Source organism: Miscanthus floridulus, chromosome 7 (genome assembly GCF_019320115.1).
Source record: "Miscanthus floridulus cultivar M001 chromosome 7, ASM1932011v1, whole genome shotgun sequence".
NCBI classification, from domain to species: Eukaryota; Viridiplantae; Streptophyta; class Magnoliopsida; order Poales; family Poaceae; genus Miscanthus; species Miscanthus floridulus.
This window is the reverse complement of record NC_089586.1, coordinates 118,752,297-118,824,385: the sequence shown is the minus strand read 5'-3', so window position 1 is coordinate 118,824,385 and position 72,089 is coordinate 118,752,297. Positions and strand designations below refer to the sequence as shown.

The window sequence follows — 72,089 nt, the reverse complement described above, 5'->3', positions numbered from 1 at the left end:
AACCTCGGCGCGGCTGGACTGCGCGCCGAGCTACTAGACCCACCCGGAGCGCGGCCCAGGCGGCCCAACAAAGCACGGTGGCCCAGAAGCTCGGCGTTGGGTCACTTAACGCCGAGCCTCCAGACCTCGGCGTGGCCCGACTCAACGCCGAGGTCTGGTCCCTTTAGGCCGAGGCCCCCTTCTTCTTCTTCCCTCCCCTCCTCCATTCCCCCACGGCTCCCAAATTCTGAAGACCGTCGGCTCCCAAATCCCCCACGGCCCCCACGAAACTCTAACCTCCAAAATCGACCCCCGGTGCCCGGATCTTGTCTCCCGAAGCTTCCTCGAGGTAATGGTCCCTCCCATCCTCCATTCTATCCGCGTAGATGTGCTTACATTGTCTCTAATCATGTGGAATCATGGTTGTATTGTGTTTTGGTATATTTGTGTTTGCATTTGCAAAATGTATGGCTTAGGATGATTGAGTGCATTGTTGTTTAACTGTTTTATGTGCTGAACATGTTAGGTTAGTTTGGTTTCTAGTTATTTTGGTTATTAGGGTTATTTGTTTATTGTAGGTGTCATTAGGGTTAGTTATTTGTTGGTCATTAGGGTTACTATGTATTTTATTTATTTGTTGGTCATTACATTTCAATTTGTTATGACCAAGGCGTTTTGCCAAGGTACTCCTCTTTCCCCTCTTTCAATTCATCCATTTAGATTCGTTTGTTTTTGAACTTGGCATTATAGGTTTGGTTCATGTTCATGTCATTCGTGTAATGTATGGTGGTTCAAATGATTGAATGACCCAAATATATGGTTGTTGTTGCTGTTGTTGTTGTATATGTTATGGTTTATAATCATTGAGTTAAATTTTGTGTTTGTTGGGATTCGAATTTGTTTAGGGTTTGTAATGAAAAGCTTATTTGGGAGGTATGGTGATTTAGTGTTAGTACCTTTACATTCGTTGCAAGGTACTTTGGATTGATTTTTTTCTACGTAATGTTAGGATGCCAAGGCGTGGTAAAGCTCATATTCTAAGGTAATCCCAATGTTTATTTATTATCTGTGCAATAAATAGAAAACCCTAGGTTTAGGTTTGGTTCTCCGTTAATATGACTAAATTCTTTCAATTATAGCTATGGTCGGCAGAGGGCAAATCCCTACGACCTAAAGCCTCTCCCTGAAGGTGTTCCTCGACCAATGTGCTTTTGTGGTGATCCTTACAAGGTAGACATCTCTGAAGATGAGGAAACATATAGACAGAGGTACTGGATGTGTCCCAATTATGCATGGGAACCTACAAAGCAACAACGTCGTGCATCGTTTGTGAGGAATTTTTATTGTGTTAATTAATTTTCTTGTGATATTAAGTATTGCTTATTTATTTGTTTTGTAACAATTTGTTTTTCTTGCAGACCGTTCCACCACTGTGTGACTTTGAGCAGTGGATTGACACTGAGATCAAGGAGTCAGACAAGCAGCGTCTAGAAGGCCTGAAGAAGTGGGATGCGGAGGTTAAGGAGAGGTTTGAGCAGAGACGCAGACTGGAGGCTATAGAAAAGGAGCATAAGGAAGAGGAGGAAAGGAGGCGTGTTGCTGCGTACAGGGCGTAGAGGGAGAAGAAGCTTGAGCGTGTGCGCCAAGCGAAGGCAGCGATGGAGGAGAATCCCGATGCCGAGAGGAAAGAAAAGTGGCCTCGTTGCACTCAGTAGGTATTTGGTTCATTCACGAGCGATGTCGTGTAGCCCTGGACTTTTTTTACTATGTTGTAATGCACTCTGCTTTTATTTCAGATGAACTTATTCTCTGGACTTTTTTTATTATGTTGGAATGCACTATGATTTTATTTCAGATGGTCATATGCCCTGTACTTCGTTAACTATCCTAAGACTGTAGTGGTACTGTTTGTATCACTGAAAAGACTACTTGTGTTGTTGCAGTCACTGAAAGGGCTACAAGTACTGTTGCAGTCACTGAAAGGGCTACAAGTCTATTTGAAAACTCACTGAAAAGCCTAGATTCGTTTACTGTTGTATCCATATACGCAATGAATTAATATCAGAGTGATGTACTGCATTTAGATGAAGTGACAAAACACAGGTGTAGCCTTTTCAGATGAAATGACCAGTCATGGTTGTAGGCTTTTCAGATGAAGCATCTAGCCTTTTCAGATTCAATAAATGAGTACGCACACATGTTTTTTGTCAAGTAGCATTCATGGTGAACCTGCCTTCATCTCTATATATAGTGCTCTATGTCTTGCTCCACATCCACACAACTTGTTTTCTGGTTTAGTTTTAGCAAATGTCGAACGGAGGTTCCTCGAGTGGAAAGGGTTTCGACGGAGGGAGAGGAAAGGGGGTGAGCAAGGGACCTCCGATTGTGTGGGAGGGTTCTCTGGGTCCTGATTCTTTTGAAGAACCAATAGAGGAATTTCCTTTAGAGAGGAAGAGTGACTTCACCCGTGAGAGACCTCTTAGATCATACGAGAAGCGCATTGAAGATTGGCCAAAATGCCGCCATGGTTTGGATTGTGTTGTGCAGATATACAACGACTGTGACGGTGGAGGCCGTCGTTTCTTCAGATGCCCATAAGGATTTGTATTGCCTTTGAACTCTCTTCTTTTTTAGATTTGCATTTGGTTTCTAGTAGTACTTATTGGTAGATGGGTTTTCAGGATTCAAGCTGTCCAGATAACTGTGGCTTCACTAGATGGGTCGACCCTCCTCCTATCTATCCCCATCAACAGTACATCACATATCTACAGGGACGCATCTTTGACCTAGAGTATGGCCCTAGAAGTGGTAACAGGGACAAGTCGGACGACGACAACAGCAATGATGCAGAGGAGGCACTATGCAATAATCCGTACTGCGAGTGCCCGTACCATAAGAAGGACGGGCCTCCTTCTCCACCGCCACCGCCACCACCACCGCCTCCGTCAACTGGAGGATACTATGGGGAAGGCGCAACTCAGTTCAATATGTGGGAGCATTATTAGGACCAACCTTTGTTAGTCAATCCGAATGTGGAATACTTGTATGAGTTGTTCTTTTCAATCTCGTAAGGCATGCTAGGTTTAGTTTGCAACATGTCATTGTTAGTTTTCATGTGAGTGTGTACCCTTTGCAATGTCTGTATCACTTGTTTCTTTCAATCCCCTAAGGCATGCTAGGTTTAGTTTGCGACATGCCATTGTTACTTTTGATGTGAGTGTAATCGTTGTGCATTCGCTATTTCATAAATTGCAGTTTACCTACCTCTAAGTTTCATGTACTATGGTTGATTCCCAAACTAAAAAAAAGATTTGAGTCTCTCTAAAAATAGGGGATTGAAATTGAACCAACATTCGGTTTTTCCTACAGGAACAAACATACAAACATAAATATAGCATGTCTACTCTTATTAGTATAACTCGTGTCAGTCGAAGAGGAATCATTGCGAAAGATTTTTCATTTGAATCATGCAAATAGGATCGCAACATATACCAAAGGGTTTAGGTCGGCGTTTGCGTGTTGGGCTGAGGCTCGGCGTTGAGTCGGCCCACGCCGACCCTAGGGTTTGGCTCGGCCGTGAGCGAGGTGGGCTGAGGCTCGGCGTTGAGTCGGCCCACGCCGACCCTAGGGTTTGGCTCGGCCATTTGCGAGGTGGGCTGAGGCTCGGTGTCGAGTCGGCCCACGCCAACCCTAGGGTTTGGCAACGGCCGTGGCCAGGTTTGGGCCAAAGCTCGGCGCTTAGTCGTCCCACGCTGAGGTTAATGGCTCGGCGTCAATTTACCGCACGCCGAGCTTGGGCACCTCGGTGCTTCAATGCAAGGGTTTCCAGTATGTACTAGGGGTCGGCGTCAAATGACTAAACACCGAGCTTGGGCACCTCGGCGCTTCGATGCAAGGGTTTCCAGTATGTACCAGGGGTCGGCGTGAAATGACTAAACGCCGAGCTCCTGGGTTCACCAAAATATATCATCTCTTCTTTGATGCTTCACTATTGCCCACTACTCTAATCAGCCGATGATGACCTTGTGCCAACAACGGACCTGAGCTTGCTAGCTCCCCGACTCTCCTAAGCCGCTTCGTCCCCTTTACATGCTTGCCATGTCACCGTGAATCCAACAGAGGTTGATCGTAACATGGAGGATGGGGATGATGACACCCCTTCTTCCTTGTGAGTTGCGGCGGAGGCCCTCTCTTAATAGCTAGAAACATGAAACATGGCGACGTTCCACACATTCACATAACACATGACCACACCGATATACACATTCATTCAACATCCGTACATACATAAGGTCCAACACATTCAACATCCAACATAGTGCAACACATTCAACATCCAACATAGTCCATACATATGCTTCATCAATCAACAGACATAGTCCAAACATAGTACAAGGTCCAATGCATACATAGTCCATGCACAAAATATAGCATATGAAGTCTTTGGATCTTTTATCGCTCCTTGTACCTTAATGTGGACGGCGAGCGTAACGCTTTCCCCTCCCAAACGGATAGGTACCTGGAGTGTACCTGTCCACTGGTCTGAGCGTCCTCTGTGGACGTCCAGAACCAGAGGGGCCTTGAGTTCCTTGGGGTGCATCTCCAAGCTGGGACATGCCAATCTCATCATACTCATGATCATAGTACTCTCCCTGTCCTTCATCATCTTCATCATCATAATGACCATGTCCTTGACCACCCTCTGCACTAGTTGCTGCACCATGTGAAGAAGAAGTCCTACCACCATGTGCGCCATGTGAAGATGAAGTCCCTCCAACATGTGCAGTAGAAGGTCCAGCACCAAGCTGTTGTGGGACTGCCACATCCGAGGAACATCTACATCCAAGGCGTGCAGCTACCTTTCGGAGGCGATGCATGGCACGCTGCATTTTGAAAGCACTATTAGTAAGTGGGGTTGGTCGCAAAACTATATAAAGATGTAACATCAACTGAATGAGAGGAGACTACCTGAATGTGCTGTCGTAACATGGAGGCCTCATCAGGATCGCCCATAGGAATCATCAATGCCCTTCCTTGCTCGGCCACTGTCCTCATTATCTCCATGCTCTATGCAACAAAAACAAGAATTTAAGTCTCCATCACAGTAAAGACCTCAGAGATGGAAATAGTTGTATCACTTACAGCTCTGGCTAATGCAGGGGCGATCTCAATGTGTCTGCCTTCTCAAGTAGCTTGGTCATATGGGTTGTTGCCCTCAAACTCGCTCGCAATGTCAGCAATGTCTTGCTCCGTCCAAGCGGGCCTCAATTGAAGTCTTGTTCGTTGACCAAACCAAACAAGGTAATCATCGAATGCCTTGTCATGATGGACGGCGTGGATGCCCATGTTGTTCTGCTCCATCAACATCCACTCATCAATGTAGCGCTGGTGCTCCAGCTGCCAGTTGGTGATCTTCTTATTTTTTATCTGTTGAACCTGCAAATTTTACACCAAATCGGCAATATGAAGGCCTACTCAATGATTCATTCATGTGAAACGAACAAAATATTGCATGTTACATACTTGTGGAGCTGCCAACCGGTGGAGAAATCATTGGGCGGAGAAGGCTGCAGCCTACCAAACTGCCATGCTACACGGTGAGGGAGATGGTACTCCACTGCATAGAAACAAATAAGGGGGTCCTCATCGTCCAGACGTCCTCGTCTGCCATGCACAAGGCGCTCAAGTTGAGATCCGTGACTTGCCTTCGCCGATATGGGCGCCATTGAACCTGTACACAACGTCGTCATCAACTAGTCGACGCTCAATTTGTGCACATATCCTCGATTAGGCCAAAAGGGTGGGAAACTTACATGCTGTGGCAAAAGGGTGTCCAGCTCGTTGGTGAAGCTGATGTACGCATGGCGTGACACATGGTATGTTCTGTGGGCTCGCTCATAGAGGTGTGCCATGGTAGGGGCGACAACTGCGTCTCCTTGAAAAAACCAAGGTTGTGGGGGATCAAGCTGATGCGGTCTCCTAACTAGAAGCCTCTCCCACATCCAAATCTGCAAAAAAAGAGTGGAAACATGAATGTTAATCACTTTTGTTAAGAAAAAACATTGAATTGTAGTGGAAACTTGTACAACTTTGCTTTATTACCTGCAACAGTGTGATGCACCCTGACATTGTAGCGTGCGCACCTCTAGGACGGCGGCAAGCCTCGCAAAGCTGACGGTACAGGAAGGCAAGTATAGCCGAGCCCCAACTCCTATTGCCGGCATCCTCCCAGTTCAAAAGGCATGTGATGTACATCCAGGACGCCGTGTCTCCAGTGCCGTTAGGGAAGAGAACCGTACCAAATATGTGGAGGACGTAGGCCCGACAGTAGTATGTCATAGTCTCGGTGTCTACGTTGGGTGGGCACTTCCAAAACTGCTAACGAAGCCACCTCAGGGACACCCCACTACTGCGCCATTTCTTGCCATCCTCAACTGCCACTAGGGGCCATCCCAAGAAGTGCTCAACCCGCTATTGCCATCCTTCGAACTCCGTGTCTCCTGTCACTGGGAATCCTCGGATTTTGACTCCAAGGATCATGGCAACGTCCTCGAGAGTGACCATCATCTCCCCGCATGGTAGGTGAAAGCTATATGTCTCCAGACGCCACCGATCTATCAACGCCGTCAGCGCCGCTGGGTTGAAAGGTGGCGTGCCTCGACGACAAACATGAGCAACGGTAGCAAGGTTCGCCAGCTTTAGGAGGGGCATGTACCTCTCGTCGTAGACCATGGTCGTAGAGGCCTCATGTGTCATTGGCCTCAGCACATTCAAAACCTGCAAAAAAAGACAAGCATGAAAAAGTATTAGTTCATGTCACTTTATAAAGAGCATGGACTATAGAGCAAAACATGAACAATGCAATGTTTCATACGAATTGTTGAATATACCTCTCTGTTCTCGATCCTCCGAGCCCGGTGGTGCTCATCGAACCTTGGATCAAGAAGGGGGAACCGATCCATCCTGCAACATAAGCAATGCCAAAGCATTAGTATAAGTTAAAGCATGTGTATGTGGTACGAAGTAACATAAAAATAAAAAAATAAAAGTAAACCAATGTACTATTACACAAAGCAATTCTAGTAGCTAGCTTGGTGGATACCTGTTGTCTAAGTAGTTCAGGACATTTTCTCTTATTGTGGCCCGGCTTATGGCAACCAGAGCAACGGCTCTTTTGGGTGTCCTCTACAAAATGTCTCCCAACCTTACTCGTGGTTGATCTACCTTTCGTGGCTCGGTCCATGTCCATCCTGAACCACTTCCGCCGCCTAGGTCCTCTACTCTTCCAGAGTAAACCAAGATCAGCCACATACTTGGGGCCATCATAAGTAGGCCATTGACTCTCATCAAGAAATGGCTCGAACTGAGGATTCCAGGTGCTCATTAGGTTCCTCAAAGAGAACTCCACGGCCATACGGGGAGGGACCTCAGCGTCAACACATCTAAGGCGATATGCTGTAATCATGTGGGAGCAAGGCCTATGGTATATGATCGGTTTTCCACACGTACACTTGTTCTCATTGATCACTACTTTATGTTTTCGAGCACCCCGGTCTTCACCACCAATGTTAGTTCCACCACCCTCTAGAATCTCATATCCATGGTTGATCGGATCAAAACATGAACCCTTCTGTCGTTTAGACTTTTTCTTTGAGAAAGCTAGTTCCTGAGATGCTAAAAGTGGCCAAGCTTTGCCTGCTGTCCATAGAGACCTCGCATGCTTCTTCCTCGAAACGAACCAAGAATTCAACTTGTAGAAGGTGAATGAGGCAATAGCAGTCACAGGCAGACCACGACAACCTCTTAGAAGGCTGTTGAACATCTCTGCGATGTTACTAGTCATGAAGCCCCATCTCCAACCACCGGTGTCATATGCAAGTGACCACTTATCCTTCGACGCCATCAACTCGCTCAAGAATTGCCTGCCATCAACATTTGTGGCTAACTCTAGGGCATCTAACTTGTCTTTGAATAATTGAACCTCTTGCTGCCTGCAAACCTCCTCAAATAATTTAAAGTTGTCCTTTGTGTGATCACGCCTTATAAGATTCTGAGCAAGGTGTCTGGTGCACCACCGGTGATGTATTTGGCCGTAACCAGGAATCTCTTGTTCTACGGCATTCAGAATGCCAGCATGCCTATCGGATATCACACAAACATCATGTCCCAGACCAATTACCACTTGTCTTACTAGCCTGAGAAACCAACACCAACTATCTATGTCCTTCTTCCAAACAATCGCAAAGGCCAATGGCACAAGCTGGTCCTCTGCATTTGTCCCAATACAAATAAGCATTATGCCTTCAAATTTCCCTGTAAGAAAGGTCCCGTCAATTGAGACGACGGGCCTGCAATGCTTGAATGCTTCGATGCTCTGCCCGAACGCCCAAAACGCCCTTCCAAATACCTAGCTACCATTCCTTGTTTCACCCTCCTTAGGTAAATACTCGAAGTGCATCCCAGGATTTACAGCCCTCATTGCGTTCAACATTACAGGGAGGCGCTCATAAGCTTCTTCCCAATTTCCAAATATTATTTCCAGTGCACGCTGCTTTGCCCTCCATGCTTTCCCATACTTGACATAGTAATTGTACCATTGGAAGATGATCTCAACCAACGCAGATACCGTAATGGTTGGCATATGCTTCACCACGGGGCATAATTGCCTTGCATTGAACCTAGAATTGAGCTGCAGATGGTTCTCTTCTTCCTCAGCAGTGGCACAAATATGTGGTTGCTTCACTGAGGTAATCTTCCATTTGCCTGCCTTCGTCTTCCTAGCACATACTCTCCAACCACACTGTTGTTCTTCACAAGCAACAGTGTACCTCTTCTCCTTGAATGAATTGATGACCCTAAAAGGTCGGTTGTGTACAATGGAGTACTCTTGCAACCATGATTTCAACTCATCCATGGTAGCAAACAATATGCCCTTCCGTATGATGAGGCAACCGCTAACATCAGGCACAGTTGTATCACTTGGCCCACCATCAGCTACTGCCCTATGACCATGGCTAAGGTCCTCGAAATCACCAACTAGTGGATCTCTCCAAGGCAAGACCCTAGACAATATCTCTATTTTCCTAAAATTCAGACGACCAACAGGGCGATCGTCATCAGAGTCTTCGGCTATCTCCTCTACGAAGGATTCATCATCTCCAGCTATCTCCATGTCAAAACGGTTCGTAGCCCTAGCATCACCAAAGTCTTCTTCACCACTAAGATCATCTTCGTCGCTAAGCTCATCCTCAATAGAAAAGTCTCCGCTAGCGTCGTCTAAACCTTCTTCTGCATCAACAATTACATAATCATCATCCTCTTCATCACTATCATGATTGCCCTCACCATCGGCAACTGGATTCTCTTCCTCATCTCCACCGTAGCCTAGTTGTGTGACAAGTATTTCTTCTTCAGGCAAAGGACCATAACCTATGTGAGCGGGGGAAGATAGCCATGCTTCGAAGTTATCATTTCCTAAGCCGGACTCCTTACTACTAAATCCAAAGATCGCACTTCTGAGACCAATACAACTGCCTTGTAATCATTCCATTCAGTCTCGCTTGTAATTTTGAGCAACCGCTTGATCCGAGGACCCTTCGATGACCCAACATATATGACACCTTCAAACTGAATATGCACGTCTCATTCATTCCAGCCTAACTTAACCTTGACTCGCTCCACTAACTGGGTCAAAGATGGTGTTTCAGAAAAAATCAACAACTCCTCACACATGTTCAGAAATTCCAAACTATCATCTCTTGTCCTAACAATACGGCCTCCATGATGCAACCTCACTAATTTATCCATCTACAGCCATCACACAACAAGTAGTGTCACATATCAATATATCATGCGAGTTTCAATCCAATAAGTAGAAACTAAAATATATCATTTCATCTTTTTTTAACCCCAACAACATAATCATTTCTAGTCATAACAAATTGAAATGTAATGACCAACAAATAAATAAAATACATAGTAGCCCTAATGACCAACAAATAACTAACCCTAATGACACCTACAATAAACAAAGAACCCTAATGACCAAAATAATTAGAAACCAAACTAACCTAACATGTTCATCACATAAAACAGTTAAACAACAATGCACTTAATCATCCTAAGCCATACATTTTGCAAATGCAAACATAAATATACCAAAACACCATACAACCATGATTCCACATGATTAGGGACAATGTAAGCACATCTACGCGGATAGAATGGAGGAGGGGAGGGACTATTACCTCGAGGAAGCTTCGGGAGCTGAGATTGTGGCACCGGGGGTCGATTTTGGAGCCTAGGGTTTGGTGGCGGCGCGGGGGAGAAGAGAAAGAGAGGGAGGCCGGCGGTTTCAGAATGGAGGGAGGAAGAAGAAGGGGCCTCGGCGCGGCCTAAAGGGACCAGACCTCGGCGTTGAGTCGGGCCACGCCGAGGTCTGGAGGCTCGGCGTTAAGGGACCCAACGCCGAGCTTCTGGGCCACCGTGCTTTGTTGGGCCGCCTGGGCCGCGCTCCGGGTGGGTCCAGTAGCTCGGCGTGCAGTCCTGCCGCGCCGAGGTTGGGCACTTGGCGTCGGCGGACACGACGCCGACATCTCGGACCCACGCGCCACCGTGTCGACGACGACCCTGGTCGTCCGTGATGTGGCAATACCTCGGCGTTGAGTGACACGACGCCGAGCCTCATATCTCGGCGTTATGTGCTAAGACGCCTAAAAATGGTCTATTTTCAGAAAATATTTTGGCGTAAGTATTTTTCTAAAAATTATTTTCAAAAAAGACCAAAATACGAAAATTTCACCTGGATCATGCGTGGCTATGCCTATGCGTTCTGATAGTACGGTATCCAGCGACCAGCGATCGCCGGCCGGCCGGCCGCGAACGCGCCATGTCCCGCGCGGGGCCGGGGGCCTGGCCGGCGTTCGGGTCGCCGGGATGCGTGCGGGGAGCTTCACGGACATCGTACTTGCCCGATCAAGTAACCTCCTCTTTCCGATATTTGATTCACTCATGGACCAATCCAAATTCCAATCAGCAGCTTTCGTGGACGTACGCTTCCCAACGGCTCGTGACAATCGGCCTGTTCGCTGGTTGGTTTCTAGGCTGGTTTGGGCTGGCTGGTACTGGTTTATTGTGAGAGAAAAATACTGTTGGCTGGCTGGTTTGGGCTGGCTGAAACCAACAAGCGAACAGGCTGAATACGCGAAGTAGTAGTACGTTCGAATGGTCCCGTTTGACGCAGTTTCAGCAACACCTTGGTGAACTATTCTAAACTGTTTTTTTGTCAGTCTATTTTTTTAAAACAGTTTTACTCATGAAACTCCTTAAATCATGCTCTTACATGGAAATAAGTGGAATGAAGCTGAAAATAGTAGTTTTTCATAGATTCGTCTTAGCTTACTGGCCCATTGTGTACGGATGCCAGATTTGCCCACGCGCGGACTCAGCTGCTGGGCACAGGCGCCATTGCTGTCAAGGTGCTGCCGTGGCCGTCGGGTCTTGTGGTGTCCGGGACGCAGACGTCGGGGCGCGGCCGCCGGGGTTGCGCGGTGTCCGTGGCATGGCTGTTGGGGCGCGCAGGATGCAACGCGGGTGGGTGGGAGACGCGGCCGTGAGAGGCATGGCAGGCTGCTGGGCTTGTGGGCGTGTGCGTCGGGAACAAATACCATGTGAAGAAGATGAGGAAAAATAGAGAAGAAAAGAAAATCTAAGGGTGCTATTATTGTAATTTTTCCCATCATGTGAAGGGGTCACGAAAACAGCTTAGTTGTTTTACCAGTAAAGTTGCTCGATGAGCTAAAAAAAAACAGTTTCACTAGTAAAGCTGAACTCTACCAAACAAAAATATATCTGCAGACAATATAGACATAGTAGTAGCATATACGAAGGCAATACGTACGTGGCTCATATAAAACTCAATCTCTACTTAGGGCCTCTTTGGCACGATTTATGTCGGCTTCGGCTTCATCTATTTTGCGCAAATCGAGGCACTGTAGCGTGAAGCCGTTTTGTAAGCCGGGATTAAAATGAACTAGAAGCCGAAAAAGCCAGTTTTTCTAGCTTCACCGACTTTGGCTTCACCGGTAAAGCCGTTTTGGATGAGCCGTGCCAAAGGGGCTTTAATATTCCAATAATGACAACGCCCGAATATATATGGACCTTCCCACGATCTATCATCTATGCACTATGCATGGTTCACCGTTCACGTGCAAGCTAGTAGAGCGCTGCGCGATATATGGACGCGTAGTACGATGGCTTATGATGCGCTTGAGAAGGCACTGCGCACTGTGGCGGTCCGTGCTACTAGTGTGCTTATTGAAACAGCAACAGCAGCAGTTGCAGATCGTGCCGCGCGAAGGGCCGCGTCCAGGCCAAGGACGGCGGCGGGCGCGGGAACCGCAGCGTCCAGCGAGGCATCCTCTCCATCACTTGTTCAATCTCGGCACTAACGGTCCTGCTCAGATACTCAGATAGTCCACCATCACTTTCGACCGCTGCTACAAGGTCGCCACTCGGATCCACAATTGCTGCATGCACCATTAAACGGATCAAGCATGTGTTGGCACATAACATTGGTCGTACCAACAAAAGCGACGACAGTACAGAAAGGACATGCTCAAAATTAGGGATAAATGGGACCAAAAATAGGAGACAAGCGTTTATAACGATAGAAGAGAGCTGGAATACGCTCTCATGTATAATGGTCAATGGGGTCAAAGCCACACCGCACAGTCACTCTTAACCAAGTATAGGATATTATCAATTTGGATTAACTCATTCAAACCTTGTAATGAATATTTTGATTCCTAAATAATCTCAAGGGAAAAAAATTTAACTAAAAATTTTTAGATTCACTGTCGTGTTAAGTTTTTTTAGAGACGGTCAAACGTAAATTTTACAGAGGTCTAGGCAGCCGCCCTTGTTGGTAGGTCTATGAAAACTAGTATTAGCAGAGGCAGTGGTAGAAGGAAAGCCCGCATATGAAACGATATTTTTAAGAGATCAATGTCTCTTATAATGCCCCCTCTAGAAATAAAAAACAAAAAATTGAACCCCTTCCTACTGCTCTGGCTTGTGATCTTGCCCGGCTAGAGCAACCTTTAGGGGTCATTCACAACTTCCTGAAGAGAGATACAGAGATGTAGTGTCTTAGCAGTTCGGACTAGCACCCAAGGAAACTAAGAATTACCTTAGAGGTATGGGTTGGCACTCAAGAAATATGCATTTCCTTGGAGATTTTCTACAACTTCCAAAGGTAATGATATTATTCTTTGGGGCTCAATTTCGCTCTTAAGAAAAAAATTTGGCCGCCAAGAATATTATATTTTTTTTGGTATTGAGAGTCCGATTTCTAGATAAATTGAATTGCATGGCGTGATCATTAAATAAATCGCTAAGCCATAAATCATCGAAATAACCACATAACAAGTTGAACGTCCAGTTGTAAGGTATGGTATGTTTGCAAGTTATATATATACATTGGAGATGTGGTGATGCTTGATCTATTGGTCCCGTTTATTAGACGACTAGCGTTAGCGTACGGGGGGTTGGCAGCTGCTACTCCATAGGTAATATCCATAGTAGGTCTTGTTTAGATACGCATGTATTCATCTCAATTCACATGCATTGAAATGGATTGAAGTGTAATTAAACTAAATTCTATTCCATTCCACTCCAACACATGTAAATTCCATTCATTCCACCTCAACACATGTGGATTGCAGTGAATACACGTACATCTCAACAAGGCCGTAGTAGATCGATAATCCAGTGAGCCGTGGGAATGACGACGACGACGAGGAATGCACTGCGCGCTCCATTAACACGACCGACGCGCGCGTTTATAGCCTGTTCCGCGAATCTCTGACGGCGCAGCACGTACTATGCATGTGCTCAATTGTTACTACAAGCTGATCGACCATTTGTTAGAGCTCACTAGAGCTGTGGGTATTGAACCGGGCGGTGGTAGTGCGTGTCAGAGCTAGCGATAGCTGCAAGAGAGCGAACACAAACGACATGCGTGCAGTCAGAGCAACGGTAGGCAAATTTACGACAGGTACGAGTGAGGAGTGACTGAGCCGACCGGCATATCCATGCATGCTCACTGCTGCGCTGCGCAGAGGATCGGATACGTATATCATCTTTCATCTCATCTGTATATCTCATCTGCTGGCCCGTGTATCCAAATACTCGATGTGATATTTACTAAACTTTAATACTACTTAGAGCCTATTTAGTTCACTCCTCAAATTTAGTGACTAAATTTTAGTCATTTTTAATCACTAAAATGTCAAACACCCCACTAGAGTTTATGGGTCACTAAAGTTTAGTGACTTTTAGTCACAAAGAGATAGCTAAAAGTAACTAAAGTGTATATGGAATAGCTGCTATAGTGGGTGGAACCAAATAGGGATCACTAAACTTTATAGAGGTCACTAAACTTTAGTGGTTACTCGATGAATGTATCCAGGACAGCAGGGCTAGCTTGATTACTAATTAGGCCTCCCTAAAGCAGACGCGGATTAGCTTTATATACTACGTACTATTTGGGAAAAGGTCAAGGGCGAGAGATCGATGCATGCATGCAGCTGTCGCTGGCAGCAAATAATGCGGAGGACATGAACAACAGCTTAGAGCGCGCTGTGCGCGCGCGGTGCTCCTTTACAGGCGGAAAGAGAGAGGACAGAGGAGAGGACTAGAGGAGGGATCGAGAGCGCAGCAAGCGTGATGGACCGGAGCCGCGTAGGATGAGCAGTGCCGACTGACGATGGCCACCATGTAATGTCCAGCGCGCGTCGCGATCTGAGTATCAGACCACCGTTTTCTGCCCGCCGGCCTACTCCATGCGTGCCTCGGCCGTGCTCGCACTGTGGCAGAGGGCACAATGTGGTGTGTGGGCATGTGCATGCATGCATATGGTGATAACAATAACATGCGGTGAGGTTGTTTGCTTCTGCATGCGTAGTCAGAGTAAATTGCAACGTACTTTCGGCTGGTTTCCATCTGAGTCCTTGAACTAAAAATGCTACCATCCAGGTTCTCCATCTATCTGTCTCGTGCACCAACGATCCAAACATGCCATGCGCGCACCAGGAGCTGACGTGGACATGCCACCGTGGATCTTCCTTGCATGGATCTTCGAACGCACCCACGCATGTGTGCTGGGCACAGGTGCATGCACGTACGTCGGCTTCGGATCTTCACGTGCGCGCTCAGGAGCCACATTGCAGGCTCGGCCTCGGATCTTCACGTACAGCAGCCACGTCCGGCGCCTGATCTGACGTCCGGTCTTCGTGTGTACGTACGCCTCCCTCCGGTCCTCCACGCGCACGTACGGCAGCCACACGCTCTCGATCGCCTTCGTCTTCGCCTTGCATCTCCACGACCGGCGACGGGTACATCTCCAATCGCGGCGTGTTCAAGCACTGGCACGGCTTCGCGTCTTCTCCATCACGAGCTTCTGGTTCGGCGCCGGCGTACGTATCATGGGTACTACGCCGCGCTGCCTAACTTGCAGCGTACGCATATATAGTCCATGTTCTCCGGGATAATACGTATCACGCTTGCACACATAGGCACATAGCCACATAGGCGCGTATTCCGGCCAGCACGAGCTGTATCCCTACACGTAAGGACGCTGGATACGAGGCTGGCCAATGACCATCTAGGGCCATAGTGGCTTGCTTCTTCACCTGCATGTACGTACGTGACAAGCTTATACAGGTGTACGCGTACGTATATACTGCGAATTTTAATCTGACAAAAATTCATCAAACACCGGGTCATGGCGGCCGCGTGCTCGTCGACGAGCTTGGTGGCCTCCCTGAGTTCCCTCTCGGACTCGAGTTGAGCAGGCGCTTGGCCCTCGACAGCAGCGGCGCCACGGCGGTGCCGCGCATGGCGCAGAGCCACGAAGCGGCGGAACACGTCCTGCAGGTCGACGACCGCGCCGGAGTCGGCGGCGGCCGTGAGGACCGGCAGGACGCGGGACTCCACCCCCTGTGCGACGATCCCGAACGCTTAGGACCAGACCGTGACGCTGCCGAGCTCTAGGCCGTCGACGTTGAAGATGCCGCGGCCGAGGAGGCCCCCGAGCAACGCCGCGAAGGCCTTCCGATCCCCTTGGGGAAGTTGTCGTAGTTGGTCCGCAGCATGTACTCGACGTTGGCCGGACTCCCGGAGAAGGTGCGGTCGCTCGAGACGGAGAATAGGGTGCCCGTCGTGCGCGCGGGCGCCGTGATGGCGCTCGTCGAGGTGCTCGCGTCAGCCGCCTCGGCCCCCTCGGACACGGTGGAATGTCCAATCTCGCATATCCACGTCAGCTCCTGGCGCGCTCGTGGCGTGTTTTGGACTATCGGTGCACATAACCGATTGATCGAGGACTTAGATGGTAATATTTTTAGTTCAAGGACCTAGACAGGAATTCACAGATAGTTTAAAGACCTAGGAGTACGGTGTAATTTACTCATATAGTAACATTGCTCAGGGGACATATAGAACTTTAGAAGAGAAGAGAAACTTTAGCAGTTTTTTTTTTAGAGAAAGGGAACACGCACACGCTCCAGCTTCATGCACGCGCTCCAACGTGTGACGAGATGTAACGGTGTAGCCCAATGGGCTCGTAGAAACATGCCTGCGAAAATTGGTTCGTGGGCTGCATTATTCGCCTGGGCTGGGACTGCTAAGGCTCGCGTAGCGTCGCCGTCGCAAAAAAAAATGTAGAACAAAATTCGGAAGCCTCGACTGAAGAATAATATCAGAGCCAGGTTTCAATCCTGGGGCCTGTGGGTTATGGGCCCACCACGCTTCCGCTGCGCCCCTCTGATGGGTGTGTTGGAATCCCTGTTTAACATTCTTTCAAAGAATGACAGAGCAACCACAGTTGTTGACTAGTTTGCATTTTTGGTTCTCGAATTTAACTACCAAATACTCCCTCACACGTTCCAAATTGTAAGTACTTCTGCTTTTCTAGTTAGATCTACATTATATCTAGACACGATAAAATTTATGTATCTAAACAGCCAAAACGACTTACAATTTAGAATGGAGAAAGTATAATCGTGCATTGCACCGGTGTTCAGCACAGATGCTATTGTTTTAAATTTTTGGTTCTTTATTACTTTAACTAGCAAATATACTTATGCGTTGCGATGGGCGTTTGACTTATTTCGTGGTTAAATAGACAACTTGTGACTTGAAGATTTATTTAATCTGCCTTTAACGATCATGTGATGTGTTTCAGTTTGCCTAGGCTTCCATATTGTGCTTGGGTGCGTTCTGCTCTAACTCGTATGAGTACAAAAAGTTTAGACGAGATTTATCAATGATGGTGTCATGCGTTCCAATTCGTTTTAGGACGGACTGTGCACCATGTCTAAGCACTTAACTCATATGGATGTGTAAGAGAGTGTTAAACTATGGAAACACACTTCGTATTTTTATTTGTTTTGGAATCGGACTCAGCACTGTGCTTCAACATGCTTCTATAACTTGTGAAGAACGAAGAAATCTTTCGCGCTTTAAACCGATATATGCATAGATCAACATGATGCCATGCGATCATATATACTTTTGTTATCTTTTTTTTAAGTGGTCAATCTTTTAGGTTTAACTAAACTTGCAGAAAATATTAGCAACATTTGTATCTCTAAATAGATTTATTATGAAAATATATTCAACGATGATACTAATTGTATATCATAAATATTAATATTTTATATATATATTTATCAAAATTGAATACATTTGATTTATCGATAAATGAGAATGACAGTGAAAAAGGGGCGGAGGGGTAATAAGTCAATAATAAAGGCTCTCCTAGTTAAACGTCTAACTTTGAGGGATTAGTTAAGGTGGCCCAGGCATATTTTGCTTACCAAACGTCACGATGATATAATTTTTGTTCCGTGGGTCAATGGGTCAGTGGGTACGGTGCAACTATACCATAACCTCTGCCACGTATTATTTATGTTGATAATAAGTGATTAGTTAATACCAAATCCAAATTAGAATACCATCTTTTCCCAGACAGGGTCAGCTCATTTCAGGGTATGTAGGAAAGAACAACTAGAAAGGATAAGAGAGAATCATAAAGAAAACCTATGAGAAAAATAACGATTTTCTATGTTGCTTTTGCTAATAAGAAGAATCTTTTTGCAAGTTACAGTTACGTTTCCGGTATTCGGAGGAAAGTGTCGTGGCATACCTAGAACTCCACCAGTACATCACGCCATGATTTTTCATATACTCTTATATATTTTCTAAAAGACCGTTTTGTGTCTTGTTATTCGTCTTTGTACTACCTTTTATTTTTTCTCAAGATATATATGATGTGAGGTACTCTTCTGAGCGACATTATAAAAAAGAGAGGTTTGTTACGGTGCTTAGAAGGAACCACCGGTTCCTCCCGTCAAAATTATTTACCATATGTGTTAATTAAGAAAATTAATTAATTATAATTAAGGATAGTTTAGTACTTTTCCTACAGTACATAATCTCTAACTCCCTAGCGGTGGCTCCGGGGTCTCTGGGACCACGCGGACACGGCGGCACCGCCGTCATGCTCATAGGCAACAAGACCGACCTGGCGCCGCGCCACCTCCGCACCGTGCCGCGTGGGGATGCCGCCGCGCTCGCGGAGCAGGAGGGCCTCTCGTTCTTCGAGACCTCCGCGCCGTCAGCAGGAAGGCGCTGGCCGCGGCCGCGGTGGATGAGGACGCGCCGACGGCGGGCGCCGTTGGGGAGGGGCAGACGACGCCGAGCTCCGGCGGCCTCACGATGCTGAGCTCCGACACGAGGAGACGCTGAGCTCCGACACGAGGAGGCTGAGGGCCACGCGCACGTCCATCCGAGCCACCATGGCTGCCTTCTCTCTCTCATCTCAAAGCCTAGGTAGCAGCGACTAGAAGTAGCTAGCCAGAAGCCCAGAACACCTCGTCCATGGCGATGGCCTCTGCGGCTTCCTCCTGCACGGACGGCACATGGTGGGTGTACGCGCTCCCGGCGCTGCTCGGCGGACACCCTGTGCGCCCACCTGGCCCTCCTGGCCGGCCTGCTCTTCCTGGTCATCGTCTCGGCGGCTCTGCTGGAGTGGGCCGTGTCACCGGGCGGGCCGGCGGCGTGGGCCGCTCTGCCTCGCGCGTAGGCTGCCGGCGAGCGCAGCCACTCTACCTCGCGCGTAGGTCTTTTTTCCGATTCAGAGAAGTAACTCCCGCTAAAATACTGTTATACCCTCCAAAATTAATTAGAAACCAGTTTTAGTTCTGGCCCATAAGAGCATCTCCAAGAGTTTCCTAAACTTTCCACCTAAAAACACTATGTTTTTCAACTCCTAAAAAGATATTAAGAGAAAAAAAAGAAGCTCATCTCCAATAGTACCCAATATTCCACTCCTAAAAAAAATTAAAATTTGGTCCACTTAAGTTTTTTCTTTTTCGGCAATTTTTTCCGTGCGAGAGTCTTCGAGGCCGCCGCCGCTCCTCCTTCATGCTCTAGCGCCGTGCAGTTCCAACCGGCCGTGGCCACCACCTCCCAGCCACAGACTGGCGGCACCTCCCAGCAGGCCGACCATACCTCCCGACCTTGAGCCACAGGCCGCCGGCCACCAGTCAGGGAACTAGCCATCAGCGGAGCAGCAGTATTTGCCGGCCAGTAGCAGTTCAGTACCATCAGCAACCATCGGCAGAGGACAGTACCATGAAGCGGCCATCAGCAGAGCTGATGCAGGCAAGCAGTAGCACAGTACCATGCAGCAGGCAAGTAGTCCAATGCAAAAAAAAAAAAAGTTGCTGGCTGCCGGCCACCAAGACAAGCTAGCAGCAGAGGAAGATGGCACGTAGATGGTGTAGTTCTTCATCCGCTGGAAGATGGCGCGGCTCGTCAGCACGGCGCTGATGATGACGCTCAGGCCGGGCTCCGTGAGCACGATGTCCGACGCGCCCCGCGCCGCGTCCGTCTCGCGTCCGCCACCCCGATCCCGATGCCCGCCTTCTTCAGCGCGGGCGCCCGCAGATGTGCTTCCGTTCCTGCAGCCACCGAACGATCTCATACTTGTGCTCCGGGAACATGCCCGCGAACCCGTCCGCCTTCTCGATCAGCTCGTCCACGGCGGCGGCAGCGTGGATAAGACCAACGAACGGCAAAATACCAGAACGACGCAGTTGATCGATGGAGTTTTTACCTCTTCCTTGGTCGGCGGCGGCGAAGATCCTCTGCCCTCGATGAAGAACATGTTAGTTGATCTCCACCAATAGGCCCAACGGCCTATTGGGCCCTATCTCTGCTCCCTGATCGGGGGAGCCCAACCCTAACTCGGTTGGAGGGCCCCTGTCGCACGGCACACATAAAAGGAATGTGGGGTTGAGGGCTCGGACTACGAGGTTGACCGGAGCCGCCACACCCACCGAAAGAGAAACCCTAATCCGATCCTAAAGCGTGCTGCCAGCGACGGGATGGCCCACCGACTCCGCCGTCTCCCCTGCAGGTCACCGCCGGCGCTACTGGACTTCTCGCCGGCGCTGGACGTCTTCTACACCGCGGCACCGGCTACGGTGTATCTACCAAAAGGGCGAGGAGCCTACCCTGATGCTACGGGTTACACAGAGGTACGAATCTACGTTTTAACAATAGCATCAGAGCCAGGTTACTAAGTGTGTAACCCTAACCCTAATTGGGTAAAAGTAAAAGAAAGAGAGACCGGCTCATGGTGTACCGGTTATCACCGCCACCGCGCGTGGGGGAAAGGAGCCGCACCGTTCGACGGCGCACGGCAAAAGTAAAGGACCGAACAGATCAAGTTCGGATCTAAGGAATGAAGAAGGATGGGTTCAGTTTTGGCCGAACTCTAAGACCTAACCCTAGAAAGAATCCCATCACTAATCGGTTCAATCCGAGAAGAAAGAAAAGGAACCCTAACCCTAGATCCATACGGATCAGAGAAGAAATAGGGCCCTAGGCTCACAGAGCCGAAACCCTAACCCTAGAACGGGGATAATCTGTTCGGGTAAACAAGGGAAAAAGAAAAGAAATAAAAGAGAACAGAACCTAACCCTAGATCCATTCGGATGTCAAAGAAAAGAAAGGAAAAACAGAAAAGAAAGGGGAAAAGAACAGGGTCGGCATACGAACCCTAAACCTAACCCTAGACGGATCCTCATCCCTAACCGGTTGAATCCGAGAAGAAACAAAAGAAATCAAAGAAAAGAAGAGAAAGGAATCAAAGAAACCCTAACCCTAACCCCATTCCCCACATCAGTTCGGATGAGAGAAGAATCAAATCGAAAAGAAATTGGGGAATAAGAAAGGGAAGGGAGAAGAAACCCACCCGAACCGGCCCTTGGCCGGCGCGGGAGAAGAAAGGCCGAACCGGGGCTGCGGCTCGCCGGGCTCGGCAAACGGGGGCACCGCGGCCAGGCCACTCGACGGCGGCGTGCTCACCCGTCGGGGAGCACGCGCGCCGGCGAGGGGGCCGGCGACGGCGCCGTGGCTCGCTGCTCACTCCCGCTCGATGTCCTCTCGGTGGCTGCGGCTGCGCTGAGGAAGAGAGAAGAGAGAGCGGCGAGCGAAGAGAGAGAAGGGCAAGGGGCGAATGAAGCTAGGGTTTTTCCCGGGCGCGCGGCGTCGGGGTTTTTTAACTGCGCGAAATCGACGCGCAGCCGTCGATCCCCATCGGACGGCTCAGATCGAGCGGGCTGGCTTTCAGCCCAGGCGGCAGCGCGCGCCAGGCCGAATTCCCGGCCCAGGCCCAGGTTGCGGCCTGGGCGTGGGGGAGAGCGTGGGAAGCGCCCACGCGGGCGTGGGCCGTGGGCCGCCTTGCCATTTTGGGTCGACACAGGAAAAGCAAGGGCCCAGTTTCGGTTTTTTCTTTTTCCTGGAAAATTGAAAATACAAATTGGCTCAAAAGAAAAATAGAAAAAGGTATTTTACCTGTGGGTAAAATTCAAGAAATTGAGCATATGTTTTCCGCTGCGAAAGAAAAGTTCATCCTCCAGTGATTTTGAACCGACATGATATTTAACTGGAGAAAAGAAAAGATTTTCCAGAAAATGTTTATTCCCTGGAAATTGATTAATGGATTAAAGAAAATAGAAAAAGAAATTTTCCCTGTGGGTAAAATTAAAGGAAAAGAGAGTTTTCCCACAGCTAAAGAAAAGTATATTCTCCAGTTATATTGAACCAACATGCTATTTACTTGGAGAAAAAGAAAAGGTTTTCCGCTGCTAAAGAAACTGTTGATTCTCCAGTTATTTTGAACCAATGTGGTATTTAATTGGAGAAAAAGAGTTTTGATATAATTACGATGTTGTTATTTTCTGACCAACGTTGTTAATAACAGTATCGTAATGATAATGATTTATGCATTAATTCTGCTTCTGCCCAACGGTGATGTAGAATTAGTGTATAAGAAAAGTTGATAATTTTAATGATTTATGCATTGATTCTACTTCTGCCCAACGATGATGTAGAATTAATGTGTAAGAACAATTGTGAAAGTTAATGATTTATGCATTAATTCTATTTTTGCCCAACGGTGATGTAGAATTAATATATAAGAATAGTTGTATGTTTTGATTTTGACCAACGTTGGAATCAAGGCATGCAAATGGTGTTATTTCTATGTTAAGAAAAGTTTTAACCTATTTTTTCATCTTGTTTGAGGTGGACTGGGTAGTCACCTCACCGTGTTCCACTGGGTTTGTGGCACCGGTGAGGGAGACAAAAGTGAATGATGCCATTTGGGCAACTAAAGAGAGGGATTTTGAACCCCAAAAGATATCCTATGACTCCTTGCGCATAGGAAATGAATCACTACCAACAAGAAAAAGTTTGGCTGTGATAAAGAACATGATTGAACCTGCAATTGTAGGCTAAATCCCAGAGTGTGACACGGTCACTGAGTACCTCGATAGAATAAAGAGTCAGTTCACTGGCTCTTCAAAGACATATGCTACTCAGCTGAAGTGGTGGCATAAGAGAGCTCACGATGCGTTGTCGAAATTATGGCACTATCGTTCAGGCCATATTTCGAGGGGGAGAATAGAAAGACAAGTTAAGAATGATGTTCTTCCTCCATTAGAGCTCTCAGATTAAGAACAATGCAGAGAATGCATAAAAGAAAAGTATGTAAAGAAAGATGCTAAATGAAGCGTAGGAATTTTATAGATTATTCACACAGACATCTGTGGTCAGTTTCCTGTAAAGAGTGTGGATAGTTATGATCCATTCACAGATGATTACTCCCATCATGACTATATTTATCCAATCAAAGAAAGAAAAGATGTATTGGATAAATTTAAGATATTAAATATTAAAGACAGTCAGGTCTGACCGTGGAGGAGTACTACGGTCAGCATACCCTAAAAGAATGGCATAGTAGCCCAGTATTCTACACCGGGCGAACCTCAGCAGAATAGAGTAGCTAAAAGAATCAATCGTACCTTGATGGATATGGTGGGCAGTATGATAAGTTACTCCACCTTACAATTGAGCCTGTGAATGGAGGCGTTGAAAACGGCCATTCATATTCTCAATAAAGTACCAGAAAAGTCGGTGCCCAAAACGCCGTATGAGTTGTGGACAGAAAATGTACCCTCACTAAACCACTTGCGTGTGTGTGGGGGAGCCCTGCTGAGGCTAAAGTATTTAACCCAAACATTGGGAAGTTATATCCTAAAACAGTAAGTTGTCATTTATTTGGCTACACAGAAAAGTCATAAGGTTTTCGTTTCTACTGTCCAGAGAGATATACAAAGTTTGTGGAAACGAGACATGCTGTCTTCCTAGAGGACGAATTGATGAAGGGGAGCATGGTAGCTCGAGAAATTGACCTTGAAGTGAAGCGGGTGTAAGCGCCCACTCCAATGATTCATGAGCCAATTTTCTCACTACCTGTTGTAGCTGCACCGACAGTGCTAGATACTATGGTGCCAGCACCTGTTGTTATTTCACCTGTAGCAACAATGAATGAAAATGAGGAACCTGTTCTTCAGGATTCTATAGAACCTATTGCCACACATGAGGGGGAGCAACAACAGCCTCAAACAGAAGATGTGCCAAAAGTGGAGGCCCCTAGAAGGTCTCAAAGAGTTAGAAAATCAGCTATTTCTGCTGATTATGAAGTGTATAACACTAAGTAATTTCAAATGGAGGATGATCCCACCTCATTTGAAGAAGTCATGAGAAGTGATCATTCATCAAAGTGGCTTGAGGCCATAGAAGATGAAATGAAATCGATGAATGTCAATAAAGTTTGGGTTTTGGAAATAATTCCTAAAGGAGTCAAAACAGTAGGCTATAAATGGGTCTACAGAACAAAACTTGGCTCTCAAAGGAATATAGAGAAATATAAAGCGCGACTTATGGCAAAAGGCTATATGCAAAGAGAAGGGATTGATTACAATGAGACTTTTTTTCCAGTCTCATGTAAAGTTTTCTTCAGAATCATAATGGCATTAGTGGTACATTACGATTGAAAATTACATCAGATGGATGTAAAGACGACATTTCTCAACGGAGACTTGGAGGAAAATGTTTACATGGCATAACCGAAAGGTTTTGTCATGGAAGGAAAAGAACGAATGGGATGCCGCCTAAAGAAATCCATTTATAGATTAAAACAAGCTTCAAGACAGTAGTACTTGAAGTTTGATCAGACAATAAAGAATTTTGGGTTTTAAAAGAGAATGTAGAGGACAATTGTGTCTATGCAAAGTTTAAGAATGGGAAGTTTATCTTCCTTGTCCTGTATGTAGATGATATCTTACTTGCTAGTAGTGATGTCAGTCTACTACTAGAGACAAAGAAATTTAATATAAAAGATCTTGGCGAAGCCTCGTTCGTTCTAGGGATCGAGATTCACCAAGATAAAAGAAAAGGGTATAAGGACTGTCACAAAAGGCATACATGGAAAAGATCTTAAAGAAATTCAGTATGCACAAATGTAGTTCCTCACCTGCTCCTATAGTCAAGGGCGACAGATATGGGGATTTTCAATGCCCCAGGAACCAATATGAGCTCAATCGACAAAGTGAAAGTGGTTCCATATGCTTCAGCTGTCGGAAGCTTGCAACATGCTCAAGTATGTACGCGCCCTGACTTTGCATTTGTTACCGGGTTTTACTTGGCAGATTCCAGAAGAATTCTGGAATGGAACACTAAAATTGATAAAGAAAGTCTTGCGTTTTTTGCAAGGAACGAAAGGCCTCATGATGACATTTAGAAGATCTGATTCACTCCACATGGTGGGATATTCAGATTCTGATTATGCGAGAGTGAATGCATATCCAGACGTGGATTTTCTATCATCTCGCAAAGGAGAGCTATTTCATGGAAAAGCTCAAAACAAACTGTCACTACATCGTCCACAATGTATGACGGTTTGTAGCGTGCTATGAGGCAACGGGCAGGTGAACTAACTAACGAAGTTCATACCCGGTTTGAAGGTGGTTGACGACATCTATAGACCATTAAAGTAATACTGCGATTATAATCTGGCAGTACAGGATGCTCACAACATAAGTCAAGTGGTGCTGCCAAACACATTGACATAGAGTATTATGTTGTGAAAGATTAAGTCCGGGATCAAGTCATAAGTCTTGAGCATATAAGAACAGAAAGGATGCTCGCGGATCCGCTTACAAAAGGCTTACCACCCAACATGTTCAGAGGACATGGTGTTCAGAGAACATGTAGCTAGCTTGGGTTTAAGGGAAAGCCTAAAATATTCCTGGACAAAAGAAGGCCCAAAGATAAGTATCTATTTCAGAACAGAGTAGTGAGTTGTAGCTGTTAAGTCTATCGGCAATGGACCGTGACGATGAGACATGCTCTATGAGCTAATCTGTAATGGAATGAACAAAAGCAAATGATATGAAAGTGAAAGATGGAATGAAATCAAGGGGGAGAATGTTAGTTGATCTCCACCAATAGGCCCAACGGCCTATTGGGCCCTATCTCTGCTCCCTGATCGGGGGAGCCCAACCCTAACTCGGTTGGAGGGCCCCTGTCGCACGGCACACATAAAAGGAATGTGGGGTTGAGGGCTCGGACTACGAGGTTGACCGGAGCCGCCACACCCACCGAAAGAGAAACCCTAATCCGATCCTAAAGCGTGCTGCCAGCGACGGGATGGCCCACCGACTCCGCTGTCTCCCCTGCAGGTCACCGCCGGCGCTACTGGACTTCTCGCCGGCGCTGGACGTCTTCTACACCGCGGCACCGGCTGCGGTGTATCTACCAAAAGGGCGAGGAGCCTACCCTGATGCTACGGGTTACACAGAGGTACGAATCTACGTTTTAACAGAACAATGGCACGACGACAGAATCGCGGCAAAGGAAGGGCGCGGGAAGGAAGAAAACGTCGCGACCTTTGCGCCACGGAGGATACGCGTGAGTCCGCCGTGCGTAAAGTTACGTGGACGAGGGGTTTTTTTCCCAACTCCTAAAATATTAGGAGATTGTATTAGGAGTTGTTGGAGGGAGCTTTTTTCACATCTTTCTAAAAACCAAGGATTAGGGAGAGGTTTAGGAACTCTTGGAGATGCTCTAAGTTAAGGTCCTTCCATCTAGTTTCTCATATCTTTAAACCATCAGATCTAAATAAACGGAGGGCTCTCATTATTTCCGAGCACAGTAAAATTTCACTAAAAAAAGTTATCTCATAACCAATCCATAAATAGTTTGAGTACGCATAAAAAATTACGCACCATATAAGATTACACCACTAGTTTTTGGAAAATGGCTCTCTCAGTGATGACAAGAAAATCGTCTAAAAAAAACGATGACAAGAAAATCATTCGGAACACTATCAACTATCTTATTGCTCAATAAGATACAGCAGCAACCGTAGAAGCACTGCTCCGAGCCTCTGATGGGCAGTCGAACGGCTATCCGCATGGTCTGCGGTGTGAGGTGCAGACGTGCAGTAGAACACAATCGACGGCTTGCGATCTATTGGGGACGCAAATGGACATCTTGCGGTCTTGGCAGGCTGGCCCGTGAAGTAATTGCGGCTAATCTGCTTGAGTGATGAAGGCAATTTTCTAGCGTGGGCCAAACGGGTTGCGGTAATTAACCTGACAAGGTGGGAAGGCGGACATGCGTCATCTCGGTTCATCATCATCGAGAAAGAAAAAAAAAAGTGAGAAACGGATAATAAGCCCTCGTTTAGTTTCCACCCAAAACTTTATACTATGTCGCATCGAATGTTAGACACATGTATGGAATATTAAATATAGACTAAAAATTAATTAATTACACATATTACGACTAATTCGTGAGATGAATCTTTTAAGCCTAATTAGTCAATGATTTGACAACAAGTGCTACCGTACACGTGTGCTAATTACAGATTAATTAGGTATAATAAATTCGTCTCGTAGTTTACTGACGGATTCTGTAATTTATTTTTTTATTAGTATCTAAATATCCATACGATACTCCACGTAACACCCGATATGACACGTAAAATTTTACATGAACTAGCCCTTATTTAGTTCACAAAAAGTTTTCTCAAAAAGTGCTATAGTACCCATCACATCGAATCTTGTGATACGTACATGGAGCATTAAATATAGAAGAAAAAAAACTAATTGCACAATTTGATTGAAAATTATGAGACGAACATTTTAAGCCTAATTAGTCCATAATTAAATACTAATTGACAAATAAAAACGAAAGTACTACCAAATTTTCTAACTTTTCACCGACTAAACACGGGCTAAATAAGACCCGAAGAGGGGAAAAGAAGAGAGAGAAAGGAGGAGCCATCTGGTTTCCCCATCGGTTTTCTTCCCCGCCGCCGCTCTCCCTGTGTCCAGTGTCCGCCCCGCTTCCGCCCGCGTCCACCCACCCGCCCTCCCTGCCCCCGAACCCTACCTCTGGCGGCGATGAGCGGCGGCGGTCCGCCGAGGAAGCGCAACTTCAAGATCGAGGCGTTCAAGAACCGTGTGGAGCTCGACCCCAAGTACGCGGAGCGGACATGGAAGGTCCTCGAGCACGCCATCCACGAGATCTACAACCACAACGCCAGTGGCCTCTCCTTCGAGGAGCTTTACAGGTTGGTCCACACCCCCACAACCCACCCCGCGCAACTCACCTTACCTGGCCATCGCTGCCTTTCGGGCCATCCGCTGACGGCCATTCGAAGAATTATTATGTGTTTCTGGAGTAGCGACTTGTGCAAATTCGGGCAAAATTGTGCCTGTTCGGGATGATTATTAGCGGAACGCCAGTTCCTGTGGATCCTTCCTGCCCCTCTATACAGATTTTGATAGCTAATAACCGTGATTATTCGAGACTGAGTTGTATGTAGGAACTGATGTTGCATTGCACTTCATGTGACTATGTGAGCAGTAGATTTGTGTTTGATTTACGTATTATAGTCTCTCCAAATCTGTGCCTGTTGAACCTTTTTTTTTCTTTTGCAGAAAATTAGCTAGCAAATTTACTAGCACCAATTACTGTACAAAAATATCTGGTGTGGCACGTAGATGTAGGTGCACTACACCAAGATATAGTGTGGCCTAGCGTGATTGTAACTCTCTCTCTCTCTGCAGGAGTGCCTACAACATGGTGCTTCACAAGTATGGTGAGAAGCTGTATGATGGCCTTCAGAACACGATGACATGGCGCTTGAAGGAAATATCAAAATCAATAGAGGCTGCACATGGTGGTTTATTTTTGGAGGAGCTGAATGCAAAGTGGATGGATCACAACAAGGCGCTACAGATGATACGAGATATTCTTATGTACATGGACAGGACATATGTCCCTACATCTCATAGGACACCTGTTCATGAGCTTGGTCTGAATTTGTGGAGGGATCACATAATTCGCTCCCCCATGATCCATAGTCGGCTGGTTAACACCCTTTTGGATCTTATAAAAGGGGAAAGAATGGGTGAAGTGATTAACAGAGGCCTGATGAGGAGCATAACAAAGATGCTGATGGATCTGGGTCCTGCTGTGTATCAAGACGATTTTGAGAAACTATTTCTGGATGTTTCAGCCAGCTTCTACAGTGTGGAGTCTCAAGAGTTCATTGAGTGCTGTGACTGTGGGAACTACCTTAAGAAGGCCGAGAGGCGTCTAAATGAGGAAATGGAGCGTGTCTCACACTATTTGGATGCTGGCAGTGAGGCAAAGATAACTAGTGTAGTGGAGAAAGAGATGATTGCCAATCACATGCACAGATTGGTTCACATGGAAAATTCAGGGCTTGTTAACATGCTAGTAGATGACAGGTATGAAGATTTGGGTCGGATGTATTCCTTGTTCCGAAGGGTTCCTGATGGGTTATCAACGATTAGAGATGTCATGACTTCTTACCTGAGGGAAACAGGGAAGCAGTTAGTGACGGATCCAGAAAGTTTGAAAGATCCAGTCGAATTTGTCCAACGCTTGTTAAATGAGAAGGACAAGCATGATAAGATCATCAGTGTTGCTTTTGGCAATGACAAAACCTTCCAGAATGCTCTGAATTCGTCTTTTGAGTATTTCATCAACTTAAACAACCGATCACCTGAATTCATATCATTATATGTTGATGACAAACTCCGCAAAAGACTTAAAGGGGCCACAGAAGAAGATGTGGAGGTTATAATGGACAAAGTCATGATGCTGTTCCGATACCTCCAGGAGAAGGATGTGTTTGAAAAGTACTATAAGCAGCATTTGGCGAAAAGGCTCCTGTCTGGCAAAACTGTTTCTGATGATGCTGAGAGAAGTATGATAGTTAAACTCAAGACAGAATGTGGATACCAGTTCACTTCGAAGCTAGAGGGCATGTTCACTGATATGAAAACCTCCCAGGACACCATGCAAGACTTCTATGCCAAGAAGTCTGAGGAACTCGGTGATGGCCCTACGCTTGATGTCCACATTTTGACAACTGGTTCTTGGCCTACGCAGCCCAGTCCTCCTTGCAACCTTCCAACTGAAATACTTACAGTATGTGAGAAGTTCCGGGCATATTATCTTGGGACTCACAATGGCCGGAGATTGACATGGCAAACAAACATGGGTACAGCTGACATAAAAGCCACATTTGGAAAAGGCCAGAAGCATGAACTGAATGTATCCACTTATCAGATGTGTGTTCTCATGCTGTTTAACAATGCCGATGGATTGACCTACAAAGACATTGAACGGGATACTGAGATACCTGCCTCAGACCTAAAGAGATGTCTGCAGTCCCTTGCTTGTGTCAAGGGGAAGAATGTTCTCCGCAAGGAGCCCATGAGCAAGGACATATCGGAGGATGATACATTCTACTTTAATGATAAGTTCACAAGCAAGCTTGTTAAAGTGAAGATTGGGACAGTGGTAGCGCAAAAGGAATCTGAACCAGAGAAACAGGAGACTCGCCAACGGGTTGAGGAGGACAGGAAACCTCAGATCGAGGCAGCCATTGTCAGGATCATGAAATCACGGAGGGTGTTGGATCATAACAGCATTGTAGCTGAGGTTACCAAGCAATTACAAGCACGTTTCTTGCCAAACCCTGTTGTCATAAAGAAGCGCATCGAATCTCTAATTGAGCGTGAATTCTTGGAAAGAGACAAAGTAGATAGAAAATTATATCGTTATCTTGCATAGAAACTTGTCATGTGATAATTCATGAACAGTTGGCATCCTTCTGCTCTTGTAAAACAGTTTTCTTTATGCTCAACTTCTGTTTTATCAGTTGCATTGGCTGCTGGGTTCATAGATGTCCAAACATTGGTTATTGGTTGATGGTGAATTGAAGTGGGGATTGTATTGAATTTTACTGCTCCAACACTTTCTCCTTTCGTTTGATGGTGCTATGACAGGTCTGTAAGAACTAAGAAGCCGTATTTATCTGTTTCCTGTGCAGCATTCATACTTCGATAGTTTCTGTTTCCTTTGGATCCGTTTCACCTTTCCACTTCTCCTAGTGCCATGTATGCTTCTATGACTTTCACTTCAGGATTCGGTCGCAAATTCTGACTTTTTTTAGGGGCTTAGCTTTTATTATGCATCTAAATATCATACATAGTTTCTACTATGTTATGCATCTAGATATCATACATAGTTTTTACTATGTATCTAGAAAAGTCAGAACAATTTATAATTTAGAATGGAATATACCAGGATGTCCTTCGTTTATGTGGCTACCTACATCCAGATGTCCTCTTAGTTTTATGTGACAAAGTTGGCCATAAATACAATACCAACTTGTTAACAAGATTTGAAATGTTGCTTGAAGTACATCCAATGAATGAGTTTACAGAGAGTGTTCATCAGAGTCCACACTGGCCATGAGATTGTGTAATGTCAACGAGGAAACACGCATCATTTCAAAAATTCAGAGATACAACAATAATGCACAATATATGAATAAAAGAAGCAAAGGTTACTCTCCGGATATGTACCTACAAAGCCAGAAAATGGTACACGTTCGATGAACTTAAAAAGGTACTCCCTCTATTTCAAATTAAGATGTTTTGACTTTTCTGGCTATGTATTTAGATATACACTATGTTTAGATATATATAGTAGAAATAATATATTTAGAAAAAAAACCAAAACATCTTATAATTTGGAATAGAGTGAGTATCATCATTCTAACACTTCGATTTGTTCAATGAACATTTTTACAATACAAAGCTGAAATCAAAATGAATTTTCTAACGAAGTGAGACCACTGGCGTTGCTACATGTCTACTGCCAACGGCTGTGCAAACGTTACTTCGTTTCTCTTCTCTACAAACAAGCATGTTAGGCACATTGACGCTGTTCTGGTCCTCTGTAAACAAAAGAAGACGATATCACTTTGGCTGACTGTCCTGCACGATTGGATGCAGCAAGGAGAAGATCAACTTGTACCCTGAATGCAAGAGCTGGATGAATGGTATGCACAATAAATTGAAGTCACATTGCTGTTGATTCCTCAAATGGCAGTCTCAACCTTGTATGAATGACGAATCGTGTCCAAACGAAGATTAGCTGGTGGTGGATCTGTAGTCTCGTTAGTTCGGTGATGGAACAGTTTAGCTATCGCTCTTCTTTCGCAGTCCTGTTTCGACAACAAATCGACATCCATAGTATTAGATAGTCTATGCAAACCCGTTAATAAATGCGATGGTGATTACTTTGTTCTGCAGAATTGCCTTTTTGGGACCCTAAGCAGTAAACTATAATTCTCTACTAATATATGGTCCTAGCAATTCAATATGCAATAGCATGGATTGTTGCACCCAGTTATTGCCTACAGAGAAGGAATTCAGGAAAATAAACAGGGCTTTGCCAGTAACTCTTACATACACACTAGACCCCTAATTTGATTGTGCTGGGTAGCCACATGGTGTCATATAGTTTAAGTACATAGTTTAAGTACATAGGGCCGAATGTCCTCAACTATTTTTTAGACTTATTGACTCGGTCTCTGTACATGCTGAAATGCATTGATTGTTGCTATTACCTTAAACATATTTAGGTGAAAAGGTTTCCCTGGATTCGTTCTCCTGAGCTTCAAATAAGTGTATGTAAAACTCAATTGATCACGTGAGGTAAAACGGTTTACTTCGTTAAACCAAAGGCATGAAAACAAGTTAGACATTGGTGTATGGGCATGCACAATGAATGATCCTTCAGGTACATCTGCAAAAGTTCATGTACAGGGTCAACTCTTGGGCCAATCAAGAAATATATACTTCTAAGTCATTAACTAAACAATATGATAGGATACATACAGCTTGGAAGAACAGGCAGTTGGCCAGAGTTATTAAACTTGACAAGACCATCAGACTGGTAAAAGTGAAATTGCTCATCAATAGCAGTATGATTGTACTTGTTCAACCGCTTGTTTTGGAGTATTTCCTCCCATACACAAGAGCGATCATAGTGCATTGAGATGGCATATTCTCCTTTCTTTCTCCATAAGAAATACTCAATGATAATCATTGGATCAGCATGGAGGCGCAGTTTGCTATCCAACCATATAGAATACCTAGAAAGAAAAATACCTTCAGTTAACCCAGGTGAGAAAATACTAGCTCATTTCACAAGAGAAAATTTCTTTAGCCAGAAAACAATGCCATTTTGTGATAGAGCACTCCTTTTTAGGCTCTTGATGCCTATATGAATAATAACCTTAAACTTATAAAGATTATGTTTGTAGATTTTGAAAAATACTTCCGTAATACTACAATTTTACAAGGCTTTTTAACTTTTATTTGATCAAGAGTTTATAACTATATTACTATAGAAATTAATGTTCAATGTTGCATTTTGAACAATATGTCCAGACAACGCGCTTTTGTGATCGCAGTGTCCGGGGCATACGCATTATTAATAACAAAATAGGAAAAAGAAAATTCGCTGCAACATAAAGCAAAGTAAGAAGCCCTAGTTACAATGAGAGCTGGTGGGATGACAAGCACTAACCAGTTAGTAGGCAGTACTTGTAGGATTTTTTGGATTTAACAGAATTTATTGTTAGAGCAAAGACATTGCTGGTAATAAAAAAATTCACTGCGCAATTAAGTACGATACGCATACTTCCTTGAAGACTTACATGGCAGATGGGAAGAGTCGATGAGCTAGAAATTTTGGCACATTCCCAGCTCTTCGCATATCTTCGTATGGTAAGTTCTTAACTATGACACTTCTCCATAAGCCTATGAATCCATTTCCATCAGGCATGTGTCCTTCAGAGGAAAGGGCTGCCAGTGTTAGCTCATCCATGAACATGACGAAGCACACATTCTTCTTAGCGTAAGAGCCAATCTAACGTAGACAAGGCCCGATCTTCCGATAGGTACGATAGCGTCGATTGGTAGAGACTCGACGTTCACGATCTAGGCTTCGAACCAAGACTGAGTCGGACCCTCGCAACCGTTACACCGCTGCTCCGTTAGTTATCAACCACGCGAACGCGATTAACCTCGCCAAGAAGGCTTTTCTGCAAGCGAATCGAGAACACAAGCAAAAACGGGATGAACGCAATCTGAAATTACAAATAAATATGAGGCTTATGATAGCGAGGAGTTCAGATCTTTATTCGAAAGTACTAATCGCCACAGGCGAACAAGATCAAGAACCGGGACCCTGGTTCACAGCAAGCGGCCTTAGCCGCACAGTTACAGCAAAACGACGTCTGTTTTACGAGGAAATAAAAAATTAAACAAAACCCAAACCCTAAGGAGAGCGACGGCTGCTAATTATAGAGCCCCGAACGTCACCCCCCTGGACGCGCCCCCTAATGGGCTCTAAAACGATACACGGCCCAACGGACCAAAAGATGGCGTCGTAGCACCCTACAGATTCTGGACGCTGACTTGTTTCGACGATTCCCGTTGATTACGAAGGGCTTTTGACGTGAGACCACTTGCATTGGCTTCCTTATCTAATTAGCTTTCCATCTATATGTGGATCGTCGAAAACAGAGCCTGGACACGCCCGTATATCCAGTTTTATGACAAACTGGTCCTGGAACCATAGATGGGCTCGAACTTGATTTGGGCGGCCTCCACCTTGGTGACTCCAACCAGATGAGCTTCGGGCCTCCTTCTCAGTTAGAACACCCTCGCTGATCTCCTCGTCCTCTATCTCCAAGCATGGTTGTATGCATGGAACTCATCCTTATCACAATCTGTGAGAGTTTATGGCACATCGTACAATTACTATAGAACTTATAAAAAACAAGAAATATTCATGAAATAAAAGATTGATAAGGATTGAAGGCCAATGAATAATTTACCATCATGACAGAACATGAAATCAACTAGAAGAATAAACCTTATACTTAAGCCATTTTGCTACTCGAAAACAAGCTATTAGCTATAGCACACGGACGATCAAGCTCATCCATACAGAAGAGATTAGAAAATCACCATGCTTTTAGTTGGTCTCCTCAAGTAATCAGAGCTTCGAAAAATACATGATGATACAGTAACATGGCAGGTAGCCATATACCTTCTATCATTTTCATCCAAATCAAATCCGGTACTAGGGTAATCATCTGGTCCAACAAAACCGCAGTGGAGGGTTTGGTCTTTAGCATGGTATGTCTCTTCTCTATCCCCAAGACTCTGGTGTCCACCAAACACTGGTTCGAAGAAGCCATTACCAAGCAATACTTTTTCCTTCAATATATAGCTCAAAGAGAACTGTGTAAAATTCCCGTAGTGAGCAGGCTCCACAAGATTATCAACTGATGGCAAAAACTGAATATCGCATGGTGCATCTGCAATGTTGTATTTGGTAAGTAAACAGAAACCTCTGTAACATATTTTTTTTAGCATATATAAGGTAGGGTCCTATCGGATTTTTTTATATTAACTTGTAATAAACAATACTGTTTGTGTGCAATGATTCATGTAGCATATATAAGGTAGGGCCTAATCAGATTGTTTGATACTAACTTGTAATAAAATACACTTGTTATTCTCTCCAAAAATAAAGGCATGGCAAGGATTGTTTCTAAGCAGAAAAGAGGGGGGATATCAGCTAGAAGATTATATCAAACTTAAAGACCCCCCCTTTTGTTCTAATGCATGTAGGGTAAAAAAATATAATAAAAGTTATTTGTTGCATTTGACTAAAAAAGGCCCATCTTTGAGAAGTGCACCCTTTACAGAGTATAAAGAGAAGATCTCTTACAGCGCTTGTGTGGTTTCTTTCGACTTTTGGGGGGTTCCAACTCAACTTTAGTCCTGGCAGAAGACGTAAATCTGATGACTTTAACACAAACAACTGAATTTATACGTATGTATTTGAACTCACATAGAGATATTTGTAACATCAGGGCTGTATCCCTGACCATTCCACTTCAAAAGGTTCTCCCTATTAGATAGGCCATGATGCATTGCTGCAAAGCATAACATCAAATTTCAGAGAGTATTTTTTTTTCTGCGGATAGAGAGTATTTTCTTTGGAGTCATCCAGAGAAAATATGAGAACATAATCAATAAAGTAAATAAATCTTTTAACTCGTGGCAAGAGGAAGTGATTCAATTTCCTGTGACCAAACACCTCTGGAACACACATATTTTTCTAACTAACCAATTGGGGACAAGGAACCCACCTGAACGTAAATTCCATTTCATTTGAAACCAAAACAGAACCTCTAACACACATTTTAGGCCCTACTCACTTCTGGTGACAATGCTGATGCTTGTATCTCTAACAATTGGAACTGTAGAATTTACGTAATAGGAAATAATCACCAGAACACATCTGAAGATTTGTGCACCCTGAAGAAATTTTACGCGACGATAGAAAATGGTAGTTTGCGGCGGACACCGGCCCACTGCCCGCGCCGCCGCGCGCACATACAGAAAACAGATTGTGGTCGTATGCCTTTGTCAGTTGCAACTAAATTGCAGCTCCAAAGCAGAATCATAGTTCTGGATGGAAAAAGTACCTGGTCATTTGAACGCTTACCGTGGATTGGGAGGTTGGCATGGGAGGAAAAGGAGAGGTAGGCGAGGGAGAGGACGGCGAGGGAGAGGACAAGGAGGAGGATTAGGCGGCAGCGGCGCCGTAGCCTCCGGGAATGGCGGCGGGACCCGGCCGCGGCCGGGGCGGTTATCGGTAGGCGGAGCTCCGGCATGCCCCGCGCAGCACGCGCGCTCCGGCGAGGCGTAGAGGTGGGATGAGCAGCGAGAGAAAGCGGGCGAATATTTGCCCCTTGTGTTTTGCCCTTATTTCGTCGAGAGAATTCCTTTTAAGCCATTATAAAAGTTCTTAATTTCCTGAAAGCCACCTGAAAAATTACAATGTTACGCGAGCCATTGCTCCAATTTTTTTCACTCTTACGTGCCACTAACGTTAACTTCTTGGAAGACGGCAGCTAACAGGATCTTGAAATGTGCATTTTACCCCTCTTACAGGTGGACCCCGCACGTCAGCCTTCTTCTTCACCACACACTACTACCTCTTCTTCACCACAGAGCAGGGGCGCCTGGGGAGCGGCCGGCCAAGGTGCACCGGTGGGTGGCCACAGACTCGCCGGAGGAGGACCGGCCAGGGCGCACCGATGGCCATCCCGTGCTCCTCCAACACCTGCACGGCGTCCCTGTTGGCCTCCCCTTCTCGCTCGCGGCTGCGGCTGCGGCTCGGCTCGACTGGCCACGACGAGCATGCCATCAAGGCGCTTACGGCCTAGGTGGGTTCTCGCCATCTTGGGTCAGTATTTTGGCCTTAGGGAGTGGAGTTCTGGTCTGAATTTAGCATATTTCCCTCCTTCAATGTAACCTGTTGATGAACTTGCTTGGAATCCAGCACACACTTGTCAGGATTCAGGCTCTTGGGATTTGTCAATTTGTGCAAATTTCTATGGGACTTAGAAGCTTTTGAGCATTTCCTGCCTCATTTGGAGCCTGTAGAATCAGATCAGACGAGATTCAGAAGTACAAACTGACGAGACATTTTCTGGGTTTAGATCAAGGATATGGTGCTCAAGGCGTCGGGCGCATACCGGCACTGCACTCCCATCCCGTGCGGCCGTGCTCCTCGCACACCTACACGGCGTCCCTGTAAGGATGGCAACGGATCGGGTTTGGTGCGGGTATCCGCGGGTTTCGGGTTCTGCGGGTTCGGGTTTGGGGATGGTTTTTCACCCACGGTTTTCGGGTTCGGGGCCCCGAAACCAATCGGGTTCGGTTTCGGGTTTGGTTTTCCACCCGTGGATATCCAATGGATATCCGAAATAAATCATTTGGAATTAAAACTCATGTTTTATAATATACTAATAATAATTTGTTTACTTAGATTATTAAATTTATTTAAAGTTGACTCATGAAAATATTTATTATTTGTTGCCTCTTGTTTATACATGTGAATATGTATATATATATATATCCGCGGGTTTCGGGTATCCATTCGGGTTTCGGGTATCCGTTCGGGTTTCGGGTATCCGTGGGTTTGGTTTTGGTGATGGATTTCCACCCGAATCGGTTTTCGGGGCGGATTCGGGTTTCGATTTCGGGTTTCGGTTTTGGGTGCACGGAGACTCCACCCGATTCGAACCCGACCCGTTGCCATCCTTACGTCCCTGCCCTTCTCGCTCGCTGACTACGGCTCGGCTCGACTGGGCACGACGAGCGCTGCGGCTCGGCCGGTGCGGTGTCGCGTGACTACGCGCGTCTCATGCGTCCACGACCTACGCACCGGTGGGTGGCCGCGGACTCGCCGGTTGGTGGCCACGGACATGCTAGAGGCAGCCCGAGGCGGGCCAGCCGCGGGCGCCGGCGGCTGGCTGAGCGCATCGGCGGACGTGGGCTACGGCAGTGGCGCAGCGGGACGCAGTGGCCGGTGAGGGCGGGCTGCGCAGCACCGGGCGGCCACGACGCACCTATAGCTGAGCCCCGCCCGTGCCTACGGCTGAGGTAGGGCGCAGCGGCCTGGCAGGGGCTGCGCCTGGGGAGCAGCTGCCGGCAGAGCGGGACCAATGGCTAGGGGAGCGGGCGGAGGAGGGAGGGCTGGAGCTCGCTCAAGGCTGCTGAGGCAGGCAGGCAGGCAGGCGGGCAAGCGGCACCGGCGAGGTGTGAGGCGCATGCCTCGGAGAGAGTGGGGGAGTCCGGAAGATGAAGAAGGCTGATGTGTAGGGCCCACGTGTAAGAGGGGCAAAACGGACATTATAAGCTTCTGTTAGCTGCCATTGGCCCAAAAGGTAACGGTAGTGGCCTGTAAAGGTCCAAAAATTTGGAGCAGTGTCTCACGCGACATCGTAACTTTTACAGTGGCTCGTAGGGAATTGAGAGCTTTTATAATAGCTCATAGGGAATTCTCTCTTCCTATTTCGTCGGTGTGTGAAATGACAAATTTCTTAATCACCTTGCTATATAAAATCTCGTATAATGCCGTTTTACGTGTGTATATTTGTGTATTTGCCTTGAATTGATTTTAGAATGTACTCCCCGTCTCTAAAATAATATACACAGTAGCCGATTGTTTTATTAAATCATCTTCAATAAATTTTAATTAATTTCACTAAAATTTTAAGGTGTAAATGCAAGATATCTAATCGTAGAATCCAACTTATTACATGAGGCCACATGTATATATAGCAACACTATGGTATAACCGTCTAAAATAACTCACTTTCAAAGGTGCTTATCTTTCATTAGACACTAAACACCCTAAGAGTGAGCTAATTTAAACAGTTCTATCGAGCACACTCCATAGAAGAACCCAAAAATCAATATTTTTCAACAGGATCATAAATGGAAGAATAAATCTTACAACCTTTTTGCTATTTCTTACATCATTTTTCATGCAACATCAGAGTATAGTATTTATTGTTTATAACAACAGAATATAACTATGTAATCAGAGTTACAGATGAAGCAGGATTAATTTAAGGACATGGTAGAGCATTAACATAGTGGACATTATATATAAGAGATGCTAATAGATTTTGTATCTTTTCTTATAAAAAACTTTAATATGGGTTATAAATAAAACTACGGTCGTAGCGTGAAAAGAATCCTCTCTGAGCTCATCAGGAGGTTTTCACACACAAGAGTCAGCTCTAAGCATCCTCCGATCACCTGCAACATGAGAATAAAACACTGAGTACTCGAATGTACTCAGCAAGACTTACCCGACAGGAGAAAAATAAAAGACTCAAATGATATGCAAGACCTATTTGGCTCGTGGGCTGTTGCATCTACGGAAAGTATTACTAAACGCGCGTTCTTATATTTAATTTTATTAGCAGTCATTATTAGTTCATTAACTAACCATTCTATGTAAGCACCAAGGCTACTTTCAAGCAGGTAGTAAGCAATCAGAACTATTTTATCATCTTTCATATTTTAGTTCTTACTACGGTGCTAAACCATAGCCAAGTCGTACTATATCACACGGCGATTCGTGAACCGATGTATCCCAGCTGGGTACCCCAAAACACACGTCCCGCTTGTACCCTAGGCACAAATAAGACCAACCCAGCACTCTCCTATCAAGGGGTCCAGGTCCCCATCCAAACTTGGACTCCAAGCCTCCACTCCTAAGTCTCAGACTTAGTGTGGTGCTTAGACCTCCACCATCCCCGCCTCCAATGAGCCGATCTGGAAAGAGCCAGAACCCACGACAAGAGAGCAACGAGCCTTCCCGCTCCCATAAGTAAGTATGTGCTCAGGATAATAAGTCTATGACCTGACTACCATCCACAGCAATGGACGGTCCTCAATCGACATAGGCGAAACAAGTACAATCCGAGCCTCGCTCGAATGCCTAACCAAGTTCAGATCTAAAGTACCATTCCGTCTGGTCTCCAATTATCATTCATATATATGCCATGTGACAGTAACAATAATATCTTTTCTATCTCTCGTGAGTGATAGGTAATTACTTGACTTCTACCGGATCCTATAGCATACAATCTAAATGATCCTAACATACTAGTATGACTCATAGGATAATGATATATATATGTAAGTGGTTTTCATTCAACTCCTTAAAACTTAATGCACAAACATAAGATAAAGTGTAGAATAATAGGGTTATGTATGAGGGCTTGCCTGGGTAAGATATAACCAAAGTTAACGTTCCATCATGATGACATGATCATCAAGGCACCATCTTCTCTGCTACTTTGGTCGACTCCATGATCCATCGTTGTCCCAATTATGATATTCGTGGATGCAACGCAGAGACATAAATAATCAACGGTGATCGCAACTCTTAAAATACGATTACGCCTCTTAAGCTAACGAGCTAGCTCTGATGACTAACGTACTAGACCATGTATCTAAGTTGTCGAACTAGGCGCTAATTCCCCACAATGTTTTAGTTATAAAATCCCTAGGTGTTTCTTTCTTTCCTTTTATTTCCTATATATATAACCTAGGGCTCATTAGTTACCTCAGCAAACTAATTATTCTAAAGCTACAAAAATTACAGATGTCACATAATAATACTATAGAGCTACTGTAAAATTTTCAAAGCTAACACTACCATCATTCTATCACAAAAATTCCCACATATTTGCATCTTAAGCATCTTAGTTTAATTTAAGAACTCCAGCAAATATTATAGAACTTTGTGGATAAGATATACTGGCAGATGGAGCATGATTTTACGAACCCAACAAGATTAGTTTCACAATTTTTGGTCCACTACACAAATTTATATTGAATTTACAATTTTCCTTAGAAATTTAAATTAGAAAATATTTTAGAATTCGAAATGGGCCGGCGGCAACCACTTTTGCTCAGCACTCCAATGCGGCCTGCGCGGAGCGGCCACGGGCACAGCAGGCCAGCCAAGCAAGTGGCCCGTGGTGGGGAGCCCACGCGTGTGCCCATGCTTTTGTAGAAAAGTCCCCATACTACACAGTTATTTCCTGGCACATTTGCTCACTATTGCACAAGAGGCGCATTTTTCATCCAGCACCCCCAACAAACCCATCCTCACACGGAGCTGGTCCCCGAGACACCCGTTGCTCACCGGCGCCGCTCCGGGCGATGCCACGTGGCCACGCCGGCCACCTAGGGACCGACTCGGTGCAATAAGCGGGCCGATGAGGAACTACGAGCCAACGCGCAATGATGAGGAGCGAAATGGAGCTCAACGGTACACCACCAAATGCTATCCGCGATGGTGGGTGGAATTGCGCGACTACGTTGCTGTTCCGACAATCTAGAGCTCGAACAAGGCGGTCGAGATGGCGGGGAGGCATCAGGAGCTCACCACGGTTCGTGCTATGGTCATGGTTGAGTCGGAGGTAGTTCAAACCGAGCTAGCCACATGCGCTCGACGGGCACGGCAGTGGTCCGATGCGGACAAGGTGACGTCAGCACGTCGACGACGCACGCCCTGGCCAAACAGAAATGAGCACCGGATAGATGAAGTTAACACGAGCTTAGAAACACCCTCAATTTGATTTTTTTCCCACAGAGTGGGACTTACCCCAAACCTATTGCTGCGGCGGCGCCTATGGCATGCGGCGACCAAATTGCCAAATTAGTCGCCTACGAGGTGTACCTGTGCCCTGATACGAGTTGGCCCGCAAGCGGCCGCTATCAATTAGCTGCTGGAGCGCTGATCTAGGGTGGCGTGCAATAGACTATGAGCAAGGTGAAAATGGCGTAGATCTACTGATCAAGGCAGGCAGCGACGGCTATGCTTGACTCGGCCAAACTCGGCTGAGGCCATGATAATTATGCGAGGACAAGGTCATGACGCAGCTTGGAGGGAGTGGTCATGAGCTACCGGGATGGGATGGCTCATCCGGGCAGACAATGTATGCGGCAGCAAAACAGAGTCAAGCGCAAGCTGTCGCACAGAGTCAAGGCATGACCCGATGCGAGAGGAGCGACGACATCTCAACAAGGATAGGCACGCAATGAGGTAGGGAAGACCGCTAGCAACTCGAGAGTAGCTAGATTGGAAGGCGAGAAGAGCGCCACATTGATCCGACGGCGGTCGCCAAGGCACTAGCCTGACCCTACACGTGGCATAGCGACACGGTGTGGCCAAGACAACACGAGGGCGTAGGAATGCGAGGGGCGCGCCGCGACATTAGCTGACACGTGGCAACGACACACGCACAAGCTCGAGGAGAAACCACGGTTGGCAACAGCCAAGCCCGGCGCCCACAACGCGTGTGCACACGGTGACGGCGAGCCCAGACAAGAAAGTGACAAGAGTGACGTGCACAAGTTTTAAAGCGAACGAAAAATTGTGCCTAACCAGACCTGAGACCGACTACCTATCCCAACTCGCAACTAGGACTATCAGCTAGCTAGTGAAGTAATCCCTACGCCCCAAGAGAGACTAGAGATGAAGATACAAGCCCGCCAACATGAGCTCGTCGTCCGATCACGGGTTCACGAACAGAACATCCATGATGTAGTTCACAACATGTTCTGACGAGTTTTGGGTAATTTTTGTGAGAACAATGTTCTACCCACATCACAACTACTCATACTACGTTGATGTACTTGCCGTGGTGCAATCGATCATGCCAAAACATAGATGAAAGCATCTAGGCCTCTAGTTGGGTTTCGGTGATTAATGATAATATTAGATTACTGTGACTAACCTATGTTTTGCAGATGCAATTAAGTTAGGTCATGGTAATGACAATTAATTGGGCAATCATGATGTTCATGCCCCTATGATGGAAATCATTTTGGTTTTCAAAGAATGGACTAGTTCTAAGTGTCGTTTGGTGTTGAAGAGACACTTAGAGTAGTTTAGGACTTTGTTTTTCCTTTGGCCGTACTATTAAGGGGGTATGGATGGGTAGCTTGACCTAGGTGAGTCTAATGGGTTAGGTGTGGTGCACACTTGTTAAATCTAGCACTAGTTGGCTCCTAAAAAGCTCTTAGATCAATTGGAGTAAACTTCATTCACATATGATTGCGAGCTAGAAGTGAATGGAGGGTCAAATGTTGACCGGACGCTGGTTCCGATGTGACCGGACGCTGGCGCAGAGTCTGGTCAATTCATTTGATCAAGGTGAAGTTATCCGAATGCGACCGGATGTTGAGTGAAATGTGATCGAACGCTGGGTGACAGAGTCTGGTCAACTATAGTAAGGTTCAAGAGAGGGAGAATCCTGATCAGACGTGTTCGGTCAGTGCTGACTGGATGCTGGTTAGGTTCCGGCTACTGACCAGACACTGAGCAGCAAAGTGACCAGACGCTAGGTTCTAGAGTCCGATCAACATCAGTAAGGTTCTAGAGGGTAGTTTTTGTGACCGGACGCGTCCAGTCAGTGCTGACTGAATGCTGGTCAGTGTCTGGTCACAACTTAACTGCTCGGTGGTGGGGAGAACTTATCGGAGCATCCGGTCACCCCATAGTGGCACATAACGGTTTGTTTTGAATGAGGGGTTATAAATACTTCCTCTATTCACTCAAGGGATTACTTTTGCTCATTCCAATAGCTGAGAAACACCCTTGAGAGTGCTAAGAAGAGTAAGGTTTTAGTGAGGTGATTGAGATTTGAGAATCCAAGAGAGAGACCTCATTAGTGAAAGCAAGAGTAGCAAAGTGTGCATCCATCCTTCTCATTAGGCTTGTCGTGGTCAAGTGAGAGTTCATGCTTGTTACTCTTGGTGATCACCATCACCTAGATGGCTTGGTGGTGATTGAGAGCTTGGTGATCATCCAGCGAAGCTTGAGGATGACCCAACTCAAGTTGTGAGCGGTTGTGGGTGATTCACCGTGATGGAGTGTCGAAGAATCAACCTATAGAGAGCACTTGATCTTTGTGTGGATCAAGGGGTAGCTACACCCTTGCACGGGTGCTCCAACGAGGACTAGTGGGGAGTGGCGACTCTCTGATACCTCAGCAAAACATCACCACGTTCCTTCTTCTCTCTTTACTTTAAGCATTTACTTTGACCAATTCAATTCTTGTCTTTGCATTCATAGAATTGCTATGCTAGAGTAGGACTGGAATATATGTTGCTAAACTTTTGTGCAGTAGAACAATAGAAACACCTTCTAGGCACAATGGGTGAAGTGGGCTAACCGTAGGGTTTAATTATTGCAAAGAATTTTAGAATTAGCCCAATTCACCCTCCCTCTTGGGCATCTTGATCCTTTCAATTGGTATCAGAACCTTATGCTCACGTATTTAGGCTTCACCACCTAGAGAAAGATGTCCCACGGGGATAGACCTCCTCCTATCTTTGAGGGGAATGATTTTCTTTATTGAAAAATCAGCATGGAGGCGTATTTAGAAGCTCTAGATGTTGGAATACTTAGAGCCACCTCACAAGGATTCCCAAAACCTTAGGATCCCATGCAATGAAGTGAACTATAAGAAATGGAATGCAAAGGCTCAAAACACCATCTTTAGAGACCTTTGCAAAGATGTGTTTAACCAGGTGAGGAACCATAAGGACACCCGTGCACTATGGTCGGACATTTGTGCGCTCCATGAGGGAACTAAGAGCGAGCATGAGGAACGTTATCATCTCATTATGAAAAAGCTTAATTCTTTTGAGTTGCTTCCTAAAGAGAGTGCTAATGAAATGTACTCACGCTTGAATGTTCTTGTAGAGGAAGTCAATGGGCTTGGACTTACTCAAATGCAACTATCCGATGTTGTGAGAAAAATTTTGATTATCCTCTCCATTGACAAATATAGGCATATTGTGACCATGCTTGATCAAGGTGATCTTTCCACCGTTACACCAACTCAAATCTTAGGACCGTCATCACTAGCCATAATATGCTAAAAGAAGAATATACAACTCTCAAGATCAATCATGATAATCTTGTTATCGCTCAAGAATTTTTATCCAATGAGCCACATGATGCTACTAACGATGTTGTTAAGATTGATATAGCTATATCATGTGATGATTTAATTGTTGAGAGCATTGAGCAAGGATCTAGTGGCAAAGGCAAGCAAGTGGTTGAAACCGACAACTATGATGAGTATGTCAAGCTCAAGCATGATAATGAAAAGCTTAAGAAAGATCTTGAAGAGCTTAAAACCACCAACACCATAGTGCTAGAAACTCTTGATCATGATGGTGATTTGATTCTTGAGAATGAGAAGCTCAATGAAGAGAACAAGAAACTCAAGGAAGAGAAAAATAATGATGCACTCAAGGAAGAGAACAAGAAGCTCAAGTTGGAGAAAGAGCATCTCAAGATTGGATTGAGCAAGTTTACAAGAGGCAAGCATCTTCAAAGTGAGCTACTAATGAATACCGTTATGAAGATGGATAGAAGTGGCATTGGGTATTTGGCAAACCACGAGAAGAAGGCTCTAGCTCAACAACAACAACACAAGCCAAAGCTAAAGCCAAAGAGGTGTTTTGAGTGTGGACAAGAAGGCCACTTTGTCCATGAGTGTCAAACTCCACCACCACAACCCTTGCCCAAGCATGCTAGACCCTTTGCTTTCAATGCTCATTACATGCTTAGAAAGGACTCTAGTGGAAAGATGAAAGTTATGTTCTTAGGACCTCCCAACAAGAATAGGCCTAATAAAATTTGGGTAGCAAAGTCACTTGTTGAGAAAGTCAAGGGCCCTCAACAAATTTGGGTTTCTAAAGCTTGATCTCTTGTGTGTAGGTGAACTACAAGACCGATGTAAGTCATTGGGTAATTGATAGTGTTTGCACACAACATATGATCAGTGATCCTCGTATGTTCACCTCACTAGATGAAGAAGTAGATGGACAAGAAATAATCACATTTGGAGATAATTCAAAGGGCAAAGTTAAAGGATTGGGCAAAGTGACAATATCAAATGATCATTCAATCTCAAATGTGCTTTATGTTGCTTCATTGAGTTTCAACTTGCTATCCGTTGGATAATTATGTGATCTTGGCTTTCAATGCCTATTTACCGAGAAGAAAGTGATTGTATCCAAGAAAGATGATGATCAAGTCATATTCAATGGGTTTAGATACAACAATCTATATTTAGTGGACTTCACCTCTGAAGATGCTAATTTGAAGACATGTCTATTCACCAAAACAACACTTGGGTGGCTATGGTATAGAAGACTTGCTCATATTGGGATGAGCTCACTTAAGAAGTTAATGAAGAATGATTTGGTGGGAGGGTTGAAGGATGTGAAGTTTAAGAAGGACAAGCTTTGTAGTGCATGTCAAGCCGACAAACAAGTTGCAAACACTCATCCTACAAAAGCTTTTATGTCAACAACAAAAGTGCTAGAGCTTCTTCACATGGATTTATTTGGACCAACAACATACAAGAGTTTAGGAGAAAATCTTTATTGTCTTGTGATTGTTGATGACTACTCTAGATACACATGGGTATTCTTCCTTCATGACAAATCTAAAGTTGTATTATGCTTCAAGAAGTTTGCCAAGAGAGCACAAAATGAGTTTGAAGTGAAGCTCAAGAAGATTAGAAGCGAGAAAGAATTTGACAATACAAACATTGAAGTCTATTGTGATGAAGTTGGGATCAAGCATGAGGTCTCCGCAATATATACTCCTCAACAAAATGGTGTAGTTGAGAGAAAGAACCGGACATTAATCACACTAGCAAGAAAAATGCTTGATGAGTACAACACACCCGAAGCTCTATGGGCGAAAGCTATCAACATCGCATGCTATGCATCCAACCACATATTCTTTCAAAAGTTTCTTGGTAGGACACTTTATGAGTTGCTCAATAGGAAGAAGCCGGACGTCTCTTTCTTTAGGGTGTTTGGTTGCAAATGCTACATCTATAAGAAGCGGCAACACCTAGGGAAGTTTCAAAGATATTGTGATATTAGTTTTCTTGTTGGTTACTCATCAAAGTCCAAAGCATATAGAGTATTTAATCATGCCACCGGCTTGGTTGAAAAAACATATGATGTGGAATTTGATGAATCTAACAGCTCCTAAGGAGCACATGAGAATCTTGATGATGTAGGTGATGAACCATTGAGGGAGGCCATGAAGAATATTCTGGTTGGAGACATCAAGCCTAATGATGATGAAGATGATTTACAAGTGATCAATCCACCTTCTTCATCAAATGTGCCACAAGATGGTGATAAAGATGGAAGAGTAGAAAATGAAGATACTCATGCCTCCCATGAGCAAATGGTGACACAAGCACAAGATGTTGATGCTCCACAACCTCCCCCTCAAGTGGTTGATAGAAGAAACTCACCTCTACAATAAGCTCATCCACAAGATCTCATCATAGGGAGTCCATCAAATGGTGTATTGACTCGATCTCAAAAACTTGCTTCATTTATTAAATATCACTCTTTTGTCTCTTGTTTTGAGCCTACCAAAGTAGAAGAAGCTCTTTAAGATCTAGATTGGATAAATATCATGCATGAAGAGTTGAACAACTTCACCCACAATGAAGTTTGGACTCTTGAAGAGCGACCACAGGGTGCAAGAGTCATTGGAACAAAGTGGGTGTTCTACAACAAGCAAGATGATCAGGGCGTTGTTGTGAAGAACAAGGCAAGACTAGTTGCAAAGGGGTTCTCTCAAGTTGAAGGGTTGGATTTTGGAGAGACCTTTGCACCAGTTGCAAGACTAGAAGCCATTCATATCCTCCTTGCATATGCATCATGTCATAAAATGAAACTATATCAAATGGATGTGAAAAGTACTTTTCTAAATGGCTTTATTAATGAACTAGTCTTTGTTGATCAACCTCCCAGGTTTGAAGACCCTAGATATCCTAATCATGTTTATAGGTTGTCCAAGGCGCTATATGGGCTTAAGCAAGCCCCAAGAGCTTGGTATGAGCGTCTTCGGAATTTCCTCATTGAGAAGGGCTTCACCATTGGGAAGGTCGACACCACACTATTCACCAAGAAGCTTGATGGACATATCTTCATTTGTCAAGTATATGTTGATGATATCATGTTTGGATCTTCAAATGAAGATTCTTGCAAAGAGTTTTGGTGAATTGATGTCGAAGGAGTTCGAGATGTTAATGATTGGAGAGCTTACATTCTTTCTTAGTTTTTTCAAGTCAAGCAAATGAGAGAAGGGATTTTCATCTCTCAAGAGAAATATACTAATGATCTTCTCAAGAGATTCAAAATGGATGAATGTAAGCCAATCAAGATACCAATGCCAACTAATGGATATCTCGACCTAGATGAGGGAGGTAACACGATTGATCAAACTATCTACCACTCTATGGTTGGTAGCTTATTATATTTAACCACATCTAGGCTCAACATCATGTTTAGTGTGTGTATGTGTGCTAGATTTCAAGCTAATCCTAAGGAAGCTCACTTAATTGCCGTTAAAAGAATTCTTAGGTATCTTAAGCACACACCAAGCATTGGCCTTTGGTATCCCAAAGGAGCTATATTTAAATTAGTTGGCTATTTCGATTCGGATTATGCCAGTTGCAAAGTTGATAGAAAAAGCACATCCAGAGAGTGCCATTTGCTTGGTAGATCACTTATGTCTTGGTCCTCCAAGACGCAAAATAGTGTGGCTTTGTCCACCGCCGAAGCGGAATACATTGTTGCGGGTGCTTGTTATGCATAAATACTTTATATGAAGCAAACTTTGCTACACTATGGTGTAGTTCTAGAAAAGGTACCACTTTTGTGTGACAATGAGAATGCGGTAAAACTTGCTAATAATCTGGTTCAACACTCTCGCACCAAGCACATAGATATTCACCATCACTTTCTTAGAGATCATGTTGCTAAGAATGATATTTCATTAGAAGGTGTAAGGACCGAGGATTAATTGGCGGATATCTTCACTAAACCGCTAGATGAAGCAACTTTTTGTCGGTTGAGGAATGAGCTCAATGTGCTTGATTTTAGAAACTTCACTAGAAAATGAGCTTGTGTTGTCCCTTGCATTGCATTGTAACATACAACATGTTTAACTTTATGGTAATGCACTTAGAGCTTGTCTAACATGGTTAAGATAACCGCCGAAAAGCGTGTGAAGAAGCTTAACCTTGGATCAAACTTGACAAACAACTAGAATTACTTTCAAGTATTGCATTGCATATGCATGAATGTTGTTTTGCCATTTCTCTTCAATCACCCTTTTATTGCCTATTTTCTTAAAACGAATTATAGCCTATGGCAAAATATTTTGAAAATTTTGAGGGTTTGAGAGAGGTCACTCACATAAGTCCTAATTGGTGTTTATTTGGGTCTTATTGAAGTTGGGACTTGATTGAGAACATGCAGCACGAAGGAACTTTGAAGATTTGCTAAAAAAGAGTGACTAGACACTGGACCGGACTCTACTTCCCTACGTCCGGTCAGTTCATAGGAGGTGAACCATTGCTGCGAAGGAGTGACCGGACGCTAGAACAATGTTCTCCTTGCGTCTGGTCAGAAGGTGATCCTACGTCTAGTCAAGCGAAGAAGACAAAGACAGGATTGTTCGGACTCTGGCTGGGTCCGGTTAGTGCTAATCGGACGTGTTCGGTCATGACTCTAGGGGATTTGGACCTCTCTAGAGTCGACCAGACTCTAGGTGGCAGCGTTCGGTCGTTGCCACCGGAGCATCCGGTCAATAGTAGTCATGCGTGATTCCAACTCTTATCTCATTTCCTTTTCTAATCCATCGGGGGCCACCATAAAATCAGACCACACCGTGACCTAATCCCCATCCTCCAAGCTAGCAGCGCTGACATCGCCTGCTCCTGCACCCACGTGCCGCCGCATTGCGCCTCCCCGCCTATGCCACCGCACATCTTGAGCTTCGCTGCTGTCCCGCGTCACTCAAGAGCCACGCAGTAGAGCTTCGTCGTGCCCGCACAATGCCCGCGCCACTCCTAAGCGCCACCATGCCCGTGCTTTTCTCCATGCCACCGCAGCAGCACCGCCCGTGCCCTAGTGCCTCTACCACCGTGCCACATTGCTCCACATCATGCCCTAATCCACTACCCCAACATCTTCTTGGCTGTCGCAGCACATCGCCAAAACCCTAACCGTTGCTGATCTGGTGGTTCCTCGATTCATTCCTCTTCTCGTCGATTCGCCGGTTTGTTAGGTAGCAAGCCCTCGTTTCCAATTTTGTATCTATTGCTTGCTTCTTAGGGTTTCGTATCTCTAGATGTATATTGAAATTATTCATATATCCAATCTATTCTAACGTGTAGCGAGTCGGTGTTTCTAAGGTCACTTTGGCTGTTGTCAGTCAACTTGGGGCCAAGCTCACGAGTACGGATCGAGACCAAGCCTCGGAAGTGTCAGTGATAGTTATTTCTTGTCTGAGGTAGCAGATCATTCCAGATGGCATGTGTTAAGAACACCAAAGGTGGTCCAGGTGATGAGGATCTGAGGCCTCTGCCTCACTTGCCTACTGATGTGAAAGGCAAGGCAACGAAGAAGATCACAATGAAGAAGCGGAAGTATGCAGATGCTGATACGCAAGAGCAGCCGTAGTTGCAGCCGCCGCCGAGCGTGTAGAGAGAGGAGGTGGTAGGAGTGGAGTCTAGTTTGTAGCTTAGCTTTCACTAGCACAGAGGGCAACTATAGAGCAGGTTGAGCGTCGTCATGGTAGTCTAGCTAGGACTGTCATGCTTGAGGGACGCTGTGTTACTTTGGAGGAGACTCGGCCTCAGGGAGAGCCACAATAGTAGATAGAGCAGGCTTAGGAGCGAGAGCAGGTAGAGGAGATAGAGCAGGTGCCATAGCTTCACCGCTCTAGTCGTACTTGTACCCAGGTGACACTGAGGGTAGAGACACAATAGAGGGGTTCTCGTCCGCCTCCTAGACCACAGGGTCTGCCTCCAGTGACTCATCTGGATTTGAGGGCCGCCATAACCAAGCAGGTGCAATAGCTCAGATTTGTGCAATTTGAGGAGTGGTTCCCGCCTAGGAGGGATGAGCGTGCTTCTGAGGGGTTCTATACACCACTGTAGGAAGATTTTTATAATGCATATCTTAACAGTGGGGTTGCATTCAGGTCTTAGAGGGTTTGTTCTATTGAGGCCATAGTAGGAGCAGCTAGAGAGCAGATTCGTCCTCACCTTTCTTACTTGCCAGGGCTGACAGATCTACTTGGATGGATAGGCAGATATGTTCCATCTTTGGTCCGAGAGTTCTATGCTACACTTTGGATTGACCCAGCTCATAGGTTCATTCACTTTGCATTCAGAGGCTGAGACTATAGGCTGATGAGCTTTAGGGTCAGAGAGATACTCAGGCTACAGGATTCACCCATCCGCATTCACAAGGTTTGCTATGGACACACAGAGCCTCCTAGGCGCCCTCACGGTGGTCTTGTGCCTCCCACAAATATGGTCCGCCATTGCTTCACAGAGCCTTTTGGCGAGGGGTCGAGCAGGACACCTAGGGATCTTACTCCTATAGCCGGACTACTAGATGCTATCATGAGGAGGACCCTACTACCGAGGATGGGATATCACGAGAGATTGACTCGCATTTAGTTATGGCTGCTAAATGCCCTGATGTAGCATATAGTCTTTGATGTTTGGGATGTCATACTTTCTAAGATGGAGGATACCCTTGCTGAGGGATTTAGAGGACACAAACAGCTGCCTTATGCACATTGGATTACTTTTCTAATTCATAGGGCAGTTATAGTGAGGCCTCTAGAGATGTTGGCAGAGTATTCTAGTGCTACTACCGAGTTCCCTGCATATAACTTGACCCAGATGCTCCATCATAGCAGGCTGAGTGCACCTAGCAGGATGAGACTATTAGGAGCATTGTAGCTACAAAGGAGAAGCAGCTTGATGCTCAGTAGGAGGGTATGGTAGAGAGCGACCCCAGTGATAGCTCAGATGATGACTACCAGGATATCCCTCAGATGCCTCTACGATGACATGACCATGGGGTCGGTAGCTCTAGTTTAGCTCCACCTGCACCAAAGACAGACCCCACTCTACTTTCTATCCTTGAGCGGATGACGTAGGATCAGGCTTGCCAGGCTCAGGAGACCACTACTACATTTGCATAGTTTTAGGCCAGATAGGATGAGTTCCAATGATAGCAGCAGGCTATCCAGCAGTAGTAGCAGGCCATGCAGTAGCAGCAGTTACTTGGATTTATGTAGCATGTAGTTACTGCTATTGGGGCTCCACCACCACAGCCTTCACCCCAGATCGGCCAGCCTACCACCATTTCTATGACTCTAGCTTTATAGCCTAGTGGGCTTCAGAGTCAGGGACAGCCAGTGGCATAGTTTCCTTCACCTATAGAGAAGGTGTCCCAGTGGTTTGCCTCATCAGTGATAGCCCCGCAGTTCACACCTCTTCAGACGGGCTTCACACCGGCTCAGACTTCCTCACTGCTTGTGCCAGATACCTCAGTCTCTAGGAGCCTTGGTGTGACATTTAGTGAGTTGATAGGGCAACCTACTCCGCCATATATATATGTCCCTAGTCCTTCCACAGTTCCTCCTATTACTGGGACTATAGAGATGCTCCCTTCTTCAATTGCATCATCAGAGCCGCCTACTACAGTCATACCTATAGAGTCACAGGCCGCACCAATCCCTGATCTGACCTGACCACTTCAGCATCGCTTCCAGCCATAGAGGGTCAGACTGCTCAGAGCTTAGGATTAGATGATGTTGCTACCTAGTTCTAGATCACTCATCGCACCTCAGCGCTCGACTTGTCCGCTGTAGCCCCACCGATCGACCCTTAGGTTTTGGTGTTTGATGCTAAAGGAGGAGAGGGATCGAGTATGATAGACTTAGGGGGAGCAATACATTTAGGGGGAGCTAATCTACATTTAGCTTTCTATGTGTGATACATTTTTATGCATTCATGTTTACTATTTTGCATTGAACTACATAAGTGTGATTGTAATCGTGATATTAATGTGATATGTGTGCTCTCTACTTTGAATTATTTATATGTCATGTCACTCGGTTATGCTCATTTGCTTTGCTTCCGTGCTTTACTCCGATGCAAATGAGCTTTATTACTTGTACTCATGCTTATTTCATATCTATTGAGTACATCATGTTGGCTTGGGTCATATAAGCTTGCCTAACTCTTTTGTTCTTATTGTCAAAAGCTTATATGAACCAAGCATGTTGAAAACCTCATCTCTTTTACATACTTGAGGTTGTATTGTCATCAATCACCAAAAAGGGGGAGATTGAAAGCATCTAGGCCTCTAGTTGAGTTTCGGTGATTAATGACAATATGAGATTACTGTGACTAATGTGTGTTTTGCAGATGCAATTAAGTTAGGTCATGGTAATGACAATTGATTGAGCAATCATGGTGGTCATGCCCCTACGATGGAAATCATTTCGGTTTTCAAAGGATGGACGATAAGGAGGATGGACTAGTTTTAAGTATTGTTTGGTGTTGAAGAGACACTTAGAGTAGTTTAGGACTTTGTTTTTCCTTTGACCATACTATTAAGGGGGGTATGGATGGGTAGCTTGACCAAGGTGAGTCTAGTGGGTTAGGTATGGTGCACACTTGTTAAATCTAGCACTAGGTAGCTCCTAAAAAGCCCTTAGATCAATTGGAGCTAACTTCATTCACATATGATTGCGAGTTGGAAGTGAATGGAGGGTCAAATGTTGATTAGACGCTGGTTCTGGTGTGACTGGATGCTGGCGCAGAGTCTAGTCAGTTCATTTGATCAAGGTGAAGTCATCTAGATACGACCCGACACTAAGTGAAATGTGACCAGACGCTGGGTGCTAGAGTCCGGTCAACTCTAGTAAGGTTTCAGAGAGGGAGAATCCTAATCGGACGCGTTCGGTTAGTGCTGACTGGACGCTGGTTAGGTTCTGGCTATTGACCGAACACCGAGCAGCAAAGTGACCAGACGCTGGGTTTCAGAGTCTGGTCAACATCAATAAGGTTCCAGAGGGTAGTTTTGTGATCGGACATGTTAGATCAGTGCTGACCAGACGCTGGTCAGTGTTCGGTCACAACTTAACTTCTCGATGGCGGGGAGAACTGACCGGAGCGTCCATTCACCTTGATCGGAGCATCCGGTCAACCGTAGTGGCACATAACAGTTCGTTTTGAATGAGGGGTATAAATACTTCCTCTATTCACTCAAGGGTCACTTTGCTCATTCCAACAGCTGAGAAACACCCTTGAGAGTGCCAAGAAGAGCAAGGTCCTAGTGAGGTAATTGAGATTTGATAATCAAGAGAGAGACCTCATTAGTGAAAGCAAGAGTAGCAAAGTGTGCATCCACCCTTCTCATAAGCTTGTCATGGTCAAGTGAGAGTTCATGCTTGTTACTCTTGGTGATTCGCCATCACCTAGATGGCTTGGTTGTGATTGGGAGCTTGGTGATCATCCGGCGAAGCTTGTGGGTGACCCAAATCAAGTTGTGAGCGGTTGTGGGTGATTCACCGCAACGGAGTGTCAAAGAATCAACCCATAGAGAGCACTTGATCCTTGCGTGGATCAAAGGGGAGCTAGACCCTTGCGCGGGTGCTCCAATGGGGACTAGTGGGGAGTGGCGACTCTCCGATACCTCGGCAAAACATCGTCGTGTTCCTCCCTTCTCTCTTTACTTTGAGTATTTACTTTGAGGCAATTTAATTCTTGTCTTTACATTCATAGAATTGCCATGCTAGAGTAGGATTGGAACATAGGTTGCTAAACTTTTGTGTGGTAGAATAGTAGAAACACTTTCCAGGCACAAGGGGTGAAGTGGGCTAACCGTAGAGTTTAATTATTGCAAAGAATTTTAGAATTAGCCCAATTCACCCCCCCTCTTGGGCATCTTGATCCTTTCAATAGACATACTGTTTACTCCATTTTTGTTGGGATTTAACCACCAAAAATGACACTGCCTATCATTTCCCACTTAGAAAAATTAAGGGTTTAGTTTGATCTACAACTTTTAACACTTTTGCCATAATTTCCAAAAGGTCTAAGCCTTGTTAATTTTGGTCTACTAACATACCATGACCTAGTCCATACTTCATACTAACTTGTAGGAACAAAATATTAAAGCAATATTTAAGTATGTTCCACTATATAATTTACCAAAGATAGCACTTTAAACTTAAATCGTTTGTTTGCCGACTTAACCGTGAAGAGTGGATTTAATTTCAATTTGTTTTCTGAGCTTCCCAAAAGTACTAGTTGATATTATTATTCTCCAAGATTTAAAATTGCATGCCGAGCTATGTAACTTGTCCTCAAATCTTTATTTCCACACTATACTCCAGTTATAATTGGTCGTTGTTCATAGAAATTGTTTTCATGCCAACAATTAACACAACTCATTCTATTCTTTTTGTTAGGAGTTTTCATCACCACCTCTTTACGCTAAGTAAATGAACTCACTATATTATTAGATCTATCTCTCAAGCCATAATCTCAGTGCTTAGCGAGCTCATAACACCAGAGGTGTTACAACCAACCCCACTTAAAAAGAATCTCATCCTAAGATTCGAAGTAAGAACCAAAAAGGAGACAACGTGATTACACTTCTTAGATCTGAGATTACATGAAAGATTATACGACTTCGAATACTAAGCCACATGGGGATTTAGGGATACATGGTTAAGAGCAACCTAGTATAACCAAGGCTTAATCTAGAAGTTGGGATAAATAAGGGCAATGGAGAAACAACAAGAAAATGATTATACAAAACATGGCATATGTCCAATAGATCCAGAAATAGGAGACTAAGAACTCAAACATCATGAATCCTATGACCAACTATCCAAAGGTGGACTTGAACTTCTTCAACAAAAACTAGATCCTTTCTTCTTCTCAGATTACGCAATCATCTCTGACTGGCAAACCTAGTTCCATGAACGATGACTGGATCTCATAGCTCTGCTTCGAATTTGAGGGGATGGGGATGAAGAAGAAGAGCAAGGACTAAGGGCATCTTATAGTGGTGAATGGAGGTGGGGCACAATGCACTGGAAGTGGAGGCGGTGTGGAAGGGAAACACCAACGGTCACGAGGTGGGAAGAGCGTCAACCATGGTGCGCTCCCTACGTGAGCTTGAGTGGAGGGAGGAAAAAAGGAGAGGAAAGGGGTTTGCTCGATGAGGGAGGCATATGGGTGTCCGTGTCCCCAAAAGACAAAACATGAGGGGGTTCGGTATGGGAATGAGGGCGAGGATCAAGAGCCAACCAAATGCTAGGAAAAAGGAGAAGCGCATAGTGCACGAATACGGTGGATGCAGCATAATGTCATGGTTACGCGAGAACAGGGTACGAGTGGACCCTGATACTAATGGCATCCATAGGGCATATGGCAATAGTGACCGGCATGCATAACATGGTTGAGCTAGACACAAGGCTTGGGACATGACGTCCACTTAGGCTTTTCCTACCACTCCCACTACCCGAGGGCTAACTTTTCATTGTTGTTCTTTTCTTTTCCTTCCTTGTTCACAATATGTGCCAACCTTTTGTACGAACTGAGATCATGACATACATGCTTCCTCCAAAACCACATTCTCTTGTACTTTGGGAGAACACTATTTCATCAACCAGTTGTGGATTTCCCATTCGAACAGTCGAATATTTCTAAGAAGAATATTTTGTATCAAAAGCGGTATGGTGGTATAACTTGGTAAAGGTGCTTGGTAAACAACCTTGATACCAGCACGTGCCGAGCAGTGTTACCATGTGGCAGCTGTTCCACAGGGGCCCTTGATTTTGTCATGGCATCATAAGCTATTAACCAGACAACTATTACCAACTTACACGCAATGAAGGTGGTGGGGTCATAGACCATAGAATCAGAGAAGTATTGCAAGGGAAGATTCAAAGAACAAGGGTTCCTTTCACAATAAGGGACAAGGAATTCAAATCCCAGAATGGATTTGATTTAAAGAGATTCAAGGGCTCTGCTGGAACATCCACAATTAGTTGATACAGTGTCCAACGTTACCCAATCATGGCTGGTTTGCTGGCATCTGAGTAGCAACTTCTCTTGTAACCAACTTAACATTGTCCTTGAAAACCCTAAGCATGTTGAACGAGACCTAAGGATAGATGGACGCAATAAACACAACGAAATAAAGAAAATGCACATTCCAAATGTCCTTATACTGGTACAACATACAGGCACTCACTCTCCCACTTGGCACATCTTCATTCCCGAGCTCGGTGGATTCTTCTATTGCCCTGGCTATGGGTCTACCTCCTCTCTTGGCAGTGGCTGAGTGAGGGGAAGCAATGGCTCTACTTCTCACACTTTCGAGGGTGGGGGTGCTGGTGGTACTGCAACACCAGTTCTCCTTCTTTCCGATGATTGGATAGGGATTCCCACCAAGATCAAGGGATCTTGCCTTTCAGCAGACAGCGTCCTATGCTTGGCCTTAGTGACAAGGTAGGCCTCTCCCAACTGATGGGCATATCGATCTTTAGCTCCTTTAGGGCTTCCAACATGGCGATCTCTAGACTCTATGCGGCTGCCACACTAGCATGCGCTTCGGCAAGCTGCACCTGGAGCATCCTAGAGAAGATCTCGGCTTCCTCGGCTCACCGGAGGCACTTCCTCAGCTCTGAGGCTAGTCAGTCACACTGCTCATCTAGAGCAAGTAGGTATGTGGTCAAGTGGACCAAGATTAGACTGTCTTCTTGCGCATCCCACCCTTGCAAAGCCTCCATACGAGCCCTCCATACCCGTCGATTCTTTTCCAAAGGTGGAAAGAACCTCATGGGGGGTACGAGCAATGGGCTCTTCATAGATCTACCAAAGGTACCGTAAGGCTTTGTGGGCCACAACTTAGTAGGTGTCAATGAAGCAAAACTCGGTTGCGGTCACATTCCAGGCTTCAGTGATATCGAGGAACTCCTCACTCTTCCCAATATAGACGGTAACTTCACACCGCTTAGTGCCAAGTTTCTCGTACTCACGGCCCTCATACTCAGGATGATCCTTGACCCCGAGTTTTTGTAGGGTGGCATATAGGATTTTGGGGAAAACCCTCAGTGTTCAGGCAGTAACTACTAACCTAGACTCCTGCCATACCTAGTGGGTGGTTGCAAGGAAGGATTGAGTGAAAAGCTTGCTCAAAAGAAAGGGCTAGGTGAGCTGGAGTGCACCGAGTAGTGGTACCAATGGCTAGGCCAGGCCTTGTTTATAATGGTAGAGCAGTCAGTGGTCCTTATGCAGTCCTCCTTGGTTCCTGCATGGGGCCACTACAAATGAGTCGACCAAATTTTTCATGTGCTCGAGGCGAGCGATGTCTGAGGCCATTAATGACTAATACAGCTGTAGGGCAAGGGTCCGACAAGAGCGTAAAAAAGAGTACAGGGAGACATGGGTCACGATAGGCGTGAACCATAGGCGAATGCGGAGCATGAAGCCATAGTGCAATGATAACTCTGAAACAAGGATGGGTCAGTCGTGCACAATACGACATGCGTGACATCTACGAAGGGTGCATCTACCAGCAATACGGTCACGACGACTAAGGCATTACTAGCATGACTGACTTAAAGATCATATACTATGTGAGAGTCAGTCCACCGGAAAGAACCTAGTTAAACCTATTCTAGATGTTCAACCATAGCAATAGGGATACTTATATACTTCGTAGTTAAACGCCCTAACTTTTTGCAAAAATAGGTTATCAATTTTTTAATTTAGAAAAGGGTTTCAAAGCTTTATTTCTACATTTATTCTCTGATACCACCTATGGCAGAACCGCCTAAAATAACTGACTTCCGAAGGTGCTTGTCTTCCATTAGACATTGAACACCCCAAGAGTGAGCTAATTTAAACAGTTCTGTCGAGCACACCCCATGGGAGAACCCAAAAATCCACATTTTCAACAGGATCATAAATGGGAGAATAAAGCTTACAATATTTTAGCCATTTCTTACATCACTTTCCATGCAACATCAAAGTATAATATTTATTGTTTATAACAACAGAATATAACCATGTTATTAGAGTTACAAAGGAAGTAGGATTAATTTAAGGACATGGTAGAGCATTAACATAGTGGACATTATATATAAGAGATGCTAACAGATTTTTCATCTTTTCTTATAAAAACCTTTAGTAAGGGTTACAAATAAACACTACAGTCATAGCGTGAAAGGAATCCTCTCTGAGCCCACCAGGAGGTTTCCACACACAAGAGTCAGCTCTAAGCATCCTCTGATCACCTACAACAGGGGAATAAAACCCTGAGTACTCGAATGTACTCAGCAAGACTTACCCGATAGGAGGAAAATAAAATACTCCAAGTGTCGGTGTTTCGAGTTACCACCGATGAGTAAATTTGTATTATTGCACGTCTAGCTCGGATGGTGTGCTTAGAGGACACAAGGTTTATACTGGTTTGGGCAGAAAGTCCCTACATCTAGTTCATCGCTGCTACTCGTGTTACTAGCACTAAAAGTTTATAGTAGGGGTTACAAACGGGTGAGAGAGGGAAAGAATCCCAAGTCTCTGGTGAAAGGAGTGAGTGGGTGCTGAGAGCTTAATCGTTGCTCAGCTATGCATTCGTGTCGTGCTCTTATGTGGATCTGTATTGAATCTTGCTGGGTCGATCAGTTCAGGATCCCTTTCATGGGGCGCCCTACTTTCCCTTTTATAGGCCAAGGGAAAGTGCGGGTTATAGCAGAGGAAAAGGAGAAGAACGAGAGAGAGGAAGGCCTCTAGGATCACCGGGTCCTTCTCCTTCATGTGGGTCTCGCCGACCCTATAGATGTTAATAGGGATAGCTCCACATCGTGCTCTTGTCCGTCACTAGCGCCATGCGTAGGCATCATCCACTGGTCATGGCACTCCACTCCATCCTGGCGAACATCATGGTGAACTGATGTGCCTGTCAGTGTTCATACGAGGGTTAGGCAGAATAGCACCGGTACGCCCGACGCTGTTCTTAATGTGAATCCTCAGGTATGGCCTATCATGGTCACGGGTTACATTAGGGTGTGTCGATCTCTTCCCTAGTGTTAGAGTTTTGACCCAGGCCCATACACTTGGATCTAGAGTGGTTGGCGATGGTATGGGTCCTCATCGGGCAAGATAGAGCCCACACCCAAGGGGTCTGGTGAGGCAGAGCCCGTGGTCTTGGGGTCGAGCGAGGCAGAGCACAAACCCAAGGGTTGAGCGAGGCAGAGCCTACCCCCGGAGGTTGGGCGAGGCAGAGATCATGGCCTCAGGGTTGGGCAAGGTGGAGCCTACCCCCGGAGGTCAGGCAAGGCGAAGATCGCTGCCTCGGGGTTAGGCTAGGTGGAGCCCGCCCTAGAGGTCGGGCGAGGCAGAGATCGTGGCCTCGAGGTTGGGCGAGGCGGAGCCCACCCTCAGAGGTCAGATGAGGTAGAGCCCACGCACCTAGGGGTCAGGCGGAGCTGTAGGCGCGCTCTTGACTGCTCGGTTGAATCAATGTTGATGACCATTAGCTCCTCCTCTTAGGGTACCCTAGTATTGGTCCCCGACACCAAGGATATGCAACTTATTTGGCTTGTGGGTTGTTGCATCTGCGGAAAGCATTACTAAATGTGCATCCTTATATTTAATTTTATTAGCAGTCATCTTTAGTTCATTAACTAACCATTCTATGTAAGCACCTATGCTACTTTCAAGCGGGTGGTAAGCAATCAGAACCATTTTACCATAGCCAAGTCGTACCGTATCACACGCCAATTCATGAACCAATGTATCCCAGCTGGGTACCCCAAAACACACGCCCTGCTTGTACCCTAGGCACAAGCAAGACCAACCCACCACTCTCCTATCAAGGGGTCCTAGTCCCCATCCAAACTTGGACTCCAAGCCCCCACTCCTGAGTCCCAGACTTAGTGTGGTGCTTAGACCTCCACCATTCCCTCCTCTAATGAGCTGGTCTGGAAAGAGCCAGAACCCACGACAAGAGAGCAACAAGCCTTCCCGCTCCCATAAGCAAGTATGTGCTTAGGATAATAAGTATGTGACCTAACTACCATCCACAGCAACAGACGATCCTCAATCAACACAGGCGGAACAAGTGTAATCCGAGCCTCGCTCGAATGCCTAACCAAGTCCAGATCCAAAGTACCATTCTGCCTGGTCTCCAATTATCATTCATATATATGCCATGTGATAGTAACAATAATATCTTTTCTATCTCTCGCGAGTGACAAGTAATCACTTGACTTCTATCGGATCCTATAGCATAGCAATCTAAATGATCCTGACATACTAGTATGACTCATAGGATAAGGATATATATATGCAAGTGGTTTTCATTCAACTCCTTAAAACTTAATGCACAAGCATAAGATAAAGTGTAGAATAGTAGGGTTATGCACCGGGGCTTGCCTAGGTGAAAGGTCCTAATGGCTAGAGGGGGTCAATAGCCTATTAAAAATTTCTACAACAACACCGGTTAGACAATTATGAGGCAAAGCGAGTGTTACGCTAGCCTACTAAAAATGCAAGCCACCTACCACAATTCTAGTTTATGTGGTTTCTATCCACACAATAACTATGTCACTACACTAAGTTAGTGTGCTCTCAAAGGCTAACTAAAGTGCCACACTAACCAAAATAACAAGCTCTCACAACTAGCTACACTAAAGAGCTTGACAACTAGTTTGCGGTAATGTAGAGAGTCAGCAAAATGGTTATACCGCTATGTCAAGGAATAAGCCAATCAATCACAAGAATGAATACCAATCACCTCGGAATCAAATGATGACACAATGATTTTTTACCGAGGTTCACTTGCTTGTCGGCAAGCTAGTCCTTATTGTGGCGATTCACTCACTTGGAGGTTCACATGCTAATTGGCATCACACGCCAAACCCTTAATAGGGTGCCGCACAACCAACACAAGATGAGGATCACACAAGCCATGAGCAATTTACTAGAGTACCTTTTGGCTCTCCGCCAGGGAAAGGTCAAGAACCCCTCACAATCACCATGATCGGAGCCGGAGACAACCACCACCCTCTGCTTGACAATCCTTGCTGCTCCAAGCCATCTAGGTGGTGGCAACCACCAAGAGTAACAAGCGAATCCCGCAGCAAAACATGAACAACAAGTGCCTCTAGATGCAATCACTCAAGCAATGCACTTGGATTCTCTCCCAATCTCACAAAGATGATGAATCAATAATGGAGATGAGTGGGAGGGCGTTGGCTAAGCTCACAAGGTTGTTATGTCAATGCAAATGGCCAAGAGAGTGAGCTTGAGCCGGCCATGGGGCTTAAATAGAAGCCTCCACGAAATAGAGCCGTTGTACCCCTTCACTGGGCACAACATGGGGTGACCGGATGCTCTGGTCAGATCGATCGGACGCTAGACCTCAGTGTCCGATCGTGCGATGCACGCCACATGTCCCCTCTCTTCAAATACTAAGCGCTCGATCCCAACGGTCAAGTGATGACCGGACGCGCTGCTGTGAAGTGACCGGACGCTGGACCTCAGTGTTCGGTCATTTCCAGTAAGCATCTAGAAACGAGAAATCACGACCGGACGTGTCCGGTCATGCTCGACCGGACACACCTAGCGTTCGATCACTCTATGTCATCATACGTCAGACTGACCAGACTCAGGCCCTAAGCATCTAGTCAGTTTTCGCACTAGCATCCGGTCATGAGACCGAAACTGTGTGCCCTCAGCTGTCACTCACCGGACGCGCCGGTCCTTTAGAGACCAGCTCCGGTCACTTATAGTGACCACGTTCACCTGAGTTTAGGGCACTGGTGAAGTCCCTAACCCTTGCTCAAATGTGCCAACCACCAAGTGTATCACCTTGTGCACATGTGTTAGCATATTTTCACAAACATTTTCAAGGGTGTTAGCACTCCACTAGATCCTAAATGCATATGTAATAAGTTAGAGCATCTAGTGGCACTTTGATAACCGCATTTAGATACAAGTTTCACCCCTCTTAATAGTACGGCTATCGAACCTAAATATGATCACACTCTCTAAGTGTCTTGATCACTAAAATAAAATGGCTCCTACCATTTATACCTTTGCCTTGAGCCTTTTGTTTTTCTCTTTCTTCTTTTCAAGTCCAAGCGCTTGATCATCACCATGGCATCACCATCATCATGATCTTCACAATTTCTTCATCACTTGGAGTAGTGCCACCTATCTCATAATCACTTTGATAAACTAGGTTAGCACTTAGGGTTTCATTAATTCACCAAAACCAAACTAGAGCTTTCACTGGGTAAGATATAACCAAAGTTAGCATTCCATCATGATGACACAATCATCAAGGCACCATCTTTTCTGCTACTTCGGTCGACTCCATGATCCATCATTGTCCCTAAAAGGATCAAGATGCCCAAGAGGAGAGGGTGAATTGGGCTAATTCTAAATTCTTTGGAATAATTAAGCCCTACACTTAGCCCACTTCATCCCTTGTGCCTAGAATATGTTTCTATTGTTCTACCGCACAAAAGTTTTGCACCATATGTTCCAATCCTACTCTAGCATGACAATTCTAGGAATATAAAGACATAAAATGAATTGCTCAAATGTAAATGCTCAAAGTAAAGAGAGGGAAAGGAACGCGGCGATATTTTCCTAAGGTATCGAAGAGTCGCCACTCCCCACTAGTCCTCGTTGGAGCACCTGCATAAGGGTGTAGCTAACCCTTGATCCGCGCAAGGATCAAGTGCTCTCTATATGCTGATTCTTTGACACTCCCTCCTGGTGAATCGTCCACAACCGCTCACAACTTGACTTGGATCATCCACAAGCTCTATCCAATGATCACCAAGCTCCCAATCACCACCGAGCCATCTAGGTGATGGCGATCACCAAAAGTAACAAGCACAAACTCTCACTTAACCATGACAAGCCTAATAAGAAGGGTGGATGCACACTTGCTACTCTCTATGCACTAATGAGGTCCTTAATCTTGGATTCTCATATCTCAATCACGTCACTAGGCTCTTGCTCTCCCTTGCACTACAAAGGTGTTTCTCAGCTGAACAAATAGGCAAGAGACCTCCGATGGATGAGTGGAGTAAGTATTTATACCCCCTCATTCAAAACATAACGTTTGGAGGCTAAGTCAGCACTCTGTGGGTTGATCGGATGCTCTAGTCAGGGTGATCGGACGCTCCAGTCAGTTATATCCACCACTGTGTCAGAAAGAGCCGTTAAGCACTGACTAGACTCTAACCAGCATTCGGTCATCACTGACCGAACGCGTCCGGTCACAAAAAATGCTCTCTAGAACCTTACAGATGTTGACCAGACACTGGCACCCAGAGTCCAATGACTTCATTGTTCAGCATCCAGTCATGTGCCATATTCTGACCAACGTCCGGTCAGCACTGACCAGACATGTTCGGTCATAAAAAACGCTCTCTGAAACCTCTCTAGAGTTGACTGCACGCTGGCATCTAGAGTTCGGTCACTTTACTGTTCAGCATCCGGTCAGTACCAGACGACTGCAGTTGATCAAATGAACTAATCAGACTCACCCTCCAGTGTCTGGTCATAACCAGACTAGTGTTCGAACAATCATTTGACCCTCCATTCACTTGCAACTCAAAATCCTATGTGAATGAAGTTTACTCCAATTGATCTTAGGGCTATTCCTGAGCTACCTAGTGCTAGGTTTGATAAGTGTGCACCACACCTAACCCACTAGACTTACCTAGGTCAAGCAACTAGTCCATACCCCCTTAATAGTATGGCCAAAGGAAAAACAAAGTCCTAAACTACTCTAAGTGTCTCTCCATCACCAAACGACACTTAGAACTAGTCCGTCCTTAACCTTGTCATCCATCTTTTGAAAACCAAAAATGATTTCCATCGATAGGGGCATGACAACCATGATTGCCCAATCAATTGCCGTTACTATGACCTAACTCAAAATTGTCTCTACAAAACACACGTTAGTCATAGTAATCGTGTGTCGTCATTAATCACCGAAACCCAACTAGGGGCCTAGATGCTTTCAATCTCTCCCTTTTTGGTGATTGATGATAGCACAACCTCGAGTATGTAGAAAATATGAATGAGGTTTTCAACATGCTTGGTTCATATAAGCTTTTAACAATAAGAGCAAAGGGGTTAGACATGCTTATATGACCCAAGCCAATATGGTGTACTCAATAGATATGAATTAAGCATGAGTACATGAAGTAAAGCTCATTTGAATTGGAGTAAAATGCGGAAGCAAAGCAAATGAGCATAACCAAGTGACATGAGTCTCACCATCACATGTAAATAAGACAATACATGGAAGTAAACATGAATGCATGAAGTCTCACACAAAAGAAATGAATCACACGCTCCCCCTTGATCACACACTCCCCCTAGATCTAACATACTCGCTCCCTCTCCCCCTTTGCATCAAGCACCAAAACCTAAGGGTCAGACAGCGGGACAGGAGCAGTCGAGTCGGGCGCTGAGGTGCGATGAGGGATCTGGAACTAAGCTGCATCATCCTCTGACCCTGAACTCTGAGCAGTCTAACCCTTTGTAGCTAGAAGTGAAGGCAAAGCGGTCTGGGTCTGCTCAGTGACTAACGCGACCTATGACTCTAGAAGTATCACTATAGGAAGTGGAGCCACATCTGCTGCTATCACTGTCGCTAAAACCTCAAGTGTAGGAGTGATAGTCTGAGGTGGCTCGGATGATGCAACAGACGGCAAAATCATCTTGGTAGTCTCGGTAATTGGAGTAGCTGTGGTAGGGATAGGGACTCGAAGCTCTGAAGGTGTAGGCTGCCCTATAAGCTCACTAAAGGTAGCACTAGGACTCCTAAAGACTAGGGTGTCCATCACTAACACTGAAGAACTCTGAGTCAGAGTGAAGCCTATAACAATAGGAGTAAAGTAAGGACCCTGAGCTATCACTAGTGAAGCAAACCACTAGGACACCTGCTCTATAGGTGAAGCAAACTGAGTAGCTAGTGGTCCCTAACTCTAAAGCCCACTAAGCTATACAATTGGAGTCACTGGAGTGGTGGTAGCAGACTAGCCTATCTGAGGTGTAGACTACTGAGGAGCAACCCCAATAGCAGTGAATATATGCTACATGAAGCCAAGTAACTATTGCTAAATCACAAGCTGCTGCTGCTGCATGGCCTACTGCTACCTCTAAAACTCATCATATGTCAAGCCTGAACCTAAGCAAGTGCAGCTGCGGTCTCCTATGCCTAGCGTGCCTAGTCCTGCCTCATCCGCTCAAGTATAGCTAGAAGAGCTGGGCCTATCTACGATGGCTATGGTGGAGCGGAGAGCCATTGGCCTCTCTGTCGTGTGGTCAAGGAGCCATCTGCAGAATTGGCTGATAGTCATCATCAGAGCTATCACTCGGGTCGCTCTCGACCACATCATCCTGCTATGCATCAAGCTCCTCCTCCTCTATAGCTGTAATGCCTCTAATGATCTCATCTTGCTGAGCTATTGTCTCTAGTATCTTTAGGCGATGGCTCGGCTAATGAGGTGTCCTCGCATGACTATGATGTAGCATCTGGGTCATGTCATATGGTGGAAACTCAGTAGTAGCACCTGTGTACTCTGCCATTGTCTCAGGAGACTTCTGTGTAACTGCCTTTCAGATTAGAAAAGTGATCTAATGAGCATAAGGTAGCTGACGGTGACCTCTGAAGCCCTCTGCTAGTGTATCCTCCATCTATGAAAGTATCACATCCCAAATATCAAAGATAGTCTAAGACACCAGGTGATACACTAGCCAAAGCTGAATTTGAGTCAGGCCCTCGCGGTAGCCCATCCTCGAAAGTAGAGTCCTCCTCATAATTGCATCAAGAAGATGAGCTATAGGTGTAAGATCATGTGGTATCCTGCTTGACCCCTCACTAAACGGCTCTGTGAAGCAAGGTCTGACAAGATCTATAGGTGGCACAAGTCCGCTATGAGGGCATCTCGGAGGCTCTGTCTGTCCATAGCATACCTCGTGAAGGTGAATAGGGGACTCTAGAATCCTTAGTATCTCTCTGACCCTCGAGCTCTGGAGCCTATAGTCATGGCCTCTAAAAGCAAAGTGTATGAATCTGTGCCTCGGGTCAATCCAAAGAGAGGAGTAGAACTCATGGACCCAAGATGGAACATACCGCCCAGTCCATCTAAGAAGATCTGACAAGCCTAGCAGATAAGAAAGGTGAGGGCGGATCTGCTCGCCTGTAGCTACAACAAGAGACTCTATGGAGCAGACCCTCTGAGATATGACACCACTGTTGAGATATGTATTATAGAAATCCTCTTGCAACATGGTGTAGAAGTGCTCTAAGGCACGCTCATCCTACCTTGGTGGAAACCAGTCCTCAAATTGTACAAATCATAGCTGTTGCACCTATCTGGCTGTGGCTGCCCTTAGGTCAAGGTGAACCACCAGAGGCAAACCCTATGGTCTGGGAGGTGGATGAGAACCCCTCCTCTATGTCTTAGGCCTTGGTGACACCTGAGTGTGTGTGTGACCAGAACATCAAAGTTGTGGCTATGCTACCTGCTCTATCTCCTCAGCCTGCTCTCCCTACTGAGCATCCTCTGTCTGCTCTGCCGACTGTGTCTGCTACTCAGTCTCCCCTTAAGTCTAACTCTCCTCTAAAGAGACACATCATCCTCCAAGAATGACAGTCCTAGGTGGACTACCAAGACTGGCCTCAATCCTCTTGATGGTAGACCTCTGAGCGAGTGACAACTAGTCACCTATGCGAATGCCACTGCCAGCTATACCTCTCTCTGCACGCTCTACGGTGGCTGCCACTACTGCTGCCCTCTCTGCCTCAACATCAGTGAACTTGCACTTCTTCATTATAGTCTTTTTTGCCTTTCCTTTTTACTGAGCAGTTAGATAAGGCAGAGTCCTTGGATCCTCATCACCGGGACCACCTCTGGCATTCTTGCACCGTGCCATCACTGAAGCTGACGAGAATCACTGCCACTCATAGGAAACAACTACCGACTTACACTCGTGAGGCTTGGCCTCAATTCGTACTCACGGGCTTGGCCTTGAGTTCACTGACAACTGCCACAACAATCACAAGAGCACTGACTTGCTGCACAATAGAATATATAGGGAATATAAATAATCACAATATTCATCTAGAGATGAGAAACCTTAAGAAGCAAGCAGTAGAAGCAAAATTGAAATTGATGGCTTGCTACCTAAAGAAATTCGATGATCCGGTGACCAACAAGCAAAGGAAAGGATCACGGGGCACCACCAGAATTGACAAGGATACGCCTAGGGCTAGGGTTTGGCGGTGTGAAACCGTACGGTGGCCAGGAATGCGTGGTAGTGCAATGCAGGCATGGGCATGAGCGCTGTGATGTAGGCGCGGACACTAGCGAGGCCGTGGAGGCGTAAGCGCGGTAGTGGTGAGGCAGTGCAGTTGTGGGCATGGTGGCGCGATGGCAGAGGTGGGTGCGGTGGCGCGGCAGCACGAGGTAGGCATGGGATGGTAGCGTTACTCATACTACACTGATGTACTCGCCGTGGTGCAATCGGTTGTGCAAAAACATAAATGAAAGCATCTAGGCCCCTAGTTGGGTTTTGGTGATTAATGATAATATGAGATTACTGTGACTAACGTGTGTTTTACAGATGTAATTAAGTTAGGTCATGGTAATGACAATTGATTGGGCAATCATGATGGTCATGCCCCTATGATGGAAATCATTTTGGTTTTCAAAGGATGAACGACAAGGTTAAGGATGGACTAGTTCTAAATGTCGTTTGGTGTTGAAGAGACACTTAGAGTAGTTTAGGACTTTGTTTTTCCTTTGGCCATACTATTAAGGGGGGTATGGACGGGTAGCTTGACCTAGGTGAGTCTAGTGGGTTAGGTGTAGTGCACACTTGTTAAATCTAGCACTAGGTAGCTCCTAAAAAGCCCTTAGATCAATTGGAGCAAACTTGATTCATATATGATTGCGAGTTGGAAGTCAATAGAGGGTCAAATGTTGATCGGACGCTGGTTCCAGTGTGACCAGACGCTGGCACAGAGTCCGGTTAGTTCATTTGATCAAGGTGAAGTCATCTGGATGCGATCGGACACTGAGTGAAATGTGACCGGATGCTGGGTGCCAGAGTCTGGTCAACTCCAGTAAGGTTCCGGCTACTGACCGGACGTTGAGCAGCAAAGTGACCGGATGTTGGGTTCTAGAGTCTGGTCAACATCAGTAAGGTTCCAGAGGGCAGTTTTTGTGACCGGACACATCCAGTCAGCGTCCGGTCATAACTTAACTGCTCGGTTGTGGGGAGAACTGATTGGAGCGTCCGATCACCCCGCAGTGGCTCATAACGGTTCGTTTTGAATGAGGCGTTATAAATACTTCCTCTATTCACTCAAGGGATCACTTTTGCTCATTCCAACAGCTAAGAAACACCCTTTAGAGTGCCAAGAAGAGCAAGGTCCTAGTGAGGTGATTGAGATTTGAGAATCCAAGAGAGAGGCCTCATTAGTGAAAGCAAGAGTAGCAAAGTGTGCATCTACCTCATTAGGCTTGTCGTGGTCAAGTGAGAGTTCATGCTTGTTACTCTTGGTGATCGCCATCACCTCGATGGCTTGGTGGTGATTGGGAGTTTGGTGATCATCCGGCGGAGCTTGTGGATGACCCAACTCAAGTTGTGAGCGGTTGTGGGTGATTCACCGTGACGGAGTGTCGAAGAATCAACCCGTAGAGAGCACTTGATCCTTGCACGGATCAAGGGGGAGCTACACCCTTGCATGATTGCTCCAACGAGGACTAGTGGAGAGTGGCGACTCTCTGATACCTCGGCAAAACATCACCGTGTTCCTCCTTCTCTCGTTACTTTAAGCATGTACTTTTAGCAATTCAATTCTTATCTTTACATTCATAGAATTGCCATGCTAGAGTAGGATTGGACCATAGGTTGCTATACTTTTATGCGGTAGAATAATAGAAACACTTTCTAGGCACAAGGGGTGAAGTAGGTTAACTGTAGGGTTTAATTATTGCAAAGAAAATTAGAATTAGCCCAATTCACCCCCCTCTTGGGTATCTTGATCCTTTCAAGCTCGAACAAGGCGGTTGAGATGGCAGGGAGGCATCAGGAGCTCACCACGGTTCGTGTTGTGGTGACGGTTGAGTCGGAGGGAGTTCGAGTCGAGCTAGCCACGTGCGCCCGGCGGGCGCGGCGGTGCTCCAGTGCGGACAAGGTGGCGTCAGCACGTCAACGACGCACGCCCTAGCCAAACAGAAACGAGCACCAGATATAGAAAGTTAACACGAGCTTAGAAACACCCTCAATTTGATTCTTTTCCCATGGAGAGGGACTTACCCCAAACCTATGGTTGCAGCGACGCCTATGGCCGGCGGCGGCCAAATTGGCCACCTACGAGGCGCACCTGTGCCCTTATACGAGTTGGCCCATAAGCAGTCGCTCTTAATTAGCTGCTGGAACGCTGATCCCGGGTGGCGTGCAACAGACTGCGAGCAAGGTATGGCGCAGCTCTACTAATCAAGGCAGGCAGCGACAGCTATGCTTGACCTGGCCAAACCCGGCTAAGGCCCCGATAAATACGCAAGGACAAGCTCACGGCGTGGCTCGGAAGGAGCGGTCGTGAGCTATCGGGATGGGACGGCTCATCCGGGCGGACAATGTCTACGGCAGCGAAATAGAGCCAAGCGCGAGCCAAGCGCAAGCCACCGCACAGAGTCAAGGCGCGACGCGACACGAGAGGAGCGACGACATCCCAACAAGGATAGGCACGCGATGAGGCAGGAAAGACCACTAGTGACTCGACGGTAGCTGGATTGGACGGCGGGAAGAGCGCGATGTCGATCTGACGACGGCCGCCAAGGCACTAGCCTAGCCCTGCGCGTGGCACGGCGCGGCCAGGACAGCACGAGGGCGTAGGAAGGCGAGGGGCGCGCCAAGGCGTCGGCCGACACGCGGCAACGACACGCGCACAGGCTAGAGGAGAAAGCCGTGGCCGGCAACATCCGAGCCCGGCGCCCGCCACGCGCGTGCACACGGTGACCACGAGCCCAGACAGGAAAGTGACAAGGGTGGCGTGCACGAGTTTTAAAGCGAACGAAAAAATGTGCCTAACTTGACCTGAGACCGACCAGCTATCCCAACTCACAACTGGGACTATCAGCTAGCCAGCGAAGTATTCCCTACGCCCCAAGAGCGACTAGTGATGAAGATACAAGCCCGCCAACATGAGCTCGTCGCCCGATCACGGGTTCACGAACAGAATGTCCATGACGTAGTTCACAGCACGTTCTGACGAGTTTTGGGTAATTTTTGTGAAAACAACAATCTACCCACACCACAACTACTCATACTACGCTGATGTACTCGCCGTGGTGCAATCGATCGTGCAAAAACATAGACATACTGCTTACTCTGTTTTTGTTAGGATTTAACCGCAAAAAACGACACTGCCTATCATTTCCCACTTAGAAAAATTAAGGGTTTAGTTTGATCTACAACTTTTAACACTTTTGCCATAATTTCTAAAAGGTCTAAGCCTTGTTAATTTCAACTAACATACCATGACCTAGTCCATACTTCGTACTAACTCGTAGGAACAAAATATTAAAGCACTATTTAAACGACACTGCCTATCATTTCCCACTTAGAAAAATTAAGGGTTTAGTCCGATCTACAACTTTTAACACTTTTGCCATAATTTCTAAAAGGTCTAAGCCTTGTTAATTTCAACTAACATACCATGACTTAGTCCATACTTCGTACTAACTCGTAGGAACAAAATATTAAAGCACTATTTAAGTATGTTCCACTATATAATTTACCAAAGATAGCACTTTAAACTTAAATCGTTTGTTTGCCGACTTAACCGTGAAGAGTGGATTTAATTTCAATTTGATTTTCAAGCTTC

At 45.7% G+C, this 72,089-nt stretch overlaps 2 protein-coding genes across 2 annotated transcripts; one reads left to right on the top strand and one right to left on the bottom strand.

The window, feature by feature from the left end:
* Nucleotides 1–27,793: 27,793 nt before the first annotated feature.
* On the top strand, nucleotides 27,794–30,754 carry LOC136464449 (cullin-3A-like). The gene is made up of 2 exons (XM_066463400.1): nucleotides 27,794–28,033; nucleotides 28,533–30,754. The coding sequence occupies exons 1-2, from the start codon at nucleotides 27,864–27,866 to the stop codon at nucleotides 30,571–30,573; spliced, it is 2,211 nt and encodes a 736-aa protein (XP_066319497.1). The 5' UTR covers nucleotides 27,794–27,863; the 3' UTR covers nucleotides 30,574–30,754.
* A 902-nt stretch (nucleotides 30,755–31,656) lies between these two features.
* Nucleotides 31,657–36,637, bottom strand: LOC136464448 (probable hexosyltransferase MUCI70). The gene is made up of 8 exons (XM_066463399.1): nucleotides 36,385–36,637; nucleotides 35,725–35,809; nucleotides 35,602–35,654; nucleotides 34,833–35,185; nucleotides 33,515–33,726; nucleotides 32,691–32,947; nucleotides 32,420–32,598; nucleotides 31,657–32,014 (listed from the first exon to the last, which is right to left on the bottom strand). Exons 1-8 carry the CDS (start codon nucleotides 36,551–36,553, stop codon nucleotides 31,889–31,891), a joined length of 1,434 nt encoding a protein of 477 aa, XP_066319496.1. The 5' UTR covers nucleotides 36,554–36,637; the 3' UTR covers nucleotides 31,657–31,888.
* Between the last annotated feature and the right edge of the window lie 35,452 nt (nucleotides 36,638–72,089).

Bases quoted from the DNA above. Each gene is read 5' to 3' on its own strand.
- LOC136464449 (XM_066463400.1), top strand. From the start codon at position 27,864: ATGAGCGGCGGCGGTCCGCCGAGGAAGCGCAACTTCAAGATCGAGGCG. The intron at 28,034-28,532 runs GTTGGTCCACAC...CTCTCTCTGCAG, and splicing joins TCCTTCGAGGAGCTTTACAG to GAGTGCCTACAACATGGTGC.
- LOC136464448 (XM_066463399.1), bottom strand. From the start codon at position 36,553: ATGCCGGAGCTCCGCCTACCGATAACCGCCCCGGCCGCGGCCGGGTCC. The intron at 35,810-36,384 runs GTAAGCGTTCAA...TATGCTTTGCAG, and splicing joins TGCCAACCTCCCAATCCACG to CAATGCATCATGGCCTATCT. The intron at 35,186-35,601 runs GTAAGAGATCTT...ACAACATTGCAG, and splicing joins AAAGAAACCACACAAGCGCT to ATGCACCATGCGATATTCAG.